This window comes from Elaeis guineensis, chromosome 10 (assembly GCF_000442705.2).
Source record: "Elaeis guineensis isolate ETL-2024a chromosome 10, EG11, whole genome shotgun sequence".
NCBI lineage: Eukaryota > Viridiplantae > Streptophyta > Magnoliopsida > Arecales > Arecaceae > Elaeis > Elaeis guineensis.
This window is the reverse complement of record NC_026002.2, coordinates 77,074,534-77,141,259: the sequence shown is the minus strand read 5'-3', so window position 1 is coordinate 77,141,259 and position 66,726 is coordinate 77,074,534. Positions and strand designations below refer to the sequence as shown.

At 37.2% G+C, this 66,726-nt stretch overlaps 1 long non-coding RNA gene across 5 annotated transcripts; it reads left to right on the top strand.

The window, feature by feature from the left end:
• The first annotated feature begins 21,036 nt into the window (after positions 1-21,036).
• On the top strand, positions 21,037-26,512 carry LOC105034369 (uncharacterized). 5 transcript variants are annotated; one of them, XR_012135047.1, is made up of 3 exons: positions 21,037-21,549; positions 24,598-25,001; positions 26,077-26,512. It is a non-coding gene; the product is annotated as an uncharacterized lncRNA (long non-coding RNA). The 5 variants fall into 5 exon arrangements; XR_830140.4 differs by lacking the exon at positions 26,077-26,512 and having other exon boundaries at positions 21,038-21,406; positions 21,501-21,549; positions 24,598-25,151; XR_012135049.1 differs by lacking the exon at positions 26,077-26,512 and having other exon boundaries at positions 21,038-21,406; positions 21,501-21,599; positions 24,598-25,151.
• The last annotated feature ends 40,214 nt before the right edge of the window (positions 26,513-66,726 follow it).

Genomic DNA, 66,726 nt, shown 5'->3' with positions numbered 1-66,726 from the left:
TAGACTCATCAATGGATGTGAATCCTTCAGGTTGTTCATATACACCTCTTCATCTAGCTTCCATTTAGGAAAGCTGTCTTCACATCCATCTGTCAGTTCATAGTCCAGATGGACAGCTATCGCAAAGCATAATCTGATGGATTTGAGCATTGCCATAGGAGAAAATGTCTCGTCATAGTCTATACCATAACGTTGACGATATCCCTTGGCAATCAGACGGGCTTTATAGGTTTTCACCTTTCATCTGTGCCCCTCTTCCTCTTGAAGATCCACTTACACCCTATGGGTTTTACTCCTTCGGGTGAGTCAACCAATGTCCACACATCGTTGACTTTCATGGACTCCATTTCAGATTTCACGACCTCTAGCCATTTCTCAGATTCGGATCTCTGCATTGCATCCATGTAGGTGATCGGATCCTCATCATTTCATCAAGTTGATAGGATCGTCGTCCGGACCAAGAAACCATAGTATCTGTCCGGTTGACGTGGTACTCTACCAGATCGCCTTAAGGGTGCTTGAACAAGGGGCTCCAGATCTGATCTAATCAAATCTGATTCAGGTTCAGCAACTTGTGTCGGTTTTTTCACCTGTCGAACTTCATCAAGTTCGACCTTAGAGGCAACAGTCCCTTCATCAAAAGAACTCTTTTTCCAAAAAGATTGCCTTAAGGCTGACAAACACCTTTGCTCATCAGTCAGGTAGAAATAATACCCTTTGGTCTCTTTTGGGTATTTATAAAATTATACTTGTCAGACCTAGGTCCTAGCTTGTCCGTAATTAAACGTTTAACATAAGCCGGACACCCCCAAACCCTAAGGTGCGAAAGTACTGGCTTACGTCCTATCCATATCTCATATGGCGTTTTGGTTACAGACTTACTCGAAACTCTATTTAGAAGGTAACAAGCCGATTCGAGTGCATATCTCCAGAGGGAGATCTGCAGACCAGCAAATCCCATCATGGATCGAACCATATCCAACAAGGTCCGATTCCTCCTTTCAGATACACCATTTGCTGTGGTGTTCCAGGAGGAGTCATTGAGAGAGAATCCCATTCTTCCCAAGATATGTCAGAAACTCATTGGAAAGGTATTCACCTCCTCGATTAGATCGAAAAATTTTAATACACTTTTCAGTTTGTTTTTCTACCTCATTTTAGAATAGTTTGAACATTTCAAACGACTCTGACTTATGCTTCATTAAATAGACATACCATACCTCGATAGGTCGTCTGTGAAGGTTATGAAGTAGAAATATCCACCTCTTGCACTTGCGCTCATGGGTCCACATACATCAGAATGTACCAGACCCAAGAGTTCACTGGCTCGCTCACTTTTTTCAGTAAAAGGTGACTTGGTCATTTTACCAAGAAGACAGGACTCACAGGTTGGAAGTGATTCACAATCACCTACTTCAAGAATTCCTTCTGAGCCAACCTGTTTATCCTGTTCTTATTGATATGACCTAGCCAAAGGTAGACTTCTGACACATTATCTATTCTAGGGCGTTTACCGGAGGTTTGAACCACATTAACAGGTTGTGATAGAAAGTAAATTCTATTATAAAGTTGTCCAATAAATATTGTAACACCATTCAAAATGATATTGCAAGTATTTTCTTTTATTAAAAATTGATAACCGTTCATGGCCAAAAGACCTACAGAAATAATATTTAATAAAAAGCTTGGACAATAGTGGCATTTACTCAGAATTATATTTCGAGAATTGATTACAAGGTTCATGATTCCTAATGCTAGAACTGAAACTTTGCTTCCATCTCCAACGTTCAGGAATCTCTCGCCTTCATCAAATCTCCTACTGACCTGCAGTCCCTGCATCGAATTGTAAATATGATAAGAGCTTTCGGTATCCAATACCCAGGCAGAAGTATCACAAATGGAAAAGTTGCAAGGTGTTATCATATAAGTACCTTGCTTCTTCTTTGGCCTGTTCGGGTCCAGTGAGGCAATGTATAGAGGACAGTTCCTCTTTCAATGCCCCTACTTCTTGCAAAAGAAGCACTTCGTCTGGCTCTGGTCGGGCTTACGCTTTTTGGTCTGACCCTGTGCAGACGTCCCAGCATGCAGCTGCACCTTCTTATTCTTCTTCTTCTTGTTCTTCTTCCCTTTTTTAAAGCGTCGACGACCAGAAAAAGACCCTCCCACAACATTCACCGACTCCTTATGGAGCTGGTGATCTTTTTCAAAATTCTGCAACAACCCCAACAAGCCGTGGTAGTTCACTGCAGGCTTTGTCATTCAAAAATGAGTAAGGAAGGGGAGGAAGGACTTGGGCAATGAATTAAGGATCACATCCTTACCGAGCTGCTCGTGTAGGGGAAAGCCAAGTTTATTTAGGCGCTCAATCATTTCGATCATGTACAGTACATGATCAGTGACTGAGGCCCCATCCCTCATTCGAGCATTGAAAATGGCACAACTAGTTTTGTGCCTTTCAATATCGTCAGGCATGCCAAAGGAGTCGTTCAACATTTGAAGCATCTCCTGTGGCTGGACGTTCTCAAACCTGCAGCTGAACTCATCATTCATTGCCACCAGTATTATGCACCGGACGTTGGTGCGGTCGTTGAGCCACTTCTGGTAAGTGTCTCAAACCGTCTCTCTAGCATTCAGGGCTGGCTCCTCTGATGCCGGATCCATTACTACATAAAAGATCCGCTCATGCTCAAGGACGATTTTTAATTTTCGATACCAGCTATCAAAATTAGGTCCCATGAGCTTTTCATTATCTAATAATGACCGGAGCGATAGGGTAGTGGCCATAGCTGCATAAAGAAAAATCAGACCTATATTAGTACATAAATTATTAATACTAAAGACTTGGACTTTAGTCTAAAGTTTCTCTCAGTATTTTTATGAATTGATAGCCTCAACCTCCAATTCGAGGAATTACTTTAATTCCTTAGTGGGTACTAGAATCCACACAGACTACACATGAGCCCAACTTTGGTTGGTCAACCCATGTGCATCTATGGGTAGGTTCAAAACCAGTTGTTTCTCTAAACATCTTCTAGTAATTAATTTTATCCCAGAACCTAATCAGTAGGCTTTGGCCTCCACTGAAAAGATCTGGTCAGGTCCAACCATTAATATGACTTGATTTGATGAATCAGACCAATAAATGATCAAGCCCGACTTTGGCCGGCCAACCTGACCACCATCAGAAAGACTCAAACCAAATTATCATACTATGAATGATAATTCCATTAGTCAATAAGCACCAGGCCTTTGGGCCTCCAATGATTATTAAACTAATAGACTCATTATCACTCACTTAATGGGAGGCTATGACTTAGTTATCACTATAACTTAATCATTTTAGGGACCTAATAATTTTGAGGATTTTATTAAAGGATAGAAGAGAAGAAATTAACCAGCCAATTTCAATCCTCCCACTGACTTCACCGAGTCAGATTAAAAAGGATTTAATTAAAGCCGACATTAGGAGCATCTAAATCAGTCAAATTAATTTATCTAATGACATGGGTGAGCCCTAATCAGTAAGTGATCTAATCAAAACCTAATTCACCAGGTTGGCCAGGTAAGTGAGATCAGTGGTGGGGATAAGCCATTAACTCGTCAGAGATCGAATCACTGCGAGTAGCTCCCACTTAAAAACCACTGGTCAAATTGCCAAACTTACCTTAGACACCAACCAGTTCATTAGTTTTAATTTGATCAACTTAGTAAATAGGGTTGCACCGCGTAGCCATGAATTAAGTCCATCTTGGTCTAGTTAAAGACATGGACCCATTCAACTACAACTATTGAAGTTGAGTCTAGAGTATCCTTGACCTAATCTAATTCAACTTTTGATTAGATTTGACCAATTACTCTAATTTAGTCCATTTCTTTAAGCTAACCTTAGGTCTAACCCAATTACGAACCTAATCCATCTAACCCATTGACCCATAAGTTTATGCAATTGTCTTAGGTCTTAATTCACAATTCTAGACCTACTAGACAACACTTAATTCTTTTAATTAAGTATTTGGGCTGATGGGTCAGGGTTTGGCATTTCGAAAGTAATTTTTAAATTTGAAAGGTTTTATTTTCTATTCACCAAATATGTTGACTTATTACATAAATATATCAGCACATTTCATAAATAGCAATCCTATTGCTAATTACAAAACAGAAAATAACACAATCAAAATAAATCATGAATATTTCTTTCACTGCTTCATCTGCATGGGATATAATCACATCGGCACCCCTACCACCATAGGAGACCCCATCGAATGGGAAGAGAGGGCCTTTAAACCCTACTTTTCTCCTATGACCGGACGGTCATGGCAACCAACCTAATTCGATTACTTGCTACTTGGATCAAGTATATCTAAATAGACCAATTTTAAATTTTAAATTTTAAATTTTAAATTTCAAATTTTAAATTTTGAATTTTAAATTTCAAATAAATTTTAAATTTCAAATTTTTTGAATTTCAAATTTTGAATTTTAAATTTTGAGTTTCCAATTTGAAATTTCAATCAAATTTTAAATTTTAAATTTTAAATTTTAAATTTCAAATTTTGAATTTTAAATTTTTGAATTTTGAATTTTGAATTTCAAATTTTAAAATTCAAATTTTGAATTTCAAATTTTTGAATTTTGAATTTCGAACAACTTTCAAAATTCAAATTTTAAATTTTAAATTTTAAATTTAAACTTTTAGATTATAACTTAATCTATGCATGCAAATATATATATCATATCTAAGAACCTGCTCTGATATAATTTATGGGAAAAATTCAGTGAAGGGGTAAAATGGTAATTTTAAAACTTTTTCAAAATCATTATTTTACAGTAAAAATTATTAATTAATATAATTAATTAATAAAAATTTATCCTACACTAGGATCTGAATATGATATATAGCATGCATGCATTTAAATTTGAAATTCAAATTTGAACAGTAAACACTTTAGTGTAATGTGTTCAGAACACAATACCTTTGTACGGGTAGTAGATCGCCGCAATCTGATCACCATCGGGAGAGTCTGATCATCGTGATGCAGCCACACAACGTATCTGGCCTCTATGGATCGTCCACATGAAGCTCCCGATCTGATCGACTCCTCACGAGTGCTAGCTCGTTGTAGAGCCCTTTCGACGGCCGATGCTGATCAAACTCCTTTGATCGATGTTTGTCGATTCTTTGGATGCTCTGGATCGTCAGCAGACGTGCTTGAGAAGATGTTAAAGATCTTCCTGAAATTTAGTGGGCTCACGATACTCATAGCTCACCTTCTCAAATTCCCTCGAACTCCAGGCTGAAACCCTGAAGAACTCACTGAAACCCTGCGTACACTTTTTCTTTCTTTTCTTTCTTTTTCTCTCGGAAGGATATAGACCTTCACCTTACACACAAAGATTTCTCATGCCCAGATTTTCTCTCCAAAATTTTTTTTCTTTTTTTTACATGCCCCACTCTTCTCCTCCTTTTAAAACAATGTCAAACGTCTTATCCACGTGAGAGGATAAAGATGAGTAATTGCACATTTGAATTCAAATCAAATTTTGAATTCAAATGAAAACCAATTTATCCCTATCCACTAAGGGCATGAGAAGAGGAGGGCGTAGCTTAATTTGTACGTGAGTGATTTCATGAGAAATATTTTCTCATGTAATAAATGAGGTGCTAAAAGAGGATAAGGTCAAGGCGCTAAGATTGGTTGCTCATTCAAATTCAAACTTTGTTTTGAATTTGAATGGCCAACCAATCATCCTTATCCACTCATTTGGTGCATTAAAGTAGGGCATGAGGAGGGCTTTGCGTGAGAAAAAATTTATGAGAACTTCTTTTTTGTGAATTCAAATGGGCGCAGTGGAAGTGAGGTGGTGCAGGGAGAATGGGTCAAGGTGGTTTCATTATTTAAACCAACCTAATTGAACCAAATAAGTTAGGCCCAATTAGACTAATTTAAACCCAACTTAATTAGACTTATTTAGGCTTAATAAAATTCTAATCAAATCAAGAATTGATTAAGCCCAACCCCTGATCAAATCAGAGACCAAACCATCTCGATGATTAGGTCAACTCTTAACCTAATCGGGTCAAACCCTATTGAATCCAATTCAATTGGATTTGATCCAAAAATAATTACTCAATCAAATTGAGTTAATTAGTGATCAAATCACTAATTAAATCTCTCATAAATATTGAGTCCAAATCCGATGGGTAATCGAGCATCAGAATTCATCGATATGTAATCCTGATCGAAGAGTCCCAAACTAGTGGGACTCTTGACCCCGATACCCAAAATATGTGGGACTCATGATCAGAGAATCTCGATTCTCGATCATAGAGTTTCAGACATGTAGGACTCATAGTCCACGAGCATTAGGACTCTTCATCAGCCATCAGATCAGATAGGAACTTCTAATGTGTGTGACCCTGCAGGTTCGAACCTAAGCCGGTAGCACAGGAATCAATTCCTGTACTAATCGAAGTGACCATCTAGCAATGGTATCCGATGATCGGATAGGTCGAATAGTCACAATCGCAACACTCAGAACCTACGTGAATATGGTTACTGTATAATTCATCCTTTTGACCTCTGTATTTAGGACGACTCAGGGTTGAACTGTCAACCCTGATTAGATCATCTGAATCGTGCTCAACTCAAACAGTCCTGTGACTCCTCACAAAGACTACCATGGCCAAGATTTTGCTAAATTGAAACACAACTGTACACAGCTTCTAAACTGGAGTGGTCAATCCCATCTTAACACACGCACCGACAAGTCAAGTACTTGACTACACCCAGCAGCCTTCCGTCACTAAATTAGAAATTTAGGTAGTCCAGTGCCTAAGTACAGTGAGTTGCTTGCAAGTCACCATGACGGTCTCAGATCGGAGGGACATTTATACCCATATTCTATCGAAGCAAATCTTGACAGCAGAAATAGCTCCGGAGTCGGTCACGTTCAGTACAGATGTACCCTTACATCTCACCTGTATGCCAAACCAGTGTCTCCACACTTATTGGTTAAGAGGACAACCAACCTATATGGCACACAACGATCTATGCTTGATAAACATTGTCATCCTTGGTAACAACGTATCATTTGATCGCGAACAGATTTAAGGACTAAACGATAAATCCTCCTTTGTCGAGTCTAAATAGTCCTAAGGACTTCACCACAACATAGGAGTTCATTAGAAGATGAAATATTTTGCGATGAAAAATATCAAAATAATTTTTATTAATTCATAATTTATGTATATATACAAAAATGAGCACAACCGTCAATAGACTGACGATTGGCTTTGGGACACTATTTCCAACAAAATGAGCGTCCACAGCTCGCCGTATGGCGATCCTACTCAAAATCAATAATATCGAATACACCCTACCAATAATAAATATTAGAAGAATATCGTGCTAATTAAATATTCACAGTATAATTTAGTTTAACTATAACTGGATGTAGAAAATCTCTCTCTGAGCTGGTATAACGTAACGCTAATCGAAAAGTATCACGAGGGCATAGCTATGGTATATGATGTCCAGTCCAGTCCAGTCTGCCATAGCTTGCACCATCCACCTAATCGGCCTGGTGTTATCGGGTGGTATCTCAATACAAAGATGCTGTCTCAGGTGCTGCATCTCCAACACTCTAAGGTAAGGTTCTTCGATGGACCTTGCCTTCGCCTCACTACTGATAGAGACTGGCCTAAAACAATAATAAATAAATCATTAGTATGATAGCTATCCAAATAAAAAAAATAAACTTTTATTATATAAAAAATATAATAATACCACTCGGACCTGCTTCACTCGAATCCACCTCACTGAGACCTACTAGTGCAAGACCCTCTAGCGATGGAGTTGGTGCGGTAGTGAAAATCGATGAAGGCATCTCAGCCTCTGGGGTAGACTGCAAACACGAACATCGTCGTCTATCTCCTAATTTCATACTTATAATTTTTGACTTATAAATAAATATAATATTGAATAATAATAACAGAAAATAAATTACATTCTAATGACTAGAATTATATCGCATACCATTATTGCAAGAGAAGATTGAACAAAGAATATAGATCTACTCATCAATATTCGTATCTTCTTTGATGTATAAATCTTTCTTCGAATCACAATAATCGACATATATGTCATCTTCTATCTCATCGTCATTTATGAACTAATCGTCATCCTCTGACTCATCAAGATTAAATACAAAATCAGCTTCAAATTCGTTGGACGGCAGATCAACCTTATTCAAAGGAGTTGTTACAAGTTCTCCATCAACAAAAAGCTCGGCTAATGTTTATTTTTCCTCTTGAAAAGCTTCTTCTTCATGTAAATCCGAATTTTCATCCATCTCTAATCAGATTGGTATATCATATACACCTCTAGATGTTATTTTTTGTATGACATGCCAATTACCTCGATACTTTAGATCTTTCAAATATATTATTTGTTTCACTTGAGTTGCTAATATATATGGCTCATTCTAATACCATGTTCGTACAAAATTTATACTGATAAAATATGGATCGATATGAATACTGATCTTTTTATTGCTAATATTCCATTATTCACATTGAAATAAGAATACATAATTACTAGACTCATACTTTAGTTTTATGATATCTATCAATACACCATAATGTTTAATTTTTTTTCTCCTTCATATCCTATCGTAGTAATCTCATTATTCTGGATCTGTCATTATATCTCAAGCTCCCTTATGTGAAATCTCATTCCACCAACGATACAGGATGCATAGTGGTTAACCCTTCAATCGGGACCACATGCTAAATCATACAACTCATCGGTTGCACCCTCTTCTTTATTGAAATATTTATATTTCATCTACACCATAATATAAAAAATTATGTTGATTCAAATAATTATTTTTATAATTATTAAAAATAATATATTACTAGTATAACTTACAAGATCATCAAACTATTTTGTAAATTTTTTCTTATGTCGATCATCAGCAGTTGTATTATTCTCTTTGCATAGTATACTCTTGTGCTCACTATAATAAATCATGATTTTTAATTTTATATCGCTATGAAAAAATTTCTTAGAATATTAAATAGTATGCTAAGATGGTACTTACTCAATAAAATCTTTAATTTCTTCATAATTATTTAGAATGTAAAAATATACCTTGGATAGCTCATTCACGTCTATAAATTCATATCTCCTTCCACTAATGGATCGAACTGTTTGTTTAAATATAAATAGTATTGGTTCATTATCACTCTATTCACGGTCTACATGACAATCTGTACGATTGAATCTTATTTTGATATCGTCAAGATACATCGAGCAGAATGTGAGACACTCTGTAGCTACGTATGCTTTCACTATAAACCCTTCAGATCGTACTTTATTATGCACATATATTTTTAAGATACATAAAAATCTATAAATAAAAATAAATTTAAATTTTAGAAATATATTTACATCTTATAATTGATATGACAAAGTGCGTATAATTTTTTTTTCTTTCAATAGGATACATCCATCGATAATGTACTAGTCCGACCAAAAGAGCTTCTTTTGAAAGATGAATAGTCAAATATACTATAACATCAAAAAATAAAGGTGAAAAAAATTATTCTAACTTATAAAAAATAAGTATGATATTCTTCTCAAACTTCTCAAGCAAGTTAATCTTCAATTTTTGGCAACACAGTTCTTGAAATAATACTCCCAACTCAATCAATACAGTTTAAACATCACCACCTAAATAGCCATGCATGACCATAGAAAGCAAGCATTGCATCATCACATAGGAGTCATGACTTTTCATGCCAGAGATATTACCATTGTTGTTTCCAACACACTGTGATACGTTTGAAGCATATGCGTCAGAAAATTTTACGATTTTAAACCATTCATAGAAACTCTTCTTTTCCTCATCAAATAGCGAATAACATGGAGGTGACATAAAAAATCTATCACCTCGAGAACTAAATGTAACTCTGATTGAATTTTTATTTTCTGCAAATCAAGACAAGCTTTTGTACTATTTTTTATTTTTTTTTGGATGTTCAATACAGTACTGATGATATTATCACAAATATTCTTTTCAATGTGCATTACATCCAGATTATGATAAAGTAGTAGCTACTTTCAATAGGGTGGTTTGAAAAAATATTTCGCTTCGTCCAATTCAGCTCAGCTTCAGTACGCTTTCGCTTGAGAGTATCCGATATTTTTTCAAATTGGATGTTTCCAATGACTTCAAGTTGTTCTAAAACTTCTGCTCCACTTAACCCGTTAGATGGCGGATGCCAGTCAGACTTACCATCAAAGTATTGGTTGTAACGGATCCTCCAAGAATGATTATCAGATAGAAACCATCGATGATCTATGAAGCATATTTTTCATCCATGCTTTAAATGTAAGGAGGATGTATCCTTGTTGCATATTGGACATGCCAGATATCCTTTGGTACTCTATCCAGATAAGTTTTTATATGCAGAAAAATCATTTATGGTCCATAAAATCAAAGCATGCAACTTAAAATTTCTTCAACTCACACAATCATATATCTGTACTCCATTTTTTCATAGCTCCTTCAGATTATCGATTAGTGATCATAGATGTACATCAATTTCATTACCTAATGCTTTCAAATTTGTAATCAATAATGACATAAAAATAAATGGTTCTTTCATGTACTTTCAAGGTGACACATTATATACAACTAGCATCATAAGCCACATACTGTAGGAAGTACTCAAATTGCCAAAGGGATTAAATCCATCTGTCGCTAGACCAAGCCGGATATTGTGCGGGTCACTCACAAATTGTGAATATTTTGCATCAAAGTTTGACCATATTATGAAGTCAGCTGGGTTGCTAAGTATGTTCTCCTCTGAAAATTCACTATTCACGATGCCATCTTATTTTTTCTGCTGTCTTTGTGGACATATACAGCCTTTGAAGTATTAGAATCAATAAAAAATTTCTCAAAATCTTTTAAAGTATCTTCTTTCCTTTCCTATTATCAGTTTTATACCTAGGCTTACTGTATTTCGAACATTCAATTGCCTGTTCATTATCCTTATAAAATAATATACAGTCATTTTTGCAGGTATGTATAAAAATATAGTCAAGTCTCAATTCTTGCATGTATATTTTTGTTTCAGAATATGATTTCAAAAATCTCTCTCCATCGGGAAGAGCTGCTTTAATCAATGTCAAATTTTGATCAAATAACTTTTGACTCCATCGATTCATGGTTTTAATATGAAGCAATTTTATCAAAAATTCTAACTTGAAGAACTTTACATAATTTGGATAGAGTGGCTCATGCATCCCTTACAAGCTTTACAAATTGTTCAGAAATCGCTTCTACCTCAAGCCGGATATTGTGTTCATGATCAAAATTGCCTTCAAATACACTAGTACTCATGCGTACATTTGAACAAACACCCTGATGTAAATCATTTAATAGTTCTCCTATACCACCATATTTGACAGGTTCAGCAGCATCACTATCATCTTCAGTATCGTCATCGTCGTGCACAACTTCATTCAGATCACCCTCCCCATACCATATCCAATAAGTATACTTCTTATCCATACCATAATGTAGCAGATGCTCTTCAATAAGTGTTATGTGATGGTATATCATATTGACATATCTCTTGCATGGACACTTTATTCGACTAGCACTGTCAGCCTTATGCCGTGCAAAGTCAATAAAATCTTGAACATCTTTTCGATATTCAGACAAAAAAATATCTCTAACATTCATCCAACTTTTGTTGATATCCATCTAACAACAAACATGAAAATCATTAACAATAAAAAAATTTTTAATGGTATTCATCCGAATCGGATCTCAATCCGAATTTCGGATCGAATCCCAACTCGAATTTCAGATCAAATCTCGATTTAGATTCGGACATAGATCATTTTATACAGAACAGCATGCATTAAAGAATACAGACTGAATAGTAACACAGAAAATCTCCTTCCATCAATTTAATGAAGCAAAAATGCATGATCCTATCCATTTCAAATTATTACTAACAGATGTGGCCTTATCTCTTTCAAAAAAGTAATAATCTTATTATTATTATTAGTTGATATTTTATTTTATTATTGTGAAAATTTTGATAGCATCTCCTCATGGTTCTCCAAGTATACGGTATGAAATGGTGCCTACGCACCCTATCCACCATATACCTAGAGAACAATGGACAAATAACTGCTAAGTACCACATAATGAAATAAAATATCAACTATTAACAATAATAAGATTATTATTTTTTCAAAAAATCCGAATACAGGATATCTAAGAGTCGATCTCAATCAAGATTGACTCTTGAATGAAAATCTATGACTCAATGTAATTTAACTACCATCTCTGAATGTACATTCAAAGATGAATTTGTAAATCATCAAAAAAAAGTAACTCTGCATTGAAATTTTTTATCAAAAATTTTAATAAAATTTTCTCTAAAATAAAAATATTTTCTATATTTCATTGTAATAAGCAAAAGCATATAAAATAGCACATAAAATAATTAAATTGTAATAAGCAAAAGCAATGTGCCTTATGCTAGTGGAACAAAAAAAATTTATAAATTTCAGCAGTAACACTAAAAAATTTATGCAATAAATATAAAATAAACTATAAGTAGTTGAGCATATAAAATAATATTAACATAAAATAATAATGCGAAACCTAATCCCAACGGCTCGATGATTTTTTATTTTTTCTAAAATATTTTTTATGTAAAAATAATAAATATTTTTTATTTTTTTAAATATTTTTTATCTAAATTTTTTTTTAAAATATTTTTTCTTCGAAATGAGCTCCAAACTCAGCCGCCTATGGCCCCCGCTCCCACGGCACCGGCACCATTAACCACCCCGCGTCGCTCAAACTCGACCCCCGTGACCCTTGCTCCCGCTGCACCATCGCCGTCACCCACCCCTCGTGGCACTGCCACCCTCTCCAACCCCTTGCGACTCAGATCCCGACTCGGATCCCAACTCGAATTTCGATCTGAATCCCAATCTGAATCAAAATCTCGATCCAGATCCCGACCTCGATCCAATTCGAATCATGATACAAATTTTATTTTTATTAATTAAATAATAAAATATTTGATTAATATTTTATTTTTTTATTTTTTTTCTCCCTCGTTTCTCTTCCCTTCCTCCCTTCCAGCCGTCACCCAACCCCCTCCCCGCCGTCACCCACCCCTCCCCAATCGACCCCCTCCCCACTATCACTCACCCCTCCCCGGTCGACCCTCTCCCCGATCGACCCCCTCCCGGCCCCATGGCACCGCCGTGTCACCCCCGACCCCATCCCCGCCTTGTCTCGTGCCCAGCCGCCCACCCCCACCCTGTGACCCCCTCCCCGACCGACCCCCTCCCCGACCAAACCCCTCTAACGACCGACCCCCTTCCTGGCCTCGTGGCACCGTCGTGTCACCCTCGACCCCATCCCCGCCCCGTGTCACCCCTGACCGCCCACCCCCATCCTGCAACCCTCTCTCCGGCCGACCCCCTCCACCGACCGACCTCCTGCCCAACCCCGCAGTGCCGTCGTGTCGAGCCCGACCCCATCCTTGCCCCGTGCCGCCCCTAACCGCCCACCCCCACCCTGCAACCCCCTCCACCGGTTGACCTTCTCCTTGGCCCCATGGCATCGTCGGCCGCCCACGGCCCCCTCGCAAACCCCTCCACCCCCCAGTGGCCCGATCAACCCCAAAAAAAAGGTTGGAAGAGAGGGGGACATACCTCCGACGGATGGCAACAGCAATGACGGTGCAGCAACAGCATGATGGCAGACGGCGAACGGCGGCAATGGAGATGGGCTCACTGGCAGGAAGAGAGGGGGGGAGAGCACGGAGAGGGAGAGGAGAGAGGGAGAGAAGAAAGGAGAGGAGAGAGGAGAGAAGGAAGAGAGGAGAGGAGAGAGGGAAGAGGGTTTCGCGTGAAGGGACGTCGAGTTGACGTGCATTGAATGTATAACTATTAGCGATGAAAATTTTCATTGCTAATGCAATTATTAGTGACGAAAAATAATTTTCGTCGCCAATAATTTTCATCGAAAAAATTTTTTTCACTAAAAAAAATTTTTCTCTAAAAAATTTTCGTCCAAAAAAAATTTTTGAGGACGAAAAAAATTTCATCGTTAATAAAATTATTAGCAATGAAAATTTGATTTTCGTCATCAATAATTTTCATCAAAAATAATTTTTCACTAAAAAAATTTTACCAAAAAAAATTTATTGATGATGAAAAAAAAAATTTGATGTTAATAAGTTTATTAGCAATAAAAATTCAATATTCATCATCAATAATTTCCACCCCAAAAAAAATTTCCACTAAAAAATATTTTTCTCTAAAAAATATTCATCCAAAAAAAATATTAGTGATGAAAAAATTTCATCGTTAATAAATTTATTAGCAACAAAAATTATATTTTTATCATCAATAATTTTTGTTAAATTTTTTTTTTCAATAAAAATTTTTTTCTCTAAAAATTTTGCAAAAAGATATTAATTCATAAAAAAAAATTTAAAATAATTTCATAAAAAAATTAAATTTTTAGTAATAAAAAAAATTATATAAATAGTTAATTTATGATTTATCCTTCAACAAAGTTTTTTCTTCCAAAAAAATTACGTACATAAAAAATATAATTTCGATGAAAAGTTCAATTTACGTCGCTAATAATTGTTATAAGAACAGCTCTTCGACTTCTGCAATAGAATGGACACTATGGGAGATTGATAGCTTTGAGGTCTTCGATCTCTAAGGAGCTTATCTTCTTCTTGGAGTCCTCATTTCAGAAGTTAGAGTATGAAAATATCACAGAATTGTGTGAGCATCAAAGATCTAGTAATTAACCAGAATCAAAACAAACCTGCGGGTAGTGTAAATTGTGTTATAAAGTATAAACTTATATTTATACTTTGCATTGCTAGAAAGATGAGTGCTCATATTATATGTCTTCTCATAATTGAAACTCTTACAGAGATATATTTGAACATCGATCGATGTGAGAAGTGCGGTATCTTTCGAGATTGTAGAAGTCATGCTAGAATGCATTGCTTAACTATATATGATTTTTGCATAAAAGAAGACTCCTTTCGAGCAGCTTACGACAGACACTCCATCAGAAAGATTCATTGATATCACTAATAACAGTGATAGCGATGAACAGATGAATTTTATGTCGCAAATAAACTTATAGCTCATTTCATTCAAAAAGATCTATTCATTCTAATTCATAAATAATAATCAATTTTTATTTTTTTTTAATTTTTTTAACTATTGACAACAAAAATTTTTCATCAAAAATAATTATTATTTATGATGAAAATTATATTTTCATCATAAAAACTACTTATTTACAACAAAAAATTTTCATCGTAAATAATTACCAACTTTTATTTTTTTAAAATTTCTAATTTTTTTAATTATTAGTGATGAAAATATGTTCATCATAAATAATTGAGTATTTATGATGAAAATAAAAGTTTTATCATAAATAATAGTTATTTACGATGGAAAGGTTCCGTCGTAAATAATCTATAATTTTTAAATTTTAAATTTCTTATTTTTTTAAAAATATTAGCGATAAAAATAATTTAATTATAAATAATCGAGTATTTATGATAGAAATTATTTTTTATCATAAATACTCTATTATTTATGATGTAATATTTTTATTACAAATAATGTATAATTTTTAAATTTTTTATTTTTTCAAAATATTGATGATGAAAATTTTTCATCGTAAATAATCAAGTATTTATGATAAAAAATAATTTTCATCACAAATACTTAATTATTTATGATGAAATTATTTTCATCACAAATAATTGATAATTTTTGAATTTTTAAATTTATCATTTTTTTGAAATATTAGTGAGGAAAATAGTTTCGTCATAAATAAATGAGTATTTACGACAGAAATCACTTTTTGTTACAAATATTGGATTATTCACGATGCAATATTTTCATCGTAAATAATCTATAATTTTTAAATTTTTTAATTTTTTTATTTTTTTCTAAAATATTGACGTCAAAAATTTTCGTCATAAATAATCGAGTATTTATGATGGAAATAACTTTAATCACAAATACTGAATTATTTATGACTCAATATTTTTATAACAAATAATCTATAATTTTTATTTTTTTTTTAATTTCTCTTTTTTTTCAAATATTGACGATGAAATATTTTTGTTGGAATAATTTTATTGCCGATGAAAAAATATTTTTCATCGTAAACACTTAAATTATTTACGATGAAAATATTTTCATTATGAATATTTAAAAATTTAAAATTAAAATAAATGATGCATTATTTATGATGAAAATATTCGTCACAATTAATGCATATTTATAACGAAACTTTTTTCCATCATTGATAGGAAAGTATTTATGATGAAAAATTATTTTGATCATAAATATTTTATTATTGAAGATGAAACTAATTTTTCATCATAAATACTGTTATTGTCGATGAAAATAGTTTTTATCGTAAATAATTTCATCATAAAAATATTCTTTTCTTGTAGTGATTGAAGATGGTGAACAAACTGCACACGGGCATGACTACTGGATGGATGGGCAACCCTTGAAGCTTTTTTTTTTTTTTTTTAATTTTTGAATGGAAAGAGACTAAGGTTAGAACCTTAGTCACCTGGATTTTATTAACAAAGAAAAAATATGTATGTACAAGAAGAAGGATATACGGAAGGGGAAAAAATGTTTGTTACAGAAGAAAGATTAAAGGTCCAATCAAAAAAACTACCAAGGAACACAAAGCCACAGTACATCAGCTGGACGGTGCCAAGATTGAAGACCAAAAGAAACCAACAACGAGCTAATTAGAGGAGGTCGCATTTGTCAAGATGACTTGGATCCTATTCCATAATGTAACAAAACCTGGAAGTGCCTTCGATCCACAAAGGATGGATCAGATGTTGAGATGATAAAAGATTTTATGTATTGCAGGATTATCTGTTAATTAATGTGATATTTGAAATAAAAATAAACAATCACATACAGAAAAAATAAGACAATAATTTATGTGGTTTGACCTTTGACTTGTATTTACGAGGAAAGATGAAGAGAGATTTCATTATATCAAAAATAATGGAGTACAAAGAGTATCCGATTGCTCAAATACTAAAAGACAACTTTTAAATAATTAAAGACATAATTACAATATATATAGCAACCAAAGCTTAAAATAAAGAGAAGAGAATAGAATACCCAAATGGGCCAACTCATGAAGTCCAAAATGGATCATATTCGTACTACGAATCACATCAAATTCAAGCCACACTAAACAAATCTTTATCTTAGTTTGAATTACATCAAACTGCAATATAAAATAGTGAACTCCTCTCTCTATCTCCTCCAATTCAATGTCCTGAAAGGCCTAACTCTACATCTCAAAATACGAACCAAGTCCAAGCAGCGCTTGAACTTGAGAGTGGTAAATGGCTTGATTATCATATCTATTGAATTATCTGTCATAGAAATCTTCTTCAGTACAATAACCCCTTATAATACGACATCACGAATGAAGTGGTATTTGACATTAATATGATTGGTCCTCTTATGATACACCAGATTTTTAGTCAGATGTATAGTATTTTGACTATCATAATAAATAATAGTCATATATTACTTTAAGCCAAGATCACTAACTAAATCTCGCAATCAAATAGCCTCCATCACTGTCTTTACCGTTATTATATACTCTGTCTCTATAGTAGACAAATCAATAATAGACTATAAAGTCGCGTTCTAACTAATAGTATGTGAGAGTAAAGATATAACCTATCAGAGACCTTCTCTTATCCAAATCACCTGCATAACTAGAATCCATATAACCATTCCAAGTGCCTGCAAGTGGCTTTCCAACAAGTAGCAAGCTTAAATTTTTTGAAATAAGAGTTATAAGAGGTCTTTTAAGGGCAAGTCTCCTATTTAACCATTCTCCAACGCTATTTTGCTACGAGGGTGGAATTGAAGTCTTTGAGATTCTTTACACCGAGGCCACCTTCAATTGAAGTCTTTGAGATTCTTTACACCGAGGCCACCTTCATCTTTAGAGAGGCACATGGTACTCCGATTTACTTTGCCCGATAGCCTCCAAGCTCAATCTGAACCACTTCAAAGCCCTTCTTATACAATCAGTTCTCCAAATTACCCAAGACGGTAGCCTACAGATAGACATGAAATAAAGAGGCATTGCAGAGAGGACCGTATTCACAAGAATGAATCCACTCCCAAAGGATGGCAAGCTTCCTTTCCAGGCAGCCAAGCAAGATTCCATCCTTTAAATTAGGTGCCTCCAATCCAATTTGATAAGTTTGCTTCCTTTGAGAGATAGTCCAAAATAGGAAATGGGAAGAGAACCGGACTTAGAGTTCAGCCAAGAAACACAAATTGCAAGTTGATCATCATCAATACAAAGAAGGGCCGCAATGGTTTTTTGAAAGTTGATTGACAATCAGAAAATTAGTTCGAAGTAATAGATGATAATCTTTAGGATGAAAATCTAATTTTTAATTGCTTTGTTGAAGATCAAGGTATCATCAACAAATTGCGAGATTTTTAAATAAACATTTTCTAAAAACAATATCCCAAATCCATAAAGAGATTGGCTGGAGCAGCTTTATTTAGCAGCTTTGAAAGAGAGTCTACAACAAAGATGGAAAGATAAGGAGAGTCCATAGCTTGAAGCTTCAATTCTCAAGCTTGTTTGCACTGACCTCAACAACCACCATATCAGTCTCAAAGTTTTTGAACTTGGGAGACCCCCAAAGCCCTTTCGTGCCCTAAATGCACAAGCAAGAGAAGAATTCCAGCAATTCTATGATCACTTTTAAACTTGGTTTGTACCTCATTAGAAATGATACAATGTTCTGGAAATGGAATGGCAAGAGGACATTGATCTCGGTTAAAAATTATTATATATTCTTCAGCCATGATGGGATTGCTTCAAGGTTCGTTGCACTTAATTGGAAGATGTTGATCTCAAAGAAGTTGAAAGTTTTTAATTGGCTAGTCTATCTGCCATAGAATATCTCAAAACGACCTTGGGATTGCCTCGTTTCAACCATTATTTGGTGCATGTGGAAAGAAAGAAACAATAAAATCTTCCATTATAAAGCAAACTCATTCAGCAAAACAGTAGATTTTTAATTAGTTTAGTATGCTTGGAAGAATGTTTCTCCCTCTTGGGAATAAGAATTTGCCAACAAATTTTTAAATCTACTAAGGATCCTTAAGCAAAAAATAAAAAATAATTCATGGATAAACAACATTGCAGATGCAAAGTTTTAGGAAATACATACAAAGGTTTTCACAACAAACCACAACCTCGGCACCTAACACAAATTTTCTTTGCGTCAAACAAACACGTTTGACTCATTTCCTAGCTAACAACACTCATTTTAATGTTTGTTGACCTTTGCATCTGAGCTTGACTCGAGCTCCCTTAGCTTGAGTCGACTGACCCACCCTCTTTTGATTAAAGTCCATTTACATACCACTTTCAATAATAAATATGGGTGCTTAAACCTGCCTGTCCAACCGAAAAAACTTTCCCATTCGTCAACAAACACACACACAGAGCTATGTCCCTCTTTTCTTACATGTAGATCCGATTATGGGTTAGACTTGGACATAGAAAATATTAAATTTTATATAAACCCAACCTAAAATCTGATTAAAAATAAATAAAGTTTGGGTCTAAAGCTCGGTCCATGATCAGCTTTATTTATATATATTATAAAGTTTTAATACTAAATTGAAAGGCAATGAGATGCGGGAAGAGTACAACTGAGCATAGATAGAGAGAGAAGCACAAGTAGCCAAATAACCCGCAGCTCTTCTTTTCTCTTTTTTTTTCTAGGGTCATCTAAATAGGCACACACTATTGAGTTTTAACCATACTGGCTTAAAATTTGAAACTTAAATGAGCTGCATTAACCTTGAGTTTGGTTGGGATTATAAAAAAGAAGATGGATGGGGATAGAATAGAGTTAAAAACTGATCGAACACTAATATATCCATATTCATATTTATTTTAAATAGATATGAATACAAATCAGATACTAAAATTATGGATATAAATACAAATATAAGCGGCTACACGATTAAACTTTATAACTACAAAATCAAATATATTACTAAATGGATAATGAATTAGCAGGAATTATGAAAAATACCAACTATATTTTGCCGATGCTAGGAGGAGCATCGATAAATTTAAAATACCGCATCCACCTAATGATACTTTTTAAAAGCATCAGTATATTACAACGCTTTAAAGTATTAGTAAGTTTGTTTACAAAAAAAAAAAAAAATTACAATGCTTAAAAACATCAATTGAAGCCATGAAGCATCATTAAAATTCAACTCTTATCCCCCCTCCATCCTCAAATCGAAATCCTAAATCTCTCCACCTCCTCTTCCTCTCCTCTGATCTCTTCGCTATAAGAAATATGCAATTTAACAATGAAAATTTTGCAACGGACAGAATCTATTTTTAATCTATTGTTAATCGACAACAGATTTGCAATGAAATACTTAATTTTATTATTAATTTAAAAAAAATAAATTTACAACAGATTTGCAGTGGATTAGATTTGAAAATTTTACAATAGAATAAAAATAGACCTAAAAAAGATTGTTAAATTTTATGAATAATTCCCACGTATCACTGGCAATGAAATTGTAATGGATTAACAACAGAATTTAGTAGTGGATTTACAATAAACTCATTTTCTATTGTTAATAATTGATTAAAAAAATTATAATTTTTTTTTGATTAATTTATAACGAATTTATAATCAAAATTATTTTATTATTAATATAAAAATAAAAAATTTATAATGAAATTGAAACGACAACGCCTCTGTTGTTAATCTTGAAAAAAAAAAAAAATACTGAAAAGCGATTTTGCAACTGAATTAATTTCAGTTAGTTGCTAATTAAAAAAATAAAAAATTCTAACTTCCCGTTAGCCTGATTTTCGCTCCCCCTTTCCCTCTCTCCTATCCCTCTCTCACTCTCTCAACCGAGCTGCTCTCTCTCAAAAAAAGCCCTAAAAGCCCTAAATCTCCCGCGGCTCCGTGCGACTTCCCCTCAAAAAAACCCTCCTTGCCGCTCCGCGCGACGACCCCTCGCCCTCAAAAAAGCTTCTCCTGGTGCTCCGCGCGACCCCCCCGCCGCCCTGGTGCTCGCAAACCAGCCCTCCCCCGTGCGACCCCGGCGGCCCCTGCACCCTCGTCCGACACGAAATTGCATCTTTTCTTCCGGCGGCTCTGGAGGTGACGAAGGGGAAACCCCTGACACGACCTGGCCGACCGCGGTGGAGCTAGCGAGCGAGAGGGCGTCGATTGTCGGTGAGATCTCCTTCCTTTCGATTGGAAATCTCTTCGTTCTCCTTCTGATCTCCAGTGTTTTTGGATTTTTTATTTCGATCTTCTCGATCTCTAGGCTTTGATACCCTCGGACGCCTCTTCGGGACATCACTGTCATCGTCAACGTAAGGAGATTTCTCCCTCGCCCCATTTTGAGCCTGTTCTTTGATTCTTAGTAAGACTTCTTTTATTTTTTGATGGGATCACCTCGCTTTCTTTTTCCATTTCAGAAAACTTATGAGCTGTTTCTGTCTTTGAAAGTTTCGGGCTCTTCATTTCAATTTTTTAAACGATTAGGATATGCCTTCTAGGAAATTATTAGTTCCTCAGATGATGATGCTCTGTAATGTGGCTTTTTTTATTCATTTCTAGAATTTTCTTGCTCATACTTAAGAGTTTTATTTTCTTCTGTGGGATGTTTACTTGATCCGGTAATCAGATTATTAGTAGCGCAATATGTAGTCTGTAGTCGGATGAATAGATGGGAATTTATATGTCTTCTTGACAGGTGTCGGAATTGTAGTTGCCTACTCATGAGCTTACATCTAGAGAAACCAGGAGAATGATCGATTCACTTGGATATCTATTTTCTTTGGTACTTCTTGTTTTCTTATAGACTTCAGTTCATTGATTGGATTGCTATTTATGTTGTCTCTAAGGCAGCATGTATTTGTTATGTGGATCACCAAATTAATTCTCCAGATCTCTGTTGGATATGCTTGAAGTTCTAATTTACTGCATACGATCATGAACTATGTGGTTTATTTATTTGATTTATGTTGACTGATTACAGCTGCATCAATATGCAAATCTTCGTCACATGAATGAGTCAAGATCACTCATATTGAGATAGACATCTTGTGGCTTTTACGTTTTTACCCCGCAATTTGAGTTGTTGATTGAAAAGCTACCAAATCTCAGTTAGACATAAATTTGGGCTAGTGTTCTTTCCTGCACAAGACCAGCTAAAACCTAATATACTTCACTCTTTGTTGGCATACCATCACTTGCGTGCAGCCCATAGCCCTCGGGGTACAACTTTAGTTGATGAATGTGGATATGGATGTACAATTAAGATCCATAATGAATTTCCAGTTTAGTGAGATGAGCATTTTAACAGGAAATGTGAGAAAAAGTTTCTTGAAAACAAAACAGTTTCAAGGTGATAGGACACTGTTGATACCTACCTAAGTATTTCAGACAGGTTGAACTTGGTATGTTTATTTAGTATCTGATTCAGTGAGATATTTTACTTGGGAAAGATGTTGAATGATCAAAGGAATATTTATCACTAGATTATAATTGCTTGCGGGCATATACAATATGAACTTGGCATTGGACAGTGTGGAATGCAATATATGTGCCAAGATTCCTAATGGCTATACATCGAATATTTCAAAATATATAAATCTCAAAGAGTGGAAACTTTCCTTAAGAGTCATGATGGCCACATTTTGATGGAAAATATTTTTTTCATTGGATTTAAGTTATCAATGCCAAAATAAGTTGTTGCTATTATTGCTCAATTATCATCATTTTTTAAGTTATTATATTTCAAAATCTTTGATCCATGAGAGCTTGATCAATTAGAGTCTGGTGTTGTATTTACACTTTGCCATATGGAGAAGATCTTTCCTTTAAAATTTTTTACTATCATAGTTCATCTACTTGTTCACTTATATAGCTGCAGAACTAAAACTTGATGGTATACTATTGATGGATGTATTTTATTGAGAAGTAATATTTGCTAAACTTTATAATTATAATTTATAAATATTTAGTATAAGTAGTGTCGTACTCGTTTTAATGAATTTTAAATTTTTGAAGGTGTCTTGTGCATTTAAAGGATTATATACAAAATAAAGCTTATCATAGAGGCTCAATCATGGAAGGATATATTACTAAAGAGTATTTGATATTTTATTCAAGATATCTTGAAAATAGTGTAGATTATTTTTAATCGATCTTAAAGTAATTATTATATTATCGATAACTTAGAAATTTATAAGTTCTCAACTACTGGAAGAGTTTTGGGGAAGGTTGAAAGTGTGATTCTTGACAAAAATTTTTTGACACAAGCCCATCATTATATATTACTTCATACTAACATAATATCTCGATATTACAGATTAGTATAGTCATACATTAATTTCTTTCATTATCATCATATATAATGTTCTTAATCAATGAATTAATTTTCCTGTAATAAATTTTTGGTTGCTCAAAGATGAGCAAACCATAGCATTCGATCCAATCTAAGGATTGAGCAATGATGGTTGATCGAGTTATTCTCTGAATGACTTTTTAAATAGGTTAGTCATCTATACGAGGGAAAAGATTAGTTTTGGAATATTTATTAACATCAAATAAATAATACATTAACAATTTTATCATGATTTTTAGGTACTAATGATGATGGAGTGTAACTATTTAGATGAAGTAATTGCCATTGCTCAAGATCCTAATAATGTTATTAACAAATATAATAGTTTCATTATTAATGGATTCAAATTTCATACAAAAAAAAGTAAAAAAATTAGAAAAATATAGAACAATGAAATCATGGTGGCGGTAGATGAAAAGATTTATTATGGTATATTTACAGATATTTTTGAGTTAGATTATTATAAAAAATTTAAAGTAGTATTATTTTCATATAATTGGATGGATGTAAACTTGTCGAGAAGCTTGAAGCAAGATACGAATAGTTTTATATTTACAAATTTTTTAAGCTTGATATATACTGGTGTGTTATTAAAGGATGATCCATTCATTTTTTTCATCTTAAGCTTGTCAAGTATTTTTTATACAAGACTCGAAAGATAAGGATTGAGCTATTATTGTGAGAATGAAATCTGAGGACTTATATAATATGGAAAAAATGGTTGGAAGTAGAGGATGATGAGAATTATACAGTGTATGCCTTACAATCTTACCTGGATTGATGATCTAAATGCTACAAGCTTGGTTAGGATGGATATTGAACAAAAAAATGCTTACTGATTCTTAATTAGTAAGAGATATTTAAGATGTGTACATTATGTATGAAATATTGTATTATATTATTATGTTCATTTAGTTGATCTTATTTCTTATAAGCAATTCAATCGATATTATATTTATTATTTGATAAATTATGTTAACTGATTTTTATTTCTCTTTATGAATGTTAGGTGTTATCATACCTCAATGTAGATCATTTGATGATATTGAGTTGCAGACTTTTCAAGATAGATCATATTCTGATCAACCTCAACAATCGAGGTAGCCATAATAGTCCGAAGTTGGTCCATCATCCGTGTAACAGCACGAGGCCGATCCTTCTTTATCCACGCAGCAATCTGAGCCACAGCACCATCCTCCTACTAATGAGGATGTTATTATGGATGAGATACACATCCAAGATAATTTAATAAAAATATTATATATTCATGACTATTAATGTATAAGAATTAATTTTTATTGTTGGATTTGTAATATATTTTTTCATTTGATATGTTTGTTGTAGATGCATTTGGAAGAGCATGGATTAGATATGGATTCATACGGGCTCGAGATATCTAGTGTTTAACTGAGGGTGAGAGGATCATCATCTGTGCAACCAAATGGGATAGCCCGTTAACAAGGCTATCGGATTGTTGACAAGCTTTTTAAGTACTATTATACGGATGAGTCAGCTTTGTTCTTTGAACTATGCGAAATAGAATGATATACTTTCTGCGTATAAGCTTGAGATTTTATGAGTAGTATAGGTAAAAAGGTGACTTCATAATTTATGTTAATTTATTTATAGTCAACTAATTATGTTGTTTAATAATTGAATATCTTTTTTTATTTTATTTTAGAATAAATTTATAGTCTCTTCAAACAACCATGAATGGTGCTGAAGTCCCTCAATCAAAAATGAAAAAAAATTTAAGACAACACTAAAGAGGGACTATAAGAGAAAGAGATTGGCGGAGGATGATGTTGCTCATATTTGTCCCCTGATATAGATCCTCATCAATGGAGGGAGCTCATTTATTATTGATTCTTCAAGAGGAGACAGATAATTGTATATACTCATCATGTATCTTATGTTATGTTATGTTATGTTGATTACTAACATAGATTGGTCATATATACAAGATATATCACACCTTTTATTTTATTCTATAGGCATATTCTGATATTAGTAGAGTTGTACAAGCAGTTTTGTCTGTTCCTCATACATCGGGATCCAAGAGTTATGCATAACATAGACAAAAATTTGTATGCTTCTTATATTACAATTTTTTTTAGACTAATTTGATGTATATATGATCTTTATGCTCGTTAGTGAAACTGTGTATGATGTATCACATATCATGTATCATGATACTTATTGATTTTTTTTAAAATCTTAAAGTTTGTCGATAAAATTTATGGATTATATATTTTATGAAATTTATATTTACTATAAATAGATGAGCATAGGAGGGAGCCCGGTTAGGTGGAGCTCTATAGGATGACTCATGTTCATCGAAATGGCCATTTTATTAGTGACGAGTTAAAAGATATATTTGTATGTATTGATAATCATTTAGTATAATGATATGTAGTTTTATTTTTAAGTATAAAATTAATATATATTTTTTCTTGAATATAAGAGAGAGCTCCATCTCTTGTTGCAGAGCATGTCAATGAATTCTCGGTATCTATGAAGGCCAGTCGTGTTGAGGCCCAGGTGATGACAGGGCTATTGGGACCCGACCTTTATGGTCGAGTGGGAGGTTATTGAGTTGGAGTCAATCCCACTCAATTATCTGATGTGTGCCGATACACTTAGGATGCTAGAGAGAGTTCTAGTAATGTAGATATTCGTATGCTCGAGATTCAGATGGAGGTGCGGATGGAGGCATGGATTGAGAAGCAGTTAGAGGTGCAGATGGAGACACAGATTGAGGAGCATTTGGAGGTGCAGGTGGAGGTACAGATGGAGGCACGGATGGAGATAATGATGAGATAGAGCTATGACACAATGATATCCTCTATAAGAACTCAGATTGATCAGTTGACATCCGCATTATAAATGTTTGTGAACTCTTTTATGATACATATATTATTATATTTATATTTCTTCATATACTTAATCATTTAATTTATGTTATGATTTTTATATTTCAACTATTAAAATTTTTATATCTTTGTTGTAGTCTCCCGATAGTTCTAACAGTTGTGGAGTCGATGATGATCATGCTCCTATGGATTACTAGCCCTATGTCTCTATATGTTTCTTTTCAGTTTTATAGATTTTTTTGCTTTTTTTCTTTTTGGTTATAGATGAATATGATGAACAATATAATCATAACTTTATTGTATTATATGGAGTATTTATTATGAGTTTATATTGGTTTTTGAATTTGTTTATAAATTTTGTATAGGTTTATAAATTAATTATGATGTTATATAGAGTGTTTATTATGACTATGTTGATATTTGAATTTTTTTATAAATTTTGGATATATTTTATATATTTTTCTACAGATTATTAAATTATTTTTGATTTATTTTTTTTTAAAATAGAGCATTGTCGATGCTTTATAGTATCAGTAATGGAATAATTGCCTACACTTTAAAGTGTCTGGAGATATTTCAAACTTACCAACATTTAGCAATGCACAGGGAGTTGTTAAAATTTACCAACACTTTTAAAAAGCATCAACACGGTTCCAATATTTAGCAATGCATTGGTAGTTATTACAACTTACTGATACTTTTGGAAAGAATCGGCACTATCTCAATGTTGGGTGATGCAGAATAGCATCGGAACGTTGACTTTCCACTCTTCACTTACTGATACTTTTGAAAACATCAAGATTGAATTTTGGGATGCTTATTAGCATCAGGAATGGCCATTATTTGCATTGATAATGGTTCAAAGTACTGTAGTCGAATCAACTTAGTAGCATATTAATGTGGCCATTTATTTTTCTTAAGAATTTATAAATATTATATAAAATTAAATAAGATTAGAAATGGAATCGAATATTTGGATACGAATCTGATACTTATCTTTCTGTATCCAAATTTATTTTTCTTTAACAATTATAGATATGAATATGAATATTTGTTGGATGCTCAAATTTTTATCCATATATGGATACATTCATATATGAAATTCAATCTAAACGAATATTATCTAATCCACATTCATCTTTAAATTGGAAGGATGGATAGTCTCCATCTACCATTTGGTTCAAAAAAATTTATGAAAGATGGATGAAAAGGAAGGATTATTCATCTATCCCACCAATTTGTATCCTCTCAAATTAGAAAGATATAAAGATAGATGAAGCATGTGAGGAGTGGATTTTCGTATTAACAAAATTATTTCTTATCATTTTTTTTGACAAAATTATAACACTTCTCGATATTTTTATTCATATTACTTATATATATCTTTATTTTATCTACACTACTAATCATATATTATTAAATTTTACAACTAAGTTTCACACATAATTTTCATAATTATAATTAAATAATTAAAATTACATTTTATAGTTTATTTATCGTTACTATTTTTAATTAACTAATTATGCAAATTAATTAACTACTTAAATTAAATTATAAATTAATATATATAAATAAATTAATTTATTAATAATTAATTTATAATATTATTTATTTAATTAAATTAATTTAAAAATAAATATTTATATAATTTTTGATATAATTATAAATTATAAAGATTATAAGTTTATCCATTATTTATTTTTTTAATATAAATAAGTATTATAAATTGATAATAATACTAATAATATATTTTATGAAAGGATAGTTTAGTAAAAATATCACATAAATATCATCTATCATGCCTTTCACTCATTCTATACTAAATAAAGAAGGAAATCATTTCTATTCATCCTTTCATGTTTCATCCAATATATAAAAAAATGAATAAAAGATTCATTCATTCTCTTCCACATCCATCCTTCCTTCAATCTATTCTTTATACTAAACAAAAGGTAAAGCTAAGCATGGCACCAATCTAATATGAGCTATTGCCTGCTCTGTGGTCAAGAGGTAGAAACTTCATCGTTTACCATCAAGAATCTAGAGGAGAATGGGAGATTGGATTATGTGACATGTATATATAGTCAACAAAAATCTCTCTCGTCATCCTATGGATGATAATATCAATGATATTGATGCTATACTCATCCCAATATTAGGAACTTGATGTGGCCCACTTGTAACCTAATTGTTAAAGATAATATAAGATAATTAAGATGATAATAAATAATTAAAATACTTTTGCGATAAAGATAGATTCGGATCAAAATTAATAAGAACTCTACTATGGTTATACTTCTTTGATGGATAGAAGTTATGTTATTCTAAAAGAATCCATGATCTAGCTTATAAATATAACCTATGACTTTTTATGAAGTACAGGCATCGAAATCCTCTGACATAAATTAAAAGAACTCTTTCACAATGTTCTCTTGCAAGATACAAGCAAGGTAGATCCTTCTGACAGATTCGTCTTCCAATATTTTTGCAACATTCTTGATCTTTGATTCATTTTGGGCTTGAAGAATAATGACTAAAGGTATGTTCTTTCCGCATGCAAGATTAAATTTTCTACATTCAGTGGTATTAGGGTCATCTCTATGTTGTTTTGTTCAGCTGATTGATTTTATTGCTATATGAAAAATTTTTATATGCCATGTTTTTATTTATTTTTGGTATATTAGAGATTATATGATTATTATTTATGAATAAAATGAAGAAGAAAAGAATTTTCATTTCTTCTTTCCACATCTGGGGATGGGCTGACAATGAGTCCTAAAGCTAAGACGATGTTGATTTGGATCCGTTTCTGGATGTTGCATAGGATGTATAATTTTTATTTATTTATTCTATGATTTATTTTTGGGCTAAAGGTATTTTGAATAAATAAATAAATTAATTAAAGGAAGAAGAAGGTTGAGGCCCTCCTCCTCCCATCATGGTGGTCAGGGCTTTCGTGCTATCATTGGAGTCCTCGTTTGATGAAGTTCTGGCCTTCGTCACATTATTGGTGAGCTTTCCCTCCGGCAACTACCCCTTTTCATTAAAAAAAAAAAGGAAAGGAAGGATGACCCATCGGATTTTAGTGGTCCTTCATCTAGATGTCGAATAAGGATGGCCGAAGACTTGGGAAGATGGTGGTGGTAGGTCGATCTAGGATTTTTCAATGGCCATCAATTGATTTTCTTTTGAGGTTGAAAGGCATGAAGTTTGAACCACCGAATCTCGATAAATCAGTAGTTGCCCCTCCTTATTGCCGAAGAAAATGGGTTGTTGGTCCTCAGAGAGATCGACGATCAGTCGTTGAGTTCTTTCGATGGCCACCGGCCAACATTAGGTGGAGATTAAGAGCCGGCTTTCTCTCCTTCCCATCTTGATCCACCCATCACCAACTCACCAACGGTCGGGACAGTTGTCTCAAGCTAGCCACCGGTGGTATAGGTCAGTTGGTGTTATGCTGGTAGTGTTTAGGGAAGTTTTCCACTGCCGGCCAAAGAAAGGGATTTAGGCCTAACGGGGTTCAGGTTTCGAGTTTCAACCTGAAATCCGAAATAGGTTACTAGTTTTCTTAAACAGGGGATTTTGCGATTCAACTCTTGATAAAGTATATATTCAATAAAAAGCCTTTTTAATTGACTCAACCAGACCAATTTAATTTAGTTTAGAGATTTTTATAATTTAATCCCTGATAAAATAATTAATTACATAAAGATACTTAAAAATTATATTTTGATCCCTGTGATAGAGTTTGTCACATAAAGACTCTTAGATTATTATTTAGTCCCTATAAGAAACATTATTACATAAAGTTTCTATTAAATTATATTTTGTAATTTATTTTGGTTACATAAAAAGTTCTGAGTTATTATTTAATTGCTAGAAATTTGTGATTATGATGAAAACCAAAATAAAATTTTTTATGATTATGTACGTTATTTAATGTTATATTAAAATTAGTGAATTTTTTATATTCAAGAGTAGTCACAACATCCTGGATATAGTAAAAACCACATAAAGACTACAAATTAAAATATAATGGTATGTGAATAAAATTATAATTAAGTCAGATATAATTAACTTGATCCACAGGGAGTGATTATTTTTATAATCTACTTGAAATAAGATGGTAATCTGGAAGGATAGATTTTTTCTAAACCCGCCGGTATAGAAATTTACTATCTTTTGATATATAAGTTGCTGGTCTTATTAATAAAATATTATTAATAAATTTTATGCATGATATACATCTACCCACAGAAAAGTTAGAATTTACTAATAAAATTAATATTGATTATTTCAGATTACAGTTTATGTTTTATAGCACTAAAGTTTTTTATACTTATTGATTATTATAGCTAATCCTACTGCATATATTAATGATGCTGCTCTTATTCCAACATCAAGTGCTGATAATTTTTTTGATTGAAAACATAGTGTTCTTTATACTCTTGGATATAAAGACCTTGATACGGTGTTTATATGGATAAACTATCTATTCCCATGGATTCAAGTACGTCATAAAAGATTTTGTCATATGAAAAATGAGAGTAATCTAATCGTTTTAGTTTGATGCTCATTAAGTCTTGGTTGCCTAAAAGTATTAGAGGGTCAATCTCTCAATGTGATAAGATCAAAGATTTTGTGAAGATCATTGAAGAAAAGTTGAAAAGTTCTGGTAAGGCATTGGCTAGTACTCTAATGAAGAGACTTTCATGCATGAAGTTTGACAGTACTAAATGTGTATGCGAACATATTATAGAAATGAGAGATATTGCTTCTCAACTCAAGTCTTTGAAAGTTGAGATCTCTGATATTTTTCTAGGTCATTTCATTTTAAATTCTTTATCTACAGAATATGGCCCTTTTAAGATCTCCTATAACACATATAAGGAAAAATGATTTGTTAATAAACTTTTGACCATGTGTGTTTAAGAGAAAGAAAAATTAAAATAAGAGAAATAAGATATAAAGTATGAAAACATTAATCTTGCTACTCAAGACAAAGAAAGAAAGAAAAAACATGCTCCTAAAGAAAAAGAAAGATACTACAGTGCCAATAAAGCACCGTGGCAATAAAGATGCATATTTTTTTGTAAGAAAAAGAGACACATAAAGAAGGATTACATGAAGTATAAAAAATGGCTTAAAAAAAATATACTTTTATATCTCTAGTGTGTCATGAATCTTTTTCTATGGATGTTCTTATTAATACTTGATGAATTGATTCTAGTTCTATAATTCACATTGTCAATATCATGTAGAGCTTTCTCAATCTAAGAGATTCAAAAGAAAGTGAACAAGATATCTATTCAGGCAATCGGATACATTCATATATGAAAGCTATAGGAATTTTTAGATTAGTGTTAAATTCTGATTTTATTTTAGATCTTAAAAATACTTTTTATATTCGAAGTCTCTTTAGAAATTTAGTTTCTATTTTCAAATTAACAGGTATTGATTTTGGTTTTCATTTTGAGAATTCTATAGTTAACATTTTTACAAATAAAAGTGTTATTGGCATTGATTTTATGATGGATAGTTTCTATAAATTAGATTTAAATCTGAATTTTAAATATAATCATTCATCTATGTATGGTGATAATATTGGTATAAAGAGAAACATTATTAAAGAGAACTCTTCAAATTTATGGCACAAAAGATTAACTCATATCTTTTTAGAGAGAATAAAAAGATTGGTAAATGATGACATTTTAAAATATATTGATTTTACTGACTTTGATACTTGTTTGGGTTGTAAAAAGAGAAAGTAAACTAACAAGTCCTCTAAAGATGCTAGAAGGAGTTTTAATATTTTGAAAATCATACATACTGATATTTGTGGACCGTTTTCTATTTCATATTTTAATGATCGAGATATTTTATCTCATTTATTGATGACCATACTAGATACATATATCTCTATTTTTTTTTTGAAAGAGTGAGGCATTAGATGTCTTTTAGATTTATAAAGTAGAAGTAAAAAAATCGATGGAAAAAAAATAAAAATTGTAAGATCTGACAGAGATGGGGAGTACTATGAAAGGTACACTGAAAGAGAACAGTCCATGGTTCCATTTGGTAAGCTCTTTGAAGAAGAAGATATTATTGTCCAATACACAATACCTAGAACACCACAATAAAATAGTGTAGTAGAAAAAAAGAACCATACACTGATGGATATGATAAGGAGTATGATTAGTAATTCTAATCTTTCTTTATCTCTTTAGAGTAAAGTGTTAAAAACTGTAATGTATATCTTAAATAAGGTTCCATCGAAGCGCAATTAAAAATTTTTTTGAGTTGTGAAAAGGATGGAAATCGAGTTTAAGTCACTTACATATATGGAGATATCCAATTGAGGCACAGATTTATAGTCCACACTTAAAGAAATTGGATTTCAAAATATTTAGTGGCTATTTTATTAGCTATGTGTAAACTCTAAGGTATATAGGTTTTATTGTCCTAACCATGTATCTAAAATAGTTCAAGCTAGAAATGCTAAGTTTTTTAAGGATTATGAGCTTAGTGGGAGTGATTTTTCTCGTAAGGATGAATTTGAAAAAATAAGAGATCAAATTGATCAACCCATAAAAGATATGAAATTGATTGTTATTCAAAGAGATTCACAAGATCGTGAACAACCAATTTAAGAACAACCACTTCATGAAGAGCAAGTTCATATTGAGCCTACTATTAAAAATACTTAGAATACGGATGTAATAGGATCAAGAAGATCCTCAAAAGAAAAAGGACCTGTAATTTCTAGTGATTACATTATCTACCTACAGGAATCCAATTTTTATTTTGGGCCTAATAATGATCCTAAGTCATTTTTACAAGTCATGAGTAGAAATAAATCTACATTCTGATATGATACCATAAAAGATGAGATGAAATCTATGGCTAAAAATCAAGTCTGGGATCTCGTTAAATTACCTAAAGATGCTTCAGTCATTGGCTGTAAATAGGTCTGTAAGACCAAAAGTTACTACTCAATTAAAATTAAATAATATAAGGTCAAACTTGTAACTAAAGATTTCACTCAAAGAGAAGACATTGACTATCATAAAATCTTCTCTTCAATTTCAAAGAAGGATTAATTAAGGATAATCATGATTTTAGCAACTCATTTTGATTTAGAGTTACATCAAATAAATATGAAAATGATATTTTTGAATAAAAATTTAGAAGAAATAGTTGACAATGGTAATTTCTTTATTGAGGATAATTTTTGATTTTCACACCTTGATTTCATTGATCTCCAATAGGAGTATTTATAGATTACAATGCCAGTAATTACAGTAATTACAAGAAAAAGGAACATCTTGATTACATACTCAGTAAAGCCAAAGAATCAAAAATAAAATTGCTAAATAAAGAGAAACCAAAAATAGATGTGCAGGCTAAATATGAATATATGTTGACTTACTAAACATAGAGAGAAAATAAATAAGAGTATATGCCAAAAGTAGAGTGATGAGGTGGAATGAATATGTGCTGACACACCTCCTCAAGATGAAGAGTCAGGACCACGAATCTTCAATTTGTCCCTTAGGAACCTAAAATGTGAGGTACCCAAGGGCTTGGTGAGAATATCGGCAAGCTGATCTTAGGTGAAGATGAACTGAACAGATAATTGATGTCATGCAACACGCTCACGAGAATGGTATCAGAGCTCTTTGTTCCATGAATACACTTTATTCTGCCTCATCTCAATCCCACACCCTGAGCCTCCATCGCTACCACTGCCGCCTCCACAGTCGGTGCCGTCAACACTGCAGCCAACGCTTCCGATGCTGCTATCACGATCGCTACTGCATCTCAAATCTTCTTCGGATCCGGCATTTACCACACCCTGCCATCGCCATCGCTGTTGCTGCTTCCGTCGCCGCTGTTGCTGCTTCCGCCACTGCTGTCGATGCTACCGATGTTGCTACTATCGTCAATGCCACCGCCGTATCCACTCGTGAACCACGAGATTGAGAACGGAAGCCGCTGACCTCCTTCTCATTTAGAGCATCTTTTTTGGGAGTTTCTGAATATTATTGAGGTGTCTTTCATGCAAGCAGATATTCGACATCTTTTATTCGTCATCTGAGTTTATCTCAGATCGTTGATGAGAAAAATTCAAATACCTTTTCCTCCCTCAAGATTATTCTTGTTTACTTGATCATTTAAGTGTTTTGTTTTGACAATGGGTGATAAAAATCCTTTAACCATGGAGGATTTAGGAAAGTTAATGGTTAGGATGATGGAATCTCGTACCTCGAGTAGTGAGTTTTTAAAAATCACCCTAGAAACTAATTCGATCAAATTGGATGGGCTGGGTACCTACTTAAGTTAGACATGACATATTCATCTAATTTTAGAGTCTCACAATCTTAAGGGGTTTATAAGTGGTACTGCAAAAAGGCCAGAAGGAGATGAGATAGCTGTTAGATAGTGGAATTCTAATAACTCTTGGGTGATAGCATGGCTCTTTGCCTCTATGGTACCAAGTGTTGCTCATATGGTTGAGGCACTGACGAATGCTTATGGGTTATGACAGGCTATAGCCACAACTTATTCCTATAAAGGCAATAATATGCATGCCCATAAGATCCAACGAGAACTTCGAAAACTTACTCAGGGTTCCCGATCTGTAACAGAGTATGTTGGAGAATTAAAAAGATTGTGGAACGATTTTGATTTTTATAGTCCCTTTACCCCTACTCATCCTGGTGATGTTGATGTGTTCCGCAAATGGATAGAGCGTCAGCACCTTGTGGATTTTTTGGATGGACTAAACCCAGAGTTTGAGTATCGACGCTCTTCTATTCTTAGTACACAGGAGTGGCCAACTCTTGATGAAGCTATTTCCTTGGTTCTTAGTGAAGAAACTCGATTAGTCACTATATCTCCTTCTACGAACACAGCTATACGATCTACACTTATGGTACAGTCAACTACTCTTGGAAGCTCTTCTCCTATCAATTCTGCTCAAGAAACTTAGCTTCGACCTCGTGGGGTTAAGATTTGTGACCACTGTCATAAGTCGGGCCACATCAAAGTTTACTGCTATGAGCTGCATGGTCATCCAACTAGAGGTCGTGGTCGTGGAGGTGGTCGTTCTGGTAGAGGCCGTGGTCAGTATAATCAGGCTCATTTTTCTTTTATGGGAGATTTATCAGTCGAAGAAATATAATTTTTGGAAAAATTTAGATCTGGTGTAAATATTTCTGAAAGCAGCACTTCCACAAAAGATTCTTCAAATCAATCAATCAGTTCTCTCTATCAAGATAATTTTGCCCAAATTGGTATCAATGATCAAATTCATGCACTTAACTGTAGTAATTTTTCTCCATGGGTAGTTGACTCTGGAGCATCCAATCATATGATTGGATCCTTTAGAGATTTTGTGTCTTATATTCCCTGTTCTGATCGTGATAAAATTCGTCTTGCTGATGGCTCCTTTACCCCTATTTCTGGGAAAGGATCTATCAAACGCACTTCCGAATTATCATTATCATCTGTTCTACATGTCCCTAGATTTCCTATCAATCTCCTATCTATTAGTGTTATTACGAATGATCTTGATTTTGTCGTAACTTTTTTCAAAACACATTGTGTCTTTCAGGAGCCAAAGACAGGGAGAAAACTTGGGACTGGCATAATGCGTAATGGGCTCTACTATTTGGAGGGAGGAGTGTCCGAAGGCTACTCAGAAATCAGTTTGACAGTTTCATCTTCACAAGAGGAAGAAGAAATTATACAAATATATTTTCCTCTAATTAGAAGATTGCATTCCTAATCAGAGGGATCTACAATTTAGGAATTATACAAGCATATTTCTCTCAACTAGAAGATTGCATTCCTAATCAAAGGGATCTACAATTTAAGAATTATACAAACATATTTTTTTTTAATTAGAAGATTACATTCTTAATCAGAGGGATCTACAGCTCATTTCAATACTCCCCCTCAAGATGAGTTATAGATATCATAAAGACCCATCTTGTCACGAATAAATGAAAAAGAATGCATACTAAGACCTTTGGTCAAAATATCTGCTAGTTGACTAGCAGATCGCACATAAGGCATACAAATGATTCTGGCATCAAGCTTTTCCTTGATAAAATATCGATCGATCTCGATGTACTTCGTCCGATCATGCTGTACTGGATTATTAGCAATATTGATTGCTGTCTTGTTGTCATAATATAGCATAAGGGGCGATGACTGATAAAGACCTAGATCTAATAACAAGATCCGCAACCATAAAATTTCACACACGCCATGTGCCATAGCTCGATATTCTGCTTCAGCAGTAGATTGAGCAACTACATTCTGTTTCTTGCTTCGCCGAGTAACTAGATTACCTCCAACAAAAGTATAGTGACCTGAGGTAGAGTGACGGTCATCAAGTGATCCAGCCCAATCAGCATCTGTATAACACTCCACCCGTAGGTTGCCATGACAAGAATAAAGCAAACCACGACTAGGACAGCTTTTGAGGTAACGAAGTATCCGTGTCACAGCATCCATATGAACTGAACATGGATCATGCATAAACTGATTTACCACACTAACGGCGAATGCAATAGCAGGCCGTATATGAGATAGATAAATCAAACGTCCTACCAATCATCTTTTGAAGAATGAGCAACTTCTATCCCAAGAAAATATCGAAGATGTCCAAGATCCTTCACCTCAAATACCTATGCCAGCTGAGCCTTCAAATAAGCTATCTCCTCAGAATCATCTCCTGTGACCACAATATCATCAACATAGACAATCAAAATAGCAATCTTATCCTTGTTGTGCCAAAAGAAGAGTGTGTGATCTGCATTGCTCTATTTATACCCCATCTGAATGATTGCTCGTCGAAAGCGATCGAACCAAGCATGAGGTGACTGCTTCAGACCATAAAGAGAGTGTCGTAACTGGCATACTTTGCCCACTGTCTGAGCGATAGCAAATCCTAAAGGAATATCCATATATACCTCCTCCTGAAGTTCTCCATAAAGAAAGGCATTCTTTACATCGAGCTGAAACAGATCCCATCCGAAGTTAGCAGCACATGATATAAGGGTTCTAACAGAGTTTATTTTTGCAATAGGTGCAAAAATTTCATCATAGTCGATGCCATAAGTCTGTGTATATCCTTTTGCTATCAAACGAGCTTTGTATCATTCAACAGTACCCTCAGGTATCTGCTTAACTGTAAAAATTCATTTGCATCCCACAGTTTGTTTACCAGCTGGCAAAGATACAAATTCTCATGTATTATTTTTTTTCTAGTGCTCGCATTTCCTCAAGCATGGCGGCTTTTCACTTGGGGTCTTCCTTAGCAACCTTTCAGTTCTTGGGTATGGAGACAGAGGACAAAGTGTTGCCCAGCTATGCAACCCAAGAGGGGGGGTGAATTGGGTTTCTAAAAATTTTAAGCCCAACTGATTACTTATGAAGAACAAAACAAAGACTTTAATTCAATATTAATTACCTAAAGCAGGAATGCAAGAATATAATAAAGATATAAAGTGAAGCGATAAAGCACACCACAAACACAAGAATTTATAGTGGTTCGGTGCTAACCTTGCACCTACATCCACTCCCCAAGATCTTACTTGAAAATTTCAATCCACTATCCTTTGTATTCAACCCGAATACAAAACGTCGGAAACTCCGACACTAGCTATCCCAAGCTAGATCACTTATTTTTCGGGTACAAGTAAACCCAAAACACTCTGATTTTAGGTTCGGATCAACCTTTCCTTGTTTTGGAAATCCTCCAAGAACAAGAACAAAAACTTACAAAGAGTAAGAATATTTAGAGCACGGATTAATACAATAACAGCTCCTTAAATGAGCAAATATAACAATAAAAACTTTACTCAAATGATGAACCCTTTTTTTGGATTTTCTCAAAGTGGATGAACGCTTGAATGCTTGAGAAGAGGTTGATTGTTGATTGAAGATCTCTTGAAAGCTTTGAACGATCTCTAGATCAAGGCTGAAACAATAGGCGTGAAGGATTCTCTCCTTGAAAGCTCTTGCTTTTCTCTTTCACACTCTCTCTGGTATATTGTGGATCCTCTCTCTTTTTCTTTTTGGATTTTTCGTTGATCTCAGACTTTTTCGTGCAGATTTCGGATCCTCTCTTCTCTTCTTCTCTCTTTGATCTGCCGATTGATCTTCTTGTTTTTCTCTCCAATTTGATCTGCTATTTAAACTACAATTTCTTTCACCATTTCAAGCATTTTGTAGCATTACAAGCAAGAGAAAACAATTTAGGTAGATAAAGAGCCGTTAGAGCAATTTTAGGAAGCATAAATGGCAATTAAAACGGACAAAAAAATAGCCGTTGCTGATATTTTCCGTCGCAGGGGTCGACTCATGAGTCGACTCATGCATCAGGAGTCGACTCATGAGTCGACTTCTGTTGCACAGACCAGAAGGTCTGATTTCTAGATTTTTCGGCTCAAATCAGCAGAGGTCGACTCATGAGTCGACTCATGCCTTGTGGGTCGACTCATGAGTCGACTCACAGGTCGTGCCAAGTCAAAAATCCAGCGTGCAATGGGAATTTTTGCGTGCCAATCAGCTCACAGTGCCATGAGTTGACTCATGAGTCGACTCATGCACTTCAAACCTTCATAACTTCAAAAATATAAGTCCAAATACAATGAAATTTTCACCAATAGTTTACAAATCATTTGTTCTATCAAATGATACTATCAAATCAGAATTTTAGTGAAATTACGATTTTGCCCTTGAAGAGCATAAGGATTTTTTTATTTTAAAATTATTTGTATCCCTTCAATCTGCTTTGTAATCATCAAAATCAATCTAGGAGCAACAATCTCCCCCTTTTTGATGATGACAAAATATTTGAACAAAAATATTTATGTTAATGCATTAATTTCAAAAGAATCCATTATAGGTGTATATGCTTGAAAAGAGTATGATTCTTTTGGCATGTAATATAAATGCAAAAATAGTTTGTCCATTTTCTTAAAGATTTGAAAAGGGTATTAGATCATTTTGAGTTTAAGATATATCAGAGCAAGAGAAGAGAAATAAATTTTGCAATGTATCAGAGCAAGAAAAATAATTTTTTACAATGTTATCAGAAAAGATTTTACAATGTATCAGAGCAAGAAAATTTTATAATATATCAGAGAAAATTTCACACTGTATCAGAGCAAATGTCAGAGAAAATTTCACACTGTATCAGAGCAAATGTCAGAGAAAATTTCACACTGTATCAGAGCAAATGTTATAATATATCAGAGAAACTTTCACACTGTATCAGATTAAATTTTATCATGTATCAGAGCAAGTTAAAAGAAATTTTAGGGTGTATCAGAGTAAATCAAATTTCTTAAGTTGTATCAAGGTAAATAAAATTTCAAAAGATGTATCAGAGCAAGTTTGAATTTTGAAATATATCAGAGCATATAAAAAAAATACTTATTTGCATTGTACTTATGATTTTGCTTTTGATGGATGACTTTTTGTTTAAGTTCTGTCTGATACCAAATTTCGATACCAAATTTCTCAAAGTTTTGTTTAATTTCTCCAATATTTATTTCTCAATATTTTTTAATCTTCCAATTTTTGTTTAATTTCTCAAGTTTGGTTTAATCTTTCAATTCTTGTTTTTGTTTAATTTCTCCAGTTTGGTTTAATCTTCCAATCTTTGTTTTTGTTTAATTTCTCCAGTTTGGTTTAATCTTCCAATCTTTGTTTTTGTTTAATTTCTCCCCCTTTTTCTCATAATTTAGGATTTTGTTTTTTTTGTTTAATTTCAATTTTTATTTTTGTTTAATTTCTCTCCCTTTTTGACATCATCAAACATAGTTAACTCTTCCTTTTTCTGAAACATTCTTTAATTTCTTCCCCTTTAGAGTTTTTCACAGATGTTTGCTCCCCCTTAATATAGCAATTATCAACAGCAAACAACAACAAGGAGAAGACAATATTTCAACAAGAAGAAAATATATAACCAAAATATGATCGATATCATTACAAAGAGGTAGAAATATAGATAAAAGATGATTCCATTAATATCATAATTGTTTCAATACATAGTTCTTAAAAATAAAATTCAACCAGCTAATTGTCAATACATGGCCCCAAGGTATAGATCCTAGAACAAGATACTAACTCCTAGGACCTAGTAAAGATCAAGATAAGTCAATGATCGAAGTCATCAGATATAGGGTGAGGAGATGATGGATCAGAAGTGCATCCTCTACCCCGTCTGCCTCTGGCACGAGCAGGAGAACGAGATGAACTGGGTGGCTGAGAACGCTGAGATGCTAGGGCTGATACCATGAGTCTGATAGAATCAAGTACATTCAGTGCTCTGGAAACAGATTGAAGTAGAGCAGTGAACTGAGTGGTAGCATGCTCACTCGATCCTCGGATCTCTTTTCTCAGTAGCTCATATCCACCTTCTAGTGCTCCTCTGAGTCTGCCAGCCTCTGCAGTGAGGTCTGTGACCTCAATAGTAGACTCCTGTGGCTGGGGATGGGCCAATGCAAGGACTTGCCCCTGCAAGTCAAGAACTCTGCCAGTAAGTCTCCAGACTGTGTCCTCAAGCTGCTGTATCCTGATGGACTGATCTGATATCATCTGAAACACAGTGGAGATGTGGAGAGTAATGGTCTGATCAGAAGAAGTGGCACCAGGTGCAAAAGAAGTACTACCCCACTGACTAGAGAGCAAAGAAGCCACACGCTGTGAAATATGCTCGATCTGATCGTCAGCCAGTCTGAACTCTGAATGAGGTGCTCTGCTCTCTGGCTGATACACTGGTGTGGGCATCCTAGTAAACTCAGAAGGGCCAGCCTCAGTATCAGGAATGAACTGGGTATCTGGTGAAGCTGCCCTGAAGTCATGTATAGGAGAAGATGGACCTTCTTCTTCTACTATGCCTTCAGTTCTGTCTTCAGCTCTTTCCTCAGCTCTCTCCTCAGCTCTTTCTTCAGAGCCCTTGATCCAACCACCAACAGTCTTTGTAATTTCCATTCGGTGCAGGCTGTGTTGGTTGAAAGTGTCCACATGTGAGAGCTTGGTAGGTGTCTCCCCCTCACTGCTAACTCCAAACCTCCTAAATACTCTAGTAAGGGCCATACCATAAGGCAAGTGTGCCTTGGATCTGTTCAAAGTTTCTCTCATGGCCTCTATCATAAGTGCAGGGAGGTTTAGGGGGGTCTGAGTGATGATATGAAACATGACACATACATCTCTGCCAGATAGTAAGTCATGTCTACCACTCTTAGGAAAGAAGAGTTTTGTTACAATCTGATGCAGGACCCTCATCTCAATGGACAATAACTTTGCTTCCAATTTGTTAAAACTTCCTGAAAAAGCTTCTCCTAAGATAATTCTGATCCCTTCTTCTTTAATTGGGAGTTCCATATATGAGTATCCTTCACTAGGCAACTGAAGTATATCTCCCAATATCCTAGAATCCAAGCATATGTCAATCCCCTTGACTGTTGAAGTCACTGACCCATTTCCATAATTTAGGTTCTGGTAGAACTCTCTGACTAGATCAACATAGGTGACTTCCTTAAGGGAGCAGTAGAGTTTCCATCCTTGATTTTTGATCTTACTTGCAAAAGTAAAGCCTTCTTTCTCAAAGAACCGAAAATCTATGTTTTTCTCGATTTCTACTTTTCTATCAGAAAGAGGATTTACACTGGGGCTTATGGAGGATTGAGAGGGACCTTGAGCAGGTACTGAAACTGGAGTGGGAACACTGGAAGACTGAGCATGCCTTTTCTTTCGGACAAATTCCTCAGGCTCACGGATTGATTTTCTTCTTTGGGGAAGCTTCATCTTTGGAGCCATATCCAAAAAAGGTAGCAGACAAGAAGACTTGAATTGAGAGGAGGAGGGATCTCAAGAGAGTAAAGAGGAATTTTAGTGGAGAAAAGAAGTGGATTTTGAAAGTTCGGTGAAGTGCTAGGGCACGTTCCAACCGCGCCAAGCAATGCGAGAAAGCACGAGAAATCTCTTTTCCAAGGAGGCGATTTTTGGTGGAGAGTAGGAGGGAGAATTGCCTCGAGATAAATCCTTGGATTTGGAGCAAAAAAGAGTTGGAAAGAACGGCTTTCGGAAGGAAGACGATGAGAAGATGAGTCGTCTCACAAACAGGGTTCCCGTTTAAAAACAATGAGCCCGTGGGAAGTTTGTGGGATTTACAAGTTTGCCATTGAGTCGACTCATGGGGGTCGACTCATGAAGTTCAGAAATTCAGAAAAAGTGCAAATAAATTTTAAAAAAATTCGAAATTTTGGGAGAAGGAATTTTGCTCAATGATAAGTTTTTAGAGTGATAAATCTGAGCTTTTGGGACCAAGATAGATGTTGAAAATTGAGCTCTAATCAATTCTTTGGAAATTGAGAAATTTTAGGCAAATGGATCTAGAATTCCTAGATTTCTTCTAATTTCACAGAATCTATCCTCACTAAGGGCCTTTGTAAAGATATCAGCTAATTGATTTTCAGTGCTAACATATTCAAGAATTATATTTTTGTTTTGAACATGTTCTCTTATGAAATGATGTCTTATTTCAATATGTTTGGATCTTGAGTGTTGTATTGGATTTTTAGATAGATTTATGGCACTTGTATTATCACATTTTATTGGTATTTCATTAAGTTTGATTCCAAAATCTTCGAGTTGTTGCTTAATCCACAAGATTTGAGCACAACAACTTCCGGCTGCAATGTATTCGGCCTCAGCCGTAGACAGTGCCACCGAATTTTGTTTCTTGCTAAACCATGAGATTAGGTTAACTCCAAGAAATTGGCAAGTTTCACTTGTGCTTTTTCTATCTAATTTACATCCAGCAAAATCAGCATCTGAATATCCTAACAAATTAATTTGTGAGTCCTTAGAGTACCATAACCCTATAGTTTGTGTACCATTTAAGTATCTAAGGATTCTTTTAACAGCATTCAAATGAGATTCCTTAGGATTAGATTGATATCTAGCACATAAGCAAACACTAAACATGATATCAGGCCTACTTACAGTTAGATATAATAATGAGCCAATCATACCTCTATAGTATTTTAAGTCTACGCTTTTACCTTCATCATCCTTGTCAAGCTTACTTGAGGGACTCATTGGTGTGCCAATTGGTTTGCAGTTCTCCATTCCAAATCTTTTGAGTAGCTCCTTGGTGTACTTGCTTTGGGTGATGGAGATTCCCTCTTTTGATTGTTTAATTTGGAGTCCGAGGAAGAAGGTGAGTTCTCCCATCATGCTCATCTCGAACTCTCCCTGCATAAGCTTAGCAAAGTCTTGACAAAGGGATTCATTAGTAGACCCAAAAATTATGTCATCGACATAAATTTGTATAATTAGCATATCATTTTGGTTTTTTTTAATAAATAGGGTTGTATCTACATTGCCTCTTGAGAAACCATTATTTAGTAGAAATTTGCTTAGCCTTTCATACCATGCTCTAGGTGCTTGTTTTAGACCATATAAAGCTTTATTTAATCTAAAGACATGATTGGGAAAAGCATGATTTTTAAATCCAGGGGGTTGTTCTACATATACTTCTTCAGAAATATATCCATTTAAAAATGCACTTTTAACATCCATTTGAAATAACTTGAAATTCATAAAGCAAGCATATGCAAGTAGAAGTCTAATAGCTTCTAATCTAGCAACAGGTGCAAAGGTTTCATCAAAATCAATTCCTTCTTCTTGATTATATCCCTTAGCAACCAGTCTTGCTTTATTTCTAATTACATTTCCATGCTCATCTAATTTGTTTCTAAAGACCCATTTTGTGCCAATTATTGAATAATCTTTAGATCTTTTCACTAAGGTCCAAACATTATTTCTTTCAAATTGATTAAGTTCTTCTTGCATAGCATTAATCCAGTTATGATCATTTTCAGCTTCTTCAAAAGTTTTAGGTTCAAGTTGAGATACAAATGCATAATGATTAAGTACATCTCTAAGTGAAGAACGGGTTTTTACCCCATGCATAGGATCACCAATTATTAACTTCTTAGGGTGGTTGTGAACATACCTCCATTCCTTGGGTAAGTCATTTGTACCTTGAGGTTGTTCTTGAATTTCTTCACCTTTCTCATTTTGTTCGTCTTCTTGATCCTTGTCTTCTGGAGTTGCTGAATCTTTCAGAGTGATCTCCTTTATATCTTCTATTAGTGGATCTGCATCATCAACACCCTCATTCTTCCTTGAAGGAAGATCGTTAGATTCATCAAAGACAACATGTATGGACTCCTCAACTACTAAAGTTCTTTTGTTGAAAACTCTAAAGGCTTTACTAGTGGAGGAGTAACCTAGAAAGATTGCTTCATCTGATTTTGCATCAAATTTACCAAGTTTTTCTTTTCCATTATTTAATACAAAACATCGGCAACCAAAAACATGAAAATAGGCAATATTTGGTTTTCTTCCTTTCCAAAGTTCATAGGGGGTTTTCTTTAAAAATTGTCTTATTAAAGCACGATTTAAAATGTAACATGCTGTGTTAATAGCTTCCGCCCAAAAATATCTTGGAAGGTTGCTTTCACAAAGCATGGTACGGGCCATTTCTTCTAAGGTTCTGTTTTTCCTTTCAACTACCCCATTTTGTTGGGGTGTCCTAGGAGCAGAGAAGTTATGGCCAATTCTATTTTCATCACAAAAATTTTCAAAATCTTGATTTTCAAATTCAGTTCCATGATCACTTCTAATATTTTGAATTGAAAACCCTTTTTCATTAGAGACTTTTCGATGAAATTTAGTGAAAATTTGAAAAGTTTCATTTTTGTGAGCTAAAAAGAAAACCCAAGTAAAACGAGAGTAATCATCTATTATTACAAATCCATATCATTTTCCTCCTAGACTAGTGGTTCTTGTTGGTCCAAATAAATCCATATGTAAGAGCTCTAAAGGTCTAGAAGTTGAAACAGTATTTTTGGATTTAAATGATACTCTAGTTTGTTTACCTAATTGGCATGCATCACAAATTCTATCCTTTTCAAAATTCAATTTTGGCAAACCGAGAACTAAATCCTTTTTGATTAATTTTGAAAGAGAATGCATGCTAATATGTGCAAGTCTACGATGCCACAGCCAACTAGTCTCATTTATTTTAGTATTTAAGGAAACTAGGCATTGCATGTCTAATTTAGTTAAATCATTCAAATCTACCATATAAACATTGCCATGCCTATGTCCTATAAATTTAATGCCATCGTTAATAGGACTCGTCACAATGCAAACAGATGATTCAAAACTTATTTTATACCCTTTATCACAGAATTGACTAATGCTAAGTAGGTTATGCTTTAAACCTTTAACTAATAAAATATTCTCAATGTATTTGGAGGGAGTGATACCAATGTTACCTATCCCGATGATCTTTCCTTTGCCATTATCTCCAAAGGTGACCATCCCTCCATCCTTAGCATCAAGCGTGATGAATTGTGATTCATCACCAGTCATGTGTCTCGAGCATCCACTGTCAAGATACCATTTCCTGTTTCCTTCTTGGGATGCTAGACACACCTGCAAGCAAAGATCAAGTTTCTGTCTTAGGTACCCAAGCTTTCTTGGGTCCTTTCAGGTTAGTCAGAATGGTTCCTTTTGGAACCCATATTTTCTTTGTGTTTGCATATTTGTTAATAAGACATGTATATGATTTATGTCCTATTCTTCCACATTTAAAACAAGTAATATTTGTAGACTTGTTACTTGAATAATTTACATAAATATCCTTCAGAAATTTTTGTTTCTTCAGGGGTTTATAACCAAGTCCAGCCTTATCATATATAGCTTTCTGATTTTCAAGGATCATATTTAGTTTGTTTGAACTTAAGGTGAACTTATCTACTATAGATTTCAGCTTGTTCATTTCATCCTTTAAGTTTTGATTTTCTTGAATCAAGGTGAATTTTTCAATTGAAAGATTTTCAGCTTGTTTTACTAAGGACTGATTTTCCAATTTCAGTTCTTTGTTTTTCTTCCCTAGTTTCTTTAATTCATCAATTGAATCATAGAATGCTTCATGCAATTCTTCAAAAGTAAATTCACTAGTGGATTCAGAAGTTACCTCATTTTCGTGTGCCATCAGGCACAGGTTGGCTTGTTCTGTTGAGGTTTCCTCGTCGGAGCTTGAGTCATCACTCGCACTCCAGGTTGCCATCATTGCCTTCTTTTTGAACTTCTTTGGACCTTTCTTCAATTGTGGACATTCAGATCTGAAATGTCCCGGCTTCTTGCACTCGTAGCATATAGGGGGTTGATCTTTCTCCTTTTCTTTGCTTTGATCCCCTTTTGTGAATTTCTTTCTCATCCCCTTTTTCCTTTTTCTTAGAAACTTCTTAAATTTCCGGGTGATGAGAGCCATCTCTTCATCCTGATCTTCATCTTCAGAGTCATCCGTTTCATAATCAGGTGAAGTTGTGGATTTGAGGGCAATGGTTCTTTTCTTTTTGACTTCATCCTCTTGATGTTGCTTCATGCTGAGTTCATGAGTCATCAAGAATCCAAGAAGCTCTTCTAGAGGTAGAGTGTTCAAGTCCTTTGCTTCTTGGATGGCAGTCACCTTGGCTTCCCAAGTTCTTGGCAGTGACCTGAGAATCTTCCTTACAAGTTTACTGTTAGTATAAGATTTGCCAAGACTCTTTAAACCATTGATTATATCAGTAAAACGAGTAAACATAGCAGTTATGGACTCATCATGCTCTATTTTGAACAATTCATATTTATGTACAAGCATCTTTATTTTAGACTCTTTTACTTGATTTGTTCCCTCATGGGTTACTTCTAACCTATTCCATATTTCTTTAGCAGATGCACAAGTAGAAATGCGATTAAATTCACTTGCATCTAGTGCACAATAAAGAACATTCATGGCTTTGGCATTTAATTGTGCCAATTTCTTGTCAACCTCATCCCATTCTTTCTCGGATTTGGTTGATTCCTCACCATCTAAAATCTTGGTGGGTGTGTGAGGACCATTCACTATGATACTCCACATATCATAGTCGAGTGCTTGTATGAAAATCTTCATCCGAGCTTTCCAATAGGTGTAATTAGACCCATTGAAAAGTGGAGGTCGGTTTGTTGATTGCCCCTCGGCTAGAGAAATACCAACATGGGTTGCCATAGATCTTTGGCTCTTTGATTATTAGATCAAAGAAGGGTTAGAGCACCGGCTCTGATACCACTTGTTGCCCAGCTATGCAACCCAAGAGGGGGGGTGAATTGGGTTTCTAAAAATTTTAAGCCCAACTGATTACTTATGAAGAACAAAACAAAGACTTTAATTCAATATTAATTACCTAAAGCAGGAATGCAAGAATATAATAAAGATATAAAGTGAAGCGATAAAGCACACCACAAACACAAGAATTTATAGTGGTTCGGTGCTAACCTTGCACCTACATCCACTCCCCAAGATCCTACTTGGGAATTTCAATCCACTATCCTTTGTATTCAACCCGAATACAAAACGTCGGAAACTCCGACACTAGCTATCCCAAGCTAGATCACTTGTTTTTCGGGTACAAGTAAACCCAAAACACTCCGATTTTAGGTTCGGATCAATCTTTCCTTGTTTTGGAAATCCTCCAAGAACAAGAACAAAAACTTACAAAGAGTAAGAATATTTAGAGCACGGATTAATACAATAACAGCTCCTTAAATGAGCAAATATAACAATAAAAACTTTACTCAAATGATGAACCCTTTTTTTGGATTTTCTCAAAGTGGATGAACGCTTGAATGCTTGAGAAGAGGTTGATTGTTGATTGAAGATCTCTTGAAAGCTTTGAACGATCTCTAGATCAAGGTTGAAACAATAGGCGTGAAGGATTCTCTCCTTGAAAGCTCTTGCTTTTCTCTTTCACACTCTCTCTGGTATATTGTGGATCCTCTCTCTTTTTCTTTTTGGATTTTTCGTTGATCTCAGGCTTTTTCGTGCAGATTTCGGATCCTCTCTTCTCTTCTTCTCTCTTTGATCTGCCGATTGATCTTCTTGTTTTTCTCTCCAATTTGATCTGCTATTTAAACTACAATTTCTTTCACCATTTCAAGCATTTTGTAGCATTACAAGCAAGAGAAAACAATTTAGGTAGATAAAGAGCCATTAGAGCAATTTTAGGAAGCATAAATGGCAATTAAAACGGACAAAAAAATAGCCGTTGCTGACATTTTCCGTCGCAGGGGTCGACTCATGAGTCGACTCATGCATCAGGAGTCGACTCATGAGTCGACTTCTGTTGCACAGACCAGAAGGTCTGATTTCTGGATTTTTCGGCTCAAATCAGCAGAGGTCGACTCATGAGTCGACTCATGCCTTGTGGGTCGACTCATGAGTCGACTCACAGGTCGTGCCAAGTCAAAAATCCAGCGTGCCATGGGAATTTTTGCGTGCCAATCAGCTCACAGTGCCATGAGTTGACTCATGAGTCGACTCATGCACTTCAAACCTTCATAACTTCAAAAATATAAGTCCAAATACAATGAAATTTTCACCAATAGTTTACAAATCATTTGTTCTATCAAATGATACTATCAAATCAGAATTTTAGTGAAATTACGATTTTGCCCTTGAAGAGCATAAGGACTTTTTCATTTTAAAATTATTTGTATCCCTTCAATCTGCTTTGTAATCATCAAAATCAATCTAGGAGCAACACAAAGAAGCTATAAAACTCTGATAAGATGGAGAGAGAGACTCATGAGATACAAAGTTAATGATGTCATGTTTGTACCCTACTCCATCCTTAAGTCGAGCAGGAATACCAGCATGATGAGTAAGCTTACGTAAAGCAATAGGAACATTTAGATCATCATTATCTAATGTAAAATGAATGGGAGGTACAGGAGAATTACCATTCATCGTAGAAGATGCAACCGTCGGGACAGGAGAGGAAGACCTGGAGACTGGAGAATGCGTAATAGGCTCTGAGAGAGGAGATGAATCAGATGAAACTGAAGTAACATGCTGTGAGAGAGTCTCAGATGCAGTTTTAGATGCTTCTCCTTGAGTGTCAGAACTAGCATTAATAGAAATAAACTCTCCCTGAGTATCAGATCCACCATTTGTAGTTTTAGATACTTCTCCTTGAGTGTCAGAACTAGCATTAATAGAAATAAACTCTCCTTGAGTATCAAATCCACTATTTGTACCAACATCCACAGTGATAGGACTCCCTCCAGAGGACTCCCCTTCTCGACCAGTTCCAGAGGTGATGAGAGAGGAAGAGGACACAGAAGATATATAGAATGGCTCAGACTTTCGAAATATTACATCCATGCTGATAAACAACTTTCGCTCAGTCGGACACCAATATTTGTACCCTTTTTGAGTAGAGGAATAATCAACAAAAATGCACTTGAGGGCACGAGCATCAAGCTTACCAACCGAAGGTCGATGATCCCGAACAAAACAAGCACAGCCAAATACCTTGGGGGGGAATTATGAAAGAATTAGTTCCTTGTAGGCATTCAAGAAGTGTCTTATAGTCCAAAGTTCGAAGTGGCATTCGGTTAATTAGATACGCTGCAGTTAACACTACTTCTTCTCATAAGAATTTAAGAACATTCATAGAAAACATCAAACATCTTGTCACTTCAAGTAGGTGTCTATTCTTTCTTTCAGCAACTCTATTTCGTGGTCCTGACTCTTCATCTTGAGGGGGTGTATCAGCACATATTCATTCCACCTATCAGCACATATTCATTCCACCTCATCGCTCTACTTTTGGCATATACTCTTATTTGTTTTCTCTCTATGTTTAGTAAGTCAACATATATTCATATTTAGTCTGCACACCTATTTTTGGTTTCTCTTTATTTAGCAATTCTACTTTTGGTTCTTTGACCTTACTGAGTATGTAATCAAGATGTTCCTTTTTCTTGTAATTACTGTAATTGCTGGCATTGTAATCTACATATACTCTTATTGGAGATCAATGAAATCAAGGTGTGAAAATCAAAAATTATCCTCAATAAAGAAATTACCATTGTCATAGTATCAGAGCCCTAAAGTTCCAACGAGCATCCCTTCTTCCTCCTCTTTCAGTGCTCTCTCATGGCACTAGTTCATCTATCTCCACCTCCTCCAATCCTTCTTCTCCTCCTCCACCAATCACAACGACCCCTCTCACCTTTCTATCTACACAGCATTCTCTATCCATCAAGTTGAATACCTTCAATTTTTTGATCTGGAGAAAATAAATTACTCCCTTCTTAAAAGGTCAAGGCTTATTTGGGTTTCTCGATGGTTCTCACCCACAGCCCACCGATCCTATTGCCGCTGCTGCCTAGCAATAACAAGATGTCCAACTCGTAAGCCTTCTCATTCTTCATTATCTGAAGATTTGGTTCCCCTTCTTCTTGACAAAGAGACCAGTTTTGAGTGCTGAAGCACTCTCCATGAAGTCTTTGGTTCAGCATCTCCTACCCGATGTCAGCACATATTCATTCCACCGCATCGCTCTACTTTTGGCATATACTCTTATTTGTTTTCTTTCTATGTTTAGTAAGTCAACATATATTCATATTTAGCCTACACATCTATTTTTGGTTTCTCTTTGTTTAGCAATTCTACTTTTGGTTCTTTGGCCTTACTGAGTATATAATCAAGATGTTCCTTTTTCTTGTAATTACTGCAATTGCTGGCATTGTAATCTACAAATACTCCTATTAGAGATCAATGAAATCAAGGTGTGAAAATCAGAAATTATTCTCAATAAAGAAATTACCATTGTCATGGTATCAGAGCCCTGAAGCTCCAACGAGCATCCCTTCTTCCTCCTCCTTCAGTGCTCTCTCATGGCCACCAGTTCATCTATCTCCACCTCCTTCAATCCCTCTTCTCCTCCTCCACCAATCACAACGACCCCTCTCACCTTTCCATCTGCACAGTATTTTCTATCCATCAAGTTGAATATCTCTAATTTTTTGATCTGGAGAAAATAAATTACTCTCTTCTTAAAAGGTCAAGGCTTATTTGGGTTCCTCGATGGTTCTCACCCACAACCCACCAATCCTATTGCCGCTACTGCCTGGCAACAACAAGATACCCAACTCATAAGCCTTCTCATTACTTTATTATCTGAAGATTTGGTTTCCCTTTTTCTTGACAAAGAGACCAGTTTTGAGTGCTGGAGCACTCTTCATGAATCCTTTGGTTCAGTATCTCCTACCCGACTCATGTCTCTGCATCTGGAGTTGCAGATCTTCATCAAAAATCAGATGAGATCGTCACCTCTCTGCTCCGACGTGCAAAAGCTATGGCTGATGAACTTGCTGCATCTGGTAATGCCCTCAAGCCTACTGAATTTAATCTACATATGCTGCGTGCTCTATGTGATGATCTACAAGATGCGGTCTCTGGTATTCTTAATCAACATATTCCTCCTACATATACTGAATTTCATGGGCTATTACTTAGCCATGAAAGCATGCGGGCATTCAGAAAATTAACCATTACTGATACTACTCTTTCTACCAATCCTATCACCAATACTGCTCAACGGTCCCCCCATTCTTCTACTGACCCTAGGCCCTCTATTGGCCGTGGCTTTAATCGAGGTCGTGGGGAGCGTGGCAGGTTTGGTCGAGGTCGTGGTCGTTTTGGTTCACCTGATAGTCGTGGTTCTCAATGGTGCTCCTTTTGTAATCGTAACAACCACTCTAATGCCACTTACTTCTATCGTCCTCAGCAGCCCTATCCGTATTCACCACAATCCAATGCAAATTTTTCATATTCACTATACCCAAATCCAAATCCATCTCACCATCATCCTAATCCGCCACTTCTCCCTACCCCTCACCCATCCACCGCCCTCACCTGATATCCTGATACAGGAGCATCTCACCATGTTACTCCTGACATTCATTCTATGTCCTCCTATGCTGAGTACACTGATTCTAATCAGGTGCATGTAGGCAATGGTAAGGGATTACATATATCACATATTGGTTATGGTTCTTTTTCCCCTCCTCACTCCTCTCTTTCTTTTCAATTATCTAACATCTTACACGTTCTCTCTATTTCTAAAAATTTACTTTCCGTGCAACAGTTTGTAAAAAATAATAATGTCTTTTTTGAATTTCACCCATATCATTTTCTTGTGAAGGATTGAACCACCAGGGCCACAGTATTATCCGATCCGAGTGAAGGAAGATTATACACTCTCCATTCCAGCCCTTCTTCTTTGTCCGCATCTGTTCACATGGCCGAGAGCACCACTCTTGATGGCTGGCACAACTGTTTAAGCCATCCTCATTATCGCTTGCTTCGCTCCATGGTAAAGATCAATAATCTCCCCTGCAAGTCTACATATCTTCTTCCTCTTTGTCCCTCGTGTTAGTTAGGCAAGTCCAGTAAATTGCACTTATCTCCGTCCCATCATCGTAGTCAATTTTCATTAGACCTCATTTATAGTGATGTTTGGGATCCTTCTCCTACTCCATCTTTGTTAGGACATCGCTACTATGTAATTTTTGTTGATGACCACAGTAAATATATTTGGCTCTATCCATTAATGCGCAAATCTGATGTGTTCTCTATTTTCTTACAATTTCAAGCTTTGGTTGAACGACATTTCTCTCGTACTATTAAATCAATCCAAACTGACTAGAGAGGGGAGTTTCGCTCTCTTCCTCATTTTTTTAGTAAAATTGGCATTACCCATCGTATCGCAGCTCCCCACACCTACGAGCAACAAGGGGCTGTTGAACGTCGCCATCATCATATTACGAAAATCGGTCTATCTCTTCTTGCTCATGCATCTGTACCTATGTTGTACTGGTACTATGCCTTTGAAACGGCTGTATTTCTCATTAATAGGATGCCATCTAAAGTCTCTAGTAGTGTGTCCCCCTTCGAACTCGTTTACAATAAACCACCATCCTATGCCTTCCTACGAATTTTTGGATGTCTATGCTTTTCCTTTCTTCGTCCTTACAATCGTCATAAAATGGAGTACCGCTCTCAACCGTATGTGTTTTTCGGCTATAGTCCCTCTCATAGTGCCTATCGATGTCTTGATGTGAAAACAAATCATACATATATCACTAGACATATTCGCTTTGACGAATCTATCTTTTCTTTTTAATCTCCCTCTCCATTAAATTGTCCACCACCACCATCTCCCTCTTCTCTGCCAGGGGGTGTTACATCACTTCGACCTCTACAAGAGGCCAACCCTCCACCATCCATTCCTCCATCTCCTTTGCCCCAGTTGTCCACCTCACCATCGGTTGCATTCTCCATGTCTCGGTCTGCCCCAGCACCTCCTCCCATGACCATTCTCCCTTCCAGCCCCTCTAGTACTACAGACTCTGTACCTGTTCGGACCAGATTACTTACTGACCCCTATTGCAATTTCTTATCCACAAAGCCCTCCCTTCCCACATCTTCCCCCATGACAAGTTTCCAGCAAGACACAACCTCCTCTAAACAACCTACCAAACCCACCCATACATATTCCATGGTGCTTCGACCCCATCCTAAACAACCATCCATCCTCACTAGCACTATCCTCACCATAGAACCTACTTGTTATACTCAGGCATCTAAATACTCTGTGTGGTGTGCTGCAATGACTGAGTTTAATGCTTTAGTTCGTAATGGTACGTGGTCTCTTGTTCCACATTCATCTCAACAAAAAAATTTGGTTGGGTGTAAATGGGTATACAGGATCAAGAGAAAGGCTGATGGCTATCTCGAGTGCTATAAAGCGCGCTTAGTTGCAAAAGAGTTCCATCAGCAGCTTGGTCTTGATTACAATGAGACATTCAGTCCAGTTATCAAACCTACCACCATTCGGACTGTTCTAAGTATTGCCATCTCTCAAGGTTGGTCCATCAAGCAATTAGATGTTTATAACGCTTTTCTGCATGGCAACTTGACAGAGGAAGTCTACATGTCACAACCTCCAGGATTTGAAGATCGTGACCATTCAGATTATGTCTGTCATCTCTACAAATCTCTATACGGGTTAAAACAAGCACCCCGTGCTCGGTTTCACCGTCTCTCTAAGTTTCTTCTCAAACTAGGATTTGTTGCCAGCAAGACTGATCCTTCATTATTTATTTTGAGGACGAACTCTCATGTCCTCTATGTGCTCATCTATGTTGATGATATTTTGGTAACTAGCAATGACTCCAATCAGGTCTCTCTACTTCTTCGTCAGCTCGCTACAGAATTCTCCATTAAGGATCTTGGTGATCTTCATTTTTTCTTAAGAATTGAGGTTGTTCAAAAATATATCAGATTATTATTATCTCAAATCCGCTATATTAGAGATCTTCTTTCCAAAGCAGGCATGGTTGATTGTAAACCTGTTCAGACCCCAATGGCCATGACACAGGGTTCTAATTCAGGGGGTGCTCCTTATCCAGACCCTACACAGTATCGCTCCATTGTTGGAGCTCTTCAGTATGTTACATTGACACGCCCTGACATTTTTTTTGCAGTGAATAAAGTATGTCAGTTTATGCAGTCTTCTAGTTCTGATCACTGGGTTATGGTTATCTTACGGTACCTTCAAGCTACAGTTGATCATGGGTTACAAATTCAGAGATCAACTTTTCGCTCTCTTCAAGCCTTCTCCGATGCAGATTGGGCAGGTAGTGGGACTGATAGGCGTTCCACTGGGAGCTATGCAATTTGTCTTGGTCCCAATCTTATTTCATGGGTATCTCGTAAACAGAAAATAATTACTCGATCATCCACAGAATCTGAATACAAGGCCTTAGCAGATACATCAGCTCAACCTGAAGGTTTCTATATAGATAAAGATAGTCATCTTGTCTGTAAGTTAAAAAAATCCATATATGGACTTAAATAGACCTCTTGCCAATGGTATATGAAATTTCATGATGTTATTAGCTCTTTTGACTTTGCAAAAAATATTAAGGATCAATGTATATACCTTAAGGTTAGTGGGAGTAAGTTCATATATTTGATTCTATATGTAGATGATATATTATTTGTAAGCAGTGATTTTAGTTTGCTAAAGGAGACAAAACTATTTTTTTTTTCAAAAATTTGAGATGAAAGATATGGATGAAACCTCTTATGTCATTAGCATAGAGATTCACAGAGAGATCACAAAGGATTTTAAGTTTTGTCTCAAAGGGCCTGCATTGAAAAGATTTCGAAAAGATTTAAAATAATAGATTATACTCCTATAGTTGTATCTATTATAAAAAGTAATAAATTCAGTCAAAATCAATGTCCACAAAATAAATTAGAAAAAGAGCAAATAGAAAACATTCCATATGCATCTACAGTGAGAAGCTTGATGTATGCACAGTTCTATATAGGACCTGATATTGCATATGCAGTAAGAATTTTGGATAGATACCAAAGCAATCTTGGCCTTGATCATTAGAAAGCTGCAAACAAAGTTATATGGTATCTATAAAGAATCAAGCATTATATGCTTATCTACAGACACACTAATTATCTAGAAGTGGTTGGTTATTTAGATTCAGATTTTGACGGACGTGTGGATACAAGAAAGTCTACTTCAAGGATACATTTTTCTTCTTGCAAGAGGTGCTGTATCTTGGAGAAGTAATAAGCAATCCATTATTGCTTCATCGACCATGAAAGCAGAGTTTATTGCATACTATGAAGCTACTTCACAGGCAATATGGATGAGGAATCTTATTTCTGGTTTGAGAGTTGTCGATTCTGTTGCAAGGCCAACAAAGATTTATTTTGATAATTTCGCTGTGGTTTTCTATCTAAGAATGATAAAAGCGGAAGTCACAGCAAGTACATCAATATAAAGTATCTTGCTATTAAAGATCATGTCAAGAAGTATGAAGTGGATATTCAATATATCAGTATTGAATTAATGATTGCAAATCCCATGACTAAAGGATTATCGACCAAACAATTTAATGATCATGTGGATCATATGGAAATCATTAGTTCAAGTTTTGTTGGATTTGCTTCTTGTATGACATTTATGATATTCTTAGAAATAAAGGACAGTTTTTATTTTATGCGCAAAAAGTTTATGTTATAAAGTTGGACTCTGAATAGCTAATGAAAAGTTATTCATAAAGAAAAGTATAAAGTATTTAAATAAAGAGTTTCATGCATCGTAATACATGGAAGGAAGTATTCAATTTATAGGATATGACCATCATAATTCATGCATTGAAATTTATTATTTAAGTGGGAGTTTTGATTTGAGTTGATTTACGATCATATTATAGTTTTATTTATCACCTATTCGATATCTTGATTGTGACACGTGGGCCAAATAGAAGAATCTTGTACTCATTTTAATATTAATTAGATACTTGATATAGCTCATTTGTAATTTAATTATTAAAAATAATTTAAGATAATTAAGGTGATAATGAATAATTAAAATTCTTTTGAGATAAAAACAGATTCGGGTCAAAATAAGAACTCTACTATCATTCCACTTTTTTGATGGACGGAAGTTGTGTTAATATAAAAGAGTCCCTAATCTAGCCTATAAATATAGCCTGTAACTCTCCATCAAATATAAGCATCGAGGTCCTCTAACATAAACTAGAAGAACTTTTTTGCTATATTCTTTTGTAAGATAGAAGCAAGGTAGATCCATCAGACAGATTCTTCTTATGATATTCTTGCAATGTTTTTGATCTCTGATTTATTTTGTGTTTGAACAACAATAGCCTGGAAGAATGTTATTTTTGTATTTACAATTAAATTTCCTATAATTGACGGCTATGCAAGTGGACAAGCAGGGACGTTCGGAAAGCGGGATAAATGTAATTCACAGAAAATGTTCTCGTCAAAAAAAGAAAAAAAAAAAAAAGAGGGATGGTAGTTGTCAGTTCATTTCTTTGTTTTTAACGTGGAGATTACGAGTCTCAACATTCCCCTCTACAGCACCCATCTCTGCTCGCCCGATGTCTCTGATCCACCCAGCGTTACTCAGATCCATGACGAATGCTTGTTAGCGTTGCACTTCGGTAAGTTCTTTTATCGTCCCACTTTTCCTCTTTCTAGTGTTTCCTGACTATGAGGCCTTTGTGGATGATGGCCGTTTTGCCGCATGATGAGATGATGATTTAACAGGGCTGGTGTATGTATATGTTCCGGCCGGCCCTGCAACTATATGATGTAAACTGCATGGATGCTTTGTGCCAATATAGTTATGTTTTATCATCTTTGATGATTTACTTACTAAGAGGATGGCTGCCGAAGGGCTTGGACTTTGGAGTCCAAATGTGATCCGGAATCTCAAGCTTTTCATCTCATACATGGAGATCAGCATCAGTGCATGCACAAGCACCTGCAAGGAGGACGCAGTTTTTTGGAATAGTGTTTCTCTATTCCACATTAGGTAGTGGTCCTTTTCCTAAGAAAAAGACAGGCATTTCATCCTCCTACTTTTTAGTTGTCGAAGGTTCCAGTATGCAGTCACGCGCTTGCAGAACTCCAAGATTTTCCAATTGTACGGTAGTATAAAAAACGCCGCTATTGGTTTAGTCTTTTTTTGACACCCACGGAAACATGAAGTAATGCTTGTGGTAATTTGTGAGGAACACTTCTGCTCGATACTTGGGCTGGATCTGAAATTTTAGCCTGATTATTACTTGGAGGCGGTCCAAATGGACCATGATAAATCCTGCGGTGGATAACACGCCACATTGTCCCTTCTATTTCACCAATTCCCGAATCGTGCATTTTTCACCATGCATGTGCTCCAAGATTTGTCTTGGTCCACCCGGACCTGGTCCATACAATAAATTCTCGAAATTTTGGCAATCATCATTCAATTGGTTTGACCGGTGCTCGGTCCGAATTGATACACATCTAACCTTAGGCTAAGTCCCACTGTGTGGTTCCAGTTATTCGCCTTTGGATCGGATCATGTGGTGCGTAGCTCCGTCTTAGGTGGGACTTGAGGGTGACACTAGCTTTTATTGTCTGATAGCCATTTCCTGGTCGAAAAAAAAGGTAAGAGCATTTAATCAAACTAACGATATTTTTTTTTTATTTGCTAAAAAAATGATAGTTGGAGAGGGATGATTCAGTGCATCTACCTCTCTGGGTTGTGACCATAAAATCTCAACCTTCGTTGGAGAACGTTTTTCTGGATCTCAATTGATCCATGTCCGAGAGACAAGATGACAGCCATGCTCAAACTTGTCAAAATGGTATTTTGTCGGCAAATGTGAGGAACCTGTGTCAAACATCTATACTTTTTATATTTTTTCTTTTTTTTGAAAAAGGGACCGGTATTGACTATCGAGCGATGATTTGCTTTTAATATTGTCCTACACATAAATGTCACTTAAATGCATGGCCTTACTGGAGTTGGAATTGAGTTGGAGCAGGTTGGTTTTCCAAGCAACTTAAATGCTGCTCGAGAAAAATTCTAAAATTCAGGCTCGGTGAAAGTTCAAACCCTTTTTTTTTTAAAAAAAAATCAAAACTCCGATTGTAGCCTAAATCAAAGCTTAATTGGACTGGCTTGGATCTAGGCCCAAGCATCTCTTCGAACCTCCGTATAAAATAAGAGAGAGAAAGAAAAAAAAAAAAAAAAAAAGAGAGACGTGGGAGAGAGAGGGAGGAGAGATCGGGATAGAAAGAAAGAAAAGAATGAGATTGAGAAAGAGAGAGAAAATTAAGAGAGAGATTGCAAGGAAGAGAGAGGAGAAAGATCAAGTCCATCAAGAGAGATAAGAAGAGAATATGGAAAGAGAGAAAAGAGGAATAGAGATCAAATGGGAGAGAGAGGAGACATGAGAGAGAGGAAAGAGGAGAGAGAGAGTTTAGGAGGGGGAGAGAGAAAGAGGAGAGAGGATAGATAGTGGAGAGGAGAGAGATTGAGTAGGAGAAAAGGATAAAGATAGAGAGATACATAGAGAGAAAAAGAGAGGGGAGAGATTAGGTATAGCATATCCCACAATTTATAGAGAGAGGAAAGAGGAGAGAGAGTGAAGCAAAGAGAGAGTCTGAGAGGGGGGAGAGAGACAGAGGAGAGATAGTGGAGAGGAGAGAGATTGAGTAGGAGAGAAAGATAAAGATGTAGAGATAGAGAGAAAGAGTCTAGGGTAGAATGTTTTCAGTCTCGTATCAATTATTTGCTAATAAGATTTTATATCTGTTGGGTATAAAATCTCCTCGGCCGAAGTTCTCGGCGAGGTCGACCCTCGCAAGTCTCTTCCGACTTTCGACTACTGGTGGTGAATTCCCGTCGCCCCGCCCAGACTCCTATAGGAGCCGGGCTCCGTACACAACTTCTGTCGCAAGGAAGACTCCGCCCGGACTCCTACGGGAGTCGGGCTCCGTCCACAACTTCTGACCGCAAGGAAGACTCTGTCCGGACTCCTACGGGAGTCGGGCTCCGTCCACAACTTCTACCGCAAAGAAGGCTCCGTCCGGACTCTTACGGGAGCCGGACTTCGTCACCAACTTCTACTACAGGTAAGCCTTGTCCGGACTCCTACGGGAGCCGAACCTCGTCTTTGATTTTAATCGCAGGAAGGCCCCGCTCGGACTCCCACGGGAGCCGGGCTCCGTCACCGACTTCAACTGCTGATAAGCTCCGTCCGGACTCCTACGGGAGCCGGACTTCGCACTTGACTTCTGCCGCAAGGAAGACTCCGCCCGGACTCCTACGGGAGCCGGGCTCCGTCCACAACTTCTGACCGCAAGGAAGACTCCGCCCGGACTCCTACGGGAGTCGGGCTCCGTCCACAACTTCTGACCGCAAGGAAGACTCCGCCCGGACTCCTACGGGAGCCGGGCTCCGTCCACAACTTCTGCCGCAAGGAAGACTCCGTTCGGACTCCTACGGGAGCCGGGCCCCGTCCACAACTTCTGCCGCAAGGAAGACTCCGCCCGGACTCCTACGGGAGCCGGGCTCCATCCACAACCTCTACCGCAAAGACGGCTCCGTCCGGACTCCTACGGGAGCCGGACTTCGTCACCAACTTCTACTGCAGGGAAGACTCCGCCCGGACTCCTACGGGAGTCGGACTTCGTCACCAACTTCTACTGCAGGAAAGACTCCGCCCGGACGCCTACGGGAGCCAGACCTCGCTTCCGACTCCAACCGAGCTTCGGCCGACAAATCTGGATCTCCTGACAGGCCGTATTAACGGCCACGATTCTGCTCCACTCCCCGCGGCGGACCCCGCGTAGCTCCATTACCCCCTGACAGGCCGTATTAACGATCACGATTCTGCTCCATTCCCTGCGGCAGATTCCGTGCGATTCCACCACTCCCTGACAAGTCACGACAGCGGACGCCGCTCCACTCCCCGTAACTGATTCCACATGGCGAGCCACAGCGATAGCCACGATTCCGCTCCACTATCCTCCGCAATAAATTCTTCCTGACTCTGGGCAGCCCATGATCGGAATGTTACAGGCGTCACTGTCAGTCTGTTGCGCCCTCCGCCTATAAAAGGGGGACCTCAGATACGTTACTCGATAAGCTCTCATTTTTTATCTAGAAACTCTGCTAAAATTCCCGTTCGAGCACTCCATTTTTGTTGAGGCAGAGAACTGACTTGAGCGTCGGAGGGTCTTGCCGGAGCAACCCCACCTCCGGTTTAGACTTCTTTTGCAGGTCCCGGCGGCGACCGCGACTCCCTCAACTCCAGCTTCTCTGACGCAGGCGGATTTTTGCACCAACAGGATTGGCGCTAGAGGAAGGGCCGCGAACCTTCGCAGTACCCTTGTTCTTAAAGGAGCGCTCAACGGGGCCGCCTCCGGCCATCTTCTCCGACACCCGCTTCTCCTTTCCCCCACTGGGTCCTCGCCTGGTTTCTTCTCGCGAAGCATCCGCACGGCTACCCACGGTCTCTGCAGCCTTATCTCGGGCCCCGGTCCCACCTCTGGTTTCCCGGGTCCTGCTTCCTCCGGCAATGATCGCCGGCATGGAGTGGCCGGACAATCAGCCTCCGATGGATTTCGCCAACACCGTCTCGGGAGGATCCCGGCAGGAAGCAACTAACGCTCCGTCCGTACCCCCCAAGCGGCAAAAGACTGAAGAGCCCATAACCTTCACTGAAGAAGACACCCAGGGAGTCCAATTCCCTCATAACGACGCGGTTGTAGTCTCCATGAATATAGCGAATTACGACGTCCGTCGCATTCTCATCGACAATGGGAGCTCGGCCGACATCTTGTTCTACGATGCCTTTTCAAGAATGTCCATCCTGGACGGCCATTTGAGGCCGATTAGCTCCCCTCTGGTAGGGTTCACCGGTGACGCTGTTCCGACGGAAGGAATGATAGCTTTGACTGTGGTCGCAGGTCGACATCCAAGGCAATCCAGGGCTCTGGTGAATTTCTTGGTGGTGAAGGCGCCGTCAGCCTACAATGCAATTCTCGGCCGACCTGGCCTCAATGCTCTTCGAGCCGTCGTGTCAACCTACCATTTGAAGTTGAAATTCCCCACCAGCCAGGGGATTGGAGAGGTCCGGGGAGACCAAGCCCTGGCCAGGCACTGCTACAGCATAGCCTTGCAAGGAAGCGACCAATCTGGCCCCTGTCCCGTTGATGGGTTGGATGCGCGCGATGACCTCACCGAAGAGAGGGGCACCCCGATTGAGGATCTGGTACCAATCCCTTTGAACGACGGGAACGCGGAGCATGTAGCGATGATCGGCTCCAACCTGGAGGAGGAGGTGCGGATGCATCTCATTGATTTTCTACGAAGGAATACGGACATTTTCGCTTGGGTTCCAGCAGATATGCCAGGGATCGACACGGAAGTCATGGAGTATCGCCTGATCGTCGATCCAAAGCATCGATCGACGAAAGAAAAAATCCGAAGTCATGCCCCGGAGAGGCAGAAGGCGATAGCCGAAGAAGTGGACAAGCTCCTTAAAGCCAGATTCATTAAGGAAGTCAATTATCCTGATTGGATTTCCAACGTTGTTCTAGTCAAAAAAGCAAACGGCAAGTGGAGGATGTGCATAGACTTCAAAAAGCTAAATAAGGCCTGTCCAAAGGACAGCTACCTCCTTTCCAGAATCGATCAACTGGTGGACGCGACCTCGGGCCATGAGCTCCTCACCTTCATGGATGCGTTCTCCGGCTACAATCAAATCAAAATGGCACCAGAAGACGAAGAAAAGATCGCTTTCATTACTAATCGTGGCCTTTACTGTTACAGGGTCATGCCTTTCGGCCTCAAAAATGCGGGCGCAACTTACCAACGGTTGGTGAACAAAATCTTCAAGGAGCAGATCGGCCGTAACATGGAGGTCTACGTGGACGATATGCTTGTAAAGAGCAAATCTTTCAGAGATCACGTCACCGACCTCGAGGAGACCTTCGACGCTCTTCGGAAATATAGAATGAAGCTGAACCCAACTAAATGTGCTTTCGGGGTAACCTCGGGAAAGTTCCTAGGCTTCATGGTATCGGAGCGTGGGATCGAGGCCAATCTAGAGAAAATTCACGCCATCCAGGAGATGACCGCCCCAAGGTCGATAAAAGAAGTTGAGCACCTCACGGGGAGGATAGCGGCCCTGAATCGCTTCGTCGCAAGGTCGGTCGAGCGGTGCTTGCCCTTCTTTCAAACCCTCAAGCAGCTCAAGAACTTTTGTTGGACCCCTGAGGGACAACAGGTGTTCGAGGAGCTGAAGAGCTACCTCGTCTCACCCCCGCTGTTGGCAAAGCCGGAGCTTGGGGAAGAACTATTTTTATACCTGGCGGTCTCTCCCATGGCTCTCGCGGCCGTCCTTGTCAAAGAAGAGGCGAAGATCCAATGGTCGATCTACTACGTCAGCCGCGCTTTGAGGGACGCCGAGATCAGGTACACCAAATTGGAAAAACTGACTTATGCCTTGTTGATCGCAGCCCGGAGGCTCCGGCCCTACTTTCAAGGACACACTGTGACGTTGCTCACTGATCAACCGATCAAGGTGATTTTACATCGGGCGGACGCCTCTGGAAGGATGGCAAAGTGGGCGATCGAGCTCACAGAATTCGACATCAACTATCGACTCAGGCCAGCAGTGAAGGCCCAAATACTGGCAGATTTCATAGTGGAGTGTACTATCCCAGAGGAGACTGAACCTGAACAAAGCGAAATTGACGACTTGAAGTCCCGACCGGACTCCCCCAAAGAAGAAGCGGATCCCTCTGATCGCTTTTGGGCCCTCTATGTGGATGGGTCTTCCAACATGTCAGGCACGGGTGCAGGCCTAATCTTGATTAGTCCGGAGGGAATCGTCGCGGAGTACGCTCTGCGTTTCGAGTTTCCCGCGACAAACAATGGAGCAGAATATGAAGCTCTGATTGCAGGACTAAGCGTCGCTAAAGAGTTGGGAATAGACCAGCTCCGGGTCCACAGTGACTCTCAACTAGCAGTGGGACAAGTCAGCGGAAGTTACGAAGCGCGGGAGGATAGTATGGCCAAATACCTCGAAAGGGTAAAGGAGCTCGTCCCCGCCTTTAGCAGCTTCAATATCAAACAGATCCCGAGATTGAAAAATACCAGGGCTGACCTTCTCTCCAGGCTGGCAATGCTGGCTCCGGCCGAACTGCCCAAGGGCGTTCTCTTTGAAGTTCTAGAGCGCCCGAGTACAGAAGAGTCGCGGCCCGTGATGGAGATTGACTACGAGCCCTGCTGGGTCGACCCCCTGATAATCTATCTCAGAGATGGAGTTCTCCCCCAGGATGCGAAAGAAGCTCGGAAACTCCGGAACCAAGCCTCCCGGTACATCCTTTATGAGAGCAAATTGTACAAGAGATCATACTCTTTGCCCCCTTAAAGTGCCTCCGGCCTTCGGAGGCCAACTACGCCTTGTGGGAAGTGCATGAAGGAATCTGCGGAAACCATTTGGGGGCTAGATCTTTATCCCACAAGTTGCTCCGTCAAGGATATTACTGGCCGACAATGCATCATGATTCGATCGAATATGTCAGAAAGTGCGATCGATGCCAGAGATATGCTAACGTCCAGAGACAGCCCGCCATTGAGCTCACGCCCTTGAGTTCCCCATGGCCTTTCGCGCAGTGGGGGATGGACATCCTTGGCCCTTTTCCTATGACATCTGGACAGAGGAAGTTCCTCCTTGTAGCGATCGACTACTTCACCAAATGGGTTGAAGCCGAACCACTAGCAAAAATCACAGAAGCAAAAGTGCAAGATTTCGTCTGGAAGTCGATCGTGTGTAGATTTGGTCTGCCTAGGACCCTGATCACTGATAATGGACGGCAATTCGCGGGAGCGAAATTTATCGAATTCTGTGAAGATCTAAACATCTCCCACAACTTCATATCAGTAGCCCATCCTCAGGCGAACGGCGAGGCTGAGGTGACTAACAGAACCCTTCTGTAGGGGATTAAGACAAGGCTCGAAAAGGCGAAGGAAACTTGGGCGGACGAACTTTACCATGTGCTGTGGGCATTCTGAACTACCCAAAGGCTGCCCACGGGAGAAACCCCCTTTGCTTTGGCCTTCGGTACGGAGGCCGTCATCCCAATTGAGCTTAAACTCCCATCGGCGTGAGTCGTAGCATTCGACGAACACCAAAACTCACGAAGTCTTAAAGCCAACCTCGACCTGCTGGAAGAAAGACGGGAGATAGCTCAGGTTCGAATGGCAGCCTACAGACAGAAAGTCGCTCGATACTACAACGCTCGGGTCAAGAACAAAGTCTTTAAAGCAGGAGATCTAGTACTTCGACGAGCCGCTGTCTCGCTGCCTCAGAATCGGGGGAAGCTCGCCCCAAACTGGGAGGGCCCGTACGAGGTCAAAGAAGTAGTTCAGCCCGGGACTTATTATCTTAAGGAGCTCGGAGGAGCCGACCTCCCGCGATCATGGAGCTCGGAGAACTTACGAATGTACTACCAATAACTTCATTTTAATTAAGAGTTGTATATCTGCATATCTTTGGTACTATTCTACATCCACAGGACAATCCAAACAAATTATCTCGGAAAGCAAGAGGGAAACCTCGTCTCGACAAAGTCGAAGGCCCGGTTCCCTTTAGACCGGATGGGGGGAGAGGCCCTACAACGCCCATATGCGCCCCCACAGCCCTGTTAGGGACAGGAGGAGAACCTCGCCCTAACTTGAGCAAAGTCGAAGGCCCGGTTTTCTTTAGACCGGATGGGGGGAGAGGCCCTACAACGCCCATATGCGCCCCCACAGCCCTGTTAGGGACAGGAGAAAAACCTCACCCTAACTTGAGCAAAGTCGAAGTCCCGGTTTCCTTTAGACCGGATGGGGGGAGAGGCCCTACAACGCCCATATGCGCCCCCACAACCCTGTTAGGGACAGGAGGAGAACCTCACCCTAACTTGAGCAAAGTCGAAGACCCGGTTCCCCTTAGACCGGATGGGGGGAGAGGCCCTACAACGCCCATATGCATCCCCACAGCCCTGTTAGGGACAGGAGGAGAACCTCGTCCTAACTTGAGCAAAGTCGAAGGCCCGGTTCCCTTTAGACCGGATGGGGAGAGAGGTCCTACAGCACTCACATGCACCCCCACAGCCCTGTTAGGGACAGAAGGAGAACCTCGTCCTAATTCGAGCAAAGTTGAAGGACCGGCTCTCTTTAGGCCGGAAGGTGGGAAGGGCCCAGCAACGCCCATATGTACGGCCACGGCCGCGCTAGAGACAAGGGGAGGGACTTCCCCCCAGCGGCCCCCTCGCGATAGACCGTGTCTGGACTCCTACGGGAGCTGGGCTCCGTCCACAACTTCTACTGCAAGGAAGATTCTGTCCGGACTCCCACGGAAGTCGGGCTCCGCCACCAAATTCGACTGCTGACAAGCTCCGTCCGGACTCCTACGGGAGCCGGACTTCGCACTTGACTCTGATTGCAGGAAGACTCCATCCGGGCTCCCACGGGAGCCGAACAACGTCCCGACTTCACCTACGGGAGCTGAACTCCCGTAACCTCCCTAAGAGCAGAGGAAAAATTCCAAGAAAAAGAGAAAAAAAGGAAGGCGATGGGTCACGTCAACGATAAATGAAAAATAAACAGCATCCAAGATACAGAGAACTCTGTCTCGGCAAAGCTAGGACTCTCATCAAGAACCCCAACTTTCAAGGAAGCTTTCAACACAACCCGAGGTAAGAAGAAAAAGAGAGAGGAGATGAAGGGAATACAACAATAGCAACGGCAAAAAAAAAAAAAAAAAAAAGTTCGGCAGACAACGATTCGACGCAAAGTACGGACAAGGTAACAAAATCACTTCCTCATTTTTTGACTAACAAGATGTACGTTACAAGATCCAGAGGGCCGGAAAAGAATACATTATTACAAGGCTCGAGC